At 37.1% G+C, this 60,948-nt stretch overlaps 1 long non-coding RNA gene and 1 other non-coding gene across 4 annotated transcripts; one reads left to right on the forward strand and one right to left on the reverse strand.

Moving 5' to 3' along the window:
- Positions 1 to 20,090: 20,090 nt before the first annotated feature.
- Positions 20,091 to 20,172, reverse strand: TRNAS-AGA (transfer RNA serine (anticodon AGA)). The gene has a single exon. It is a non-coding gene; the product is annotated as a tRNA-Ser (tRNA).
- Positions 20,173 to 21,801: 1,629 nt separating this feature from the next.
- LOC149919188 (uncharacterized) lies at positions 21,802 to 59,579 on the forward strand. 3 transcript variants are annotated; one of them, XR_016464510.1, is made up of 5 exons: positions 21,802 to 21,938; positions 22,958 to 23,270; positions 52,851 to 52,982; positions 54,402 to 54,504; positions 59,525 to 59,579. It is a non-coding gene; the product is annotated as an uncharacterized LOC149919188 (long non-coding RNA). The 3 variants fall into 3 exon arrangements; XR_016464512.1 differs by lacking the exons at positions 52,851 to 52,982; positions 54,402 to 54,504; positions 59,525 to 59,579 and adding exons at positions 38,700 to 38,782; positions 41,153 to 41,216 and having other exon boundaries at positions 21,803 to 21,938; XR_016464511.1 differs by lacking the exons at positions 52,851 to 52,982; positions 54,402 to 54,504; positions 59,525 to 59,579 and adding exons at positions 38,700 to 38,782; positions 41,065 to 41,208 and having other exon boundaries at positions 21,803 to 21,938.
- The last annotated feature ends 1,369 nt before the right edge of the window (positions 59,580 to 60,948 follow it).

A 60,948-nucleotide genomic window follows, 5' to 3' on the forward strand; every position in this document is an offset into this window, starting at 1 on the left:
TTTGTATTTATCATATTTTGAGGAAGCCTTCCCCAAAACCAGAGAATACTGAGTGGCAGGGAGTGTGGAGAGGCTTGGGAGAGACTTTAGAGAGATGGACATCTTCGGTGTCATGGAACTTCACTCCTGAACACCTGAAAGACCCTGAGAGCTTAAATGCATACTTGAGACAGGAATGTTGCGGCTCAGGCAGATCTGAGGAGGCACAAATGATTTGGGGCCTAGCTAATGCTTATCGGGCCTTATTCAATAGTATCCCAGAGAGGGAGAGAGTTTGTGAAATTGAGAGAGAGCGTCTGAGAGCTGAAATGGAGAGTCTCAGGGAGACAGTACGAAATGAGCGAGAGAGTCTCCAAGCTGAAAGGGAGAGTTTGCAGGAGAGACTCCGAGCAGAGAGGGAGAATCTCCGGGCTGAGCGAGAGAGTCTCCTGGTCAAGGGAAAAGACCTCCAGTCTGAGAGAGATGCCCTCTGGTCTGAGAGGGATAGCCTCAAGTCCGAACAGGATGCCCTCCGAATTGAGAGAGACTCCCTGCAATCCCAAAGAGAGAGTCTCCAAGGCGAGACAGAGAATCTCCAGGTTGAGAAAAAGAGTCTCCTAGCCAGGAGAGAGAATCTCAAAACCTGGCAAGAGTGTCTCCAAACTGAGAAAGAAAGTCTCCAAGCCGAAAGGGAAAATCTTCAAACTGAGAGAAGGGATCTCCAATCTCAACGAGATGCCCTCCAAATCGAGAGAGACTCCCTGCAATCCAAACTCGACACTCTCCAATCTAAACGGGACATTGTCCAAACTGAGCGAGACACCCTTCAATCTGAACTAAATGCTCTCATGATTGAAAAAGACAGACTCCAAGCCGAACTGGAGGGTGAGAGCATTGGAACTGACCAACCTGATCAACCACAGGAGGCACCACAATTGATATCAGTTGCCTCTGTGAGAGGACAGAAAATGAAACGAATCTCGACTCAGTTAGAAGAGAAGAAAGAAATGAAAGACAAAGAGGAAGGTATGGAGTCCAGTCTGCCTGTTAGCAGCATAGAGCCCTGTGTCATATGCCAAAGCAGGCCAAAAAATGGCTGCATAGTACATGGCAAAACAGGCCATCTCATGTCATGTTTTACATGTGCAAGAAAACTGAAGAAGAGGAACAAACCCTGCCCGGTGTGCAGGCAGCCCATCCAAATGATTGTACTAACTTATTTTGGCTAGGGCAATGGAAAGCGACAAAAGGAACTCATAAACTGGTACAGCAAATAAGAGAGTAAGAAATTATTTCTATATGCTTATTGCAGATAAATATTTTGGGTGTCTTTACATTTGGTATGAAAAGTAATTGCTGAAGTAAATGCACTGGAATTGTTAAATTTAGCCTGATACTTGCTAGTTAATTTAACATTGAACATTTTAAATCCCTCTCAGTAGAAGTAACCAATTCCTGTTGGTCAGTGTTTGTGTTTCCAGGTGTTTTACTGTGCATAAAAGTCAGTAACGTTTCAGTTATGGTATTGATTACCTCAGAAGGGGATACTTTAAGGATCCCAAAGGGTATCGATGGGCCTTTGGAATAGCTGCTGTAGACACGGAAGGTGTTAAGCAGTTGTCTGTTTTGCCTGGCCTATCAGAAGATCCATCTGTTGTGGGGTTGCTACGAGTAAAAGAGCAACAGGTACCGATTGCTACAAAAACGGTGCACAGGCGGCAGTACTGTACCAACAGGGATTCCTTGCTCCCCATTCAGAAACTGATTCGTCAACTAGAGAGTCAGGGAGTGATCAGCAAAACTCACTCGCCTTTTAATAGTCCCATATGGCCAGTGCGTAAAGCCAGTGGAGAATGGAGGTTGACAATAGATTACTGTGGCCTGAATGAAGTCACACCCCCACTGAGTGCTGCTGTGCCGGACATGTTAGAACTCCAATATGACTGGAGTCAAAAGCAGCCAAATGGTATGCCACCATTGACACTGCTAATGCCTTTTTCTCCATTCCTTTGGACAAAGAATGTAGGCCACAGTTTGCTTTCACCTGGAGGGGCATTCAGTGTACCTGGAATCGTTTGCCCCAGGGGTGGAAACACAGCCCAACCATTTGCCATGGGTTGATCCAAGCTGCACTGGAACAGGGCAGTGCTCCTGAGCACTTACAGTATATTGATGACATCATTGTGTGGGGCAACACAGCAAAGGAAGTTTTTGAGAAAGGAGAGCAAATAATCCAGATCCTTCTGCGTGCTGGTTTTGCTATTAAGCGAAGCAAAGTGAAAGGACCTGCCCAGGAAATTCAGTTCCTAGGTATAAAGTGGCAAGATGGCCGTCGTCACATCCCGACAGATGTGATCGACAAAATCACCGCTATGTCTCCACCCACTAGTAAGAAAGAGACACAATCGTTTCTGGGCGTAGTGGGTTTTTGGAGAATGCATGTTCCAAACTACAGCCTCATTGTAAGCCCCCTTTATCATGTGACGCGAATGAAGAATGAGTTTACATGGGGCCCTGAGCAGCAGCAGGCTTTTGAACAGATTAAACAGGAGATAGCCCGTGCCGTGGCCCTGGGGCCAGTACGGACAGGGCAGGATATAAAGAACATTCTCTACACTGCTGCTGGAGAGAAAGGTCCTACTTGGAGTTTGTGGCAAAGAGCCTCAGGAGAGACCCGAGGCCGACCCCTGGGATTCTGGAGTCGGGCCGACACGGGGTCAGAAGAGGGCTACACTCCAACTGAAAAGGAGATCTTAGCCGCGTATGAGGGGGTTCGGGCTGCTTCTGAAGTAGTTGGTACTGAAACACAGCTCCTTCTGGCACCTCGACTGCCAGTGCTGAACTGGATGTTCAAGGGAAAGGTTCCTTCCACCCATCATGCTACTGATGCCACTTGGAGTAAGTGGATTGCGTTGATTACGCAGCGAGCTCGGATGGGGAACCTCAGCCGTCCAGGGATCCTAGAGGTGATCATGGATTGGCCTGAAGGCAAAAAGTTTGGAACACCACCAGCAGAAGAGGTATCACGTGCTAAAGAGGCCCCACCATACAATGAACTACCAGAAAATGAAAAGACATATGCCCTGTTCACTGATGGATCGTGTCGTATTGTGGGGAAGCATCGCAGATGGAAATCTGCTGTGTGGAGCCCCACACGACAAGTTGCAGAGGCCACTGAAGGGAAAGGAGAATCAAGCCAATTTGCAGAGGTAAAGGCTGTCCAGTTGGCCTTGGATGTTGCTGAACAGGAGAGGTGGCCAATGCTTTATCTTTACACTGACTCATGGATGGTGGCAAATGCTTTATGGGGGTGGTTACAGCAGTGGGAACAGAACAACTGGCAAAGAAGGGGTAAACCCATTTGGGCTGCTGAACTGTGGAAAGACATTGCTGCCCGAATAAAGAATACTGTTGTAAAGGTGCTCCATGTAGATGCTCATGTGCCCAAGAGTCGGGCTACTGAAGAACAGCAAAATAACCATCAGGTAGATCGAGCCGCCAAAATTGAGGTGGCTCAAGTAGACCTGGATTGGCAGAACAAGGGTGAATTATTTCTAGCTCAGTGGGCCCATGAGACCTCGGGTCATCAAGGAAGAGATGCAACATACAAATGGGCTAGAGACTGAGGGGTGGACTTAACTATGGATACTATTTCACAGGTTATCCATGACTGTGACACATGCGCCACAATTAAACAAGCCAAGAGGATGAAACCTCTCTGGGAGGAGCGACGATGGCAAAAGTATAAATATGGGGAGGCACGGCAGGTTGATTATATCGCCTTGCCACGATCTCGCAGTGGTAAGCGTTACATACTTACTATGGTAGAGGCAACCACTGGGTGGCTTGAAACATATGCAGTACCCCATGCCACCGCCCGAAACACCATATTAGGTCTTGAGAAACAAGTCCTGTGGCGACATGGCACCCCAGAAAGAATTGAGTCAGATAATGGGGCTCATTTCAAAAATTCTCTTGTAAATACTTGGGCCAAAGATCATGGCATTGAGTGGATTTATCATATCCCCTACCAAGCACCAGCCTCTGGTAAAATTGAACGCTACAATGGGTTGTTAAAAACCATGTTGAAAGCAATAGGTGGCGGAACATTTAAGCACTGGGAGAAGCATTTGGCAGAAGCCACCTGGTTGGTCAATACTAGAGGATCTATCAATCGTGATGGTCCTGCTAGCTCCCTACATACTGTCAAGGGAGATAAGGTCCCTGTAGTACATGTAAAGAACATGCTGGGAAAAGCGGTTTGGGTCTTTCCAGCTTCTGGGAAGGGCAAACCTCTTTGTGGAACTGTTTTTGCCCAGGGACCTGGGTCCACTTGGTGGGTGATGCAGAAAAACGGGGATGTTCAATGTGTACCACAAAGGAATTTGATGTTGGGGGAGTGCAGTCAGTAATTCCATGTATATATACAGGTTTGTGTGTGCATGTGTTTAGTGTTTGGTAATTATATTTTGTTTGTATATGTTAAGCATGATGTAGTGATGTAGAATAAGGGGTGGAATGTCATGGTTTTGTGATTTTTGGTTTTCGGTATTCCACATCATAACATCATGTGGGGCAGTGGGAGTTTAACTGTTGGTGCTCAAGCTCTGGGTACCTGCCTGGAAGAGAAGAAGAACTACATTCCCCAGGGGACTTTGCGGTCACAGAGAGTCTCGAGATACAACTCCTGGCAAGGTCACCTGATGCACTCTTCTTAGCCTGCTCTTCGTCGGCTCTCCTCCCCTTTTCTCCCTGCTGCTCAACTGGACTGCGCATCTCACCTCAGCTCTCCGCGTTGTGGTGAGGCCTATCCACCTTTCGGACATTCTCTCTCTCATTATATTTGATTTATTAGCTTCAGATTTAATTATATTGTATTATAGTGTGTTATCTTGCATTCCGATAATATATTTAGTAAATTAGTTTGTTTCTCCTCAGATCGTTGCCGCTGTTTTTAATTATTTTGGGGTCCCCTGTTCCCTTTTTCTGGAGGCGCGGATCTGCGGATCCCTCCGCCCCGCTAGTCACGGAACTGGGCCGAACCAGCCCGTAAACCGTTGACACCTCTCCTGTCATGCACCACCCTCTGAATCTGCCCAGACTAAAAATGACCCTAATCTAGAAAATGTCTGCTTTGTTGAGACCCAAAAGTAGCCTCCCAGTGTGGAAAGAAATACTGACAAAGTGATTGCTAGTGATTGCAAGTGTGTCATTCATTTGGAAGATTTTTCTAAAAATTATTATAAATCAAAAAATCTCAAGTTTGCTTAGATTCAAGATGGTGGTAAATTCACAGTGCGTTGAAAGTATCTGCAGTCTTGTACTCTTCCATCTTTTGTCATTATTTAGAAAATACTTATATGTTTTATTACAAATATAGAAGTTAAAATTCCAGGAGTTCTGCTCTCAGCTGGAGCTGATACAAATTAACTCAATGTATCAGTTTCGCAGGAGAGATGTTAATTTCATGTTACTTATCTACTCAGCTGCTGTGAAAAATTAGAGAAGATCCCTTTTTAAACTTCCCAGATCCACACTTGTGGCATTTGGTGTCTTCTGCTTACAACAGCCTTGTTCTGCTTGCAACAGCCTTAATAATCAGTATTCTAATGGACTCACAAAGCTTAATCATACACTGTCCACATTTCCCTTGATTTCATTATACTTTATATCAATGAGATGGAATGTTAGCATATTGCTACACCAAGCGTGTTTAAAGTACATAATCTATCAAAGAAAATAAAATTGAACTAAGAATTGGTTACATGAGATTAAAATAGGTGTAACGTGTACCTATACATGAATACCTTCCCAAGGAATGTTACTTTAAGAGATTATGTTTCCAAAGGAACAAATTTAATGTGATGCCTGGATTCTGAGTTTCAAAAAGGTAAAGCAAGATGATGGAAAACAGTATTTCTGATACACAATAAAAAAAAAAAAAAAGAACATTGTCCATGGTGAAACAAAAAAGGATTGCATCCCTTTGGTTCCACAACATGAATATAGTAAATTCAGTAAATTGCTATTGATTTTAATTCTTCACATTTTTTAGGAAAGTACATTAATGCAACCAAGTGGCTGTTTATACCACTACCACAAAACCCAAGACCATTGGTATGCTGTATACTCTGTGTGTTCTTCTGTGAATGAACTGTTCTGCAATTAAACAGTCCCTTTAATCAGTGTAAATGAGATTTTCTAATAGACTTTCAGTATGAAATACATTGTTTTTCTTTTCCTTATGAACCATCTGGAACACAACAGCACTTTTTGCAGCTTCCCCTCCTGGTTTCTTTGAGAAAGAAATGTGTTCTGCCACAAGCACATAGCTTACTTTAATTAAAATAAAGCCAGCTGAGACTGGTGACATCTCTTTCAGTGCTGGTAAACAGATATGACATGCAAAGGTATTTGTTTGCAGTGGGGATTACTTGTTAGTACTTCTGGTGAATCAGAAACCAGAATTCAAGCTTTGCTTTTGCTAAGGATAGAGAGAGAGAGTGTGTAAGAGAGAGAAAGAGACAAAGAAAGAAAATAAAGGTAATATGAACTGTAAAAAAATATATATTTCTTCAGAACTTAATAACTTTATCACTTTTACCCTAAAATTTGGCTTCATAGCCACTGTTTTACTAGCAATATTCTTTGTTAAAGATAAAAAATACGTAGGTCACATTACAAGTAATACCTTCTACTTATTTCCATGGAAACTACAGCAGATACAAAGATCACAGTAACACTGTTGGATAGAGGAAGCTCTCAGCTACAAAATGCTACTTTACAACATAGCCACCAACATTAGCTATGCTATTTTCACTACCAGAAAACAGAAGACTGCATGCCACACTTCCACTACTGAAGCTTCCCACCTCTCACCATGCTCACATCCACTGTTTGGTCTTCATAAGCGTTCAGCAAGCATTGATGAATGTCAGTGGGTACTGTGTTTCCACATGAAAGAATTCAGTGATACATCTTCGCTTCATCAGATGTCATTTTGTCAGACTGTCCCTCTGCTGCCATGTGTTACACATGGGGTGGAATATTGGTGGGAAGTTTCAGCTTCTACTGCCATACCACTGCCATCTGCCTCTGACACTGTGGGCCAATATACTAAAATAGGAGGCATTACTTTTGGAGTGATCCTTGTAAAGACACTTTGTTTTCTCGATTAATTTTTTAAAATATTTTTCATGTCTCTACATCCACATATTTGAATACATTTTAAAATGTAGTGTGTACAGATTCTCCTCTTTCTCTCTTGCTCTCCTTCTTACGTACGTAAGTTCAGAAATAGTTCAGGAGGGAACTCCTGATTTCTTTCCAATTCTCCATGAACAAAAAAATCCATGGAGATACCTCAGTGAAGAACTGGAGACAGTTGTAAATTAGATCCAATGGAAGTGGTCCAAAGCTGGAGATGGCAATGGATAGAACTTTCAGTGACCACTGAATTCAACAAAGAAGGAACAAAATAGAAATTTCTGAGTCAGATCACGTGATTGTGGGGCTCATGACAAGTGTATAAAGAAAGCACTCGAGATGAACTTCTTTCTATTAAATATCCTCACAATGGCTTACAAAGAAAATGGAGCAGAGGATCACTGCAATGATATTGTGAATATTGTCTCTCGAGATTATATTTTTGATTTTTTTTTCTTTTTTTAATTATCTCTGTACTTTCCTGAAAATATTTTCCACTTGCATTGCATGCTTTTCTCCTGGATAAAACTTACTTTCTTACACAGGCTTGATATTTAAGAGAAAAAGGGGAACTGCATTTTCTGGAGAGCTGGGAACATATGTCTTAATTTCAAGAGATATTCCTAGAAATCTGAACTAATCTGGTAAGATGGTTTTGCATAACAGAAAAAAATAAATAAATAAAAGAACACTTGTTTTGTTTTAATTTAAAAGTAGGACAAATTTGGTATATAATCTGATGGCTTGACTTCCCTTATATTTTGCTTCTCTGTCCTTGTTTTCTGCTTTCTCAGCATCCTTTGGGAACATACTGTTGTCAGAGAGTAGTATGGAATCTCTTAGGGACACAATATTAAACTCTTTGTATTTTAAATCATTGATATAATAAAATGCAATATGTTAGTTCTTTTCTGCAGTCTTCTCATCCTGAATGATCTCCCTGAATGGTAGCTTTCCAAGTTTCATTGACTGTGTCAAATTCACTGACTCTAATGGAATATTTATCAATTAGGTCATATTTTGGCACCTACATTAATCAGATAAATTTAATCTCACATACAATTGCACACCCAAAATATCTATGGAGTTCTTCATACTAATAAGAATACTAAAAAGGCTACAGCATTTCTTAGTCTGTCAACTTAGTAACATGCCAACAGAGCAGGTTTTAACAAAACTCATACAGATGCTGATTTACTGTGGGGAAAAGTGGAACTGATATGTATTTCCATCAGAAAATAATGTAAAAAATAATAATTAAAAAGAACAAGAAAGAAAGTAAGAAGCAAATAGAAACAAACAGAAACAAACAGAAACAAACAGAAATCTGGAGCTAGCTTCACCATTGGTATAACAAGACACGTAGCATCTTACATTAATTTGTGATGGGTAAATGCATGTATACACGTGTGATATGTACTTGTAAAAGTAGATTTATATATTCTAAAACTAGAAATAGGTTTTCTCTGCTTTCATACAATATTCGTTTTAGTGTCCCTCTTGTATATCACACTGCCATAATCAAAACAGTAATATTGGAGTTGAAGAGCAGTAAAAAATCTTAATTGTTACACAATTGCATGAATAACATTTCAAGTTCTGAATGTAATATGGTTTGCAGACACTTGTGACTAATGAAAAGCTTTTTATAACCACTCCCCAATAGCTAACATAATTTTCAATACCATGCCTCATTTGTGTTAGTTCCTCAAATGTTACAGCCAGTACTCCTTACAGCAGCTATACAGGTGGCTTACTAAATAAAGCAGAAGATGTTGCATCTCAAGGCTCTTGATATGCAAAAGCAGATCCCTCAAATACTGTGTTAGGAAGGTAAGACAGGAATTGAATGTGAACAGTGACTCTCAGAAGACATTCATCCTGCTTGGGTCTAAAATAGATCAGGTAAAGGCTTAAACAGGAGTTTAAGAGTGCAAGTGCAAGACCAAGCATTTATAATTAAAGGACAGTGTATTGTCAAGAACCTGAACTTTTATCACTGGAACCTGAGCATTCACAAGTCTATGGTTCCTAATGAGATGTATCCCAGGGTCCTGAGGGAATTGGCTGATATAGTCACCAAACCACTGTCAGTGATATTTTAAAAGTCATGGCAGTCAGATGAAGTCCCTGGAAAAAAAAAGGCAACATCGCACTCATTTTAAAGAAGAGTAAGAAGGATGACCCCGGGAGCTATTGACCTGTCAGGCTCACCTCTGTGCCAGGAAGGATGATGGAAGAGATTCTCCTGGATGCTGTGCTCAGGCACATGGAAGACAGGGAAGTGATTTGGCTTCACATAAGGCAAATCCTGCTTGACAAACATAGTGGCCTTCTGTGATGGTGTAACTGCATCAGTGAACAAGGGAAGAGCCTCTGATATCACCTATGTGGGCTTCACTAAGGCCTTTGACACAGTACCCCACAACAGCCTTCTTTCCAAATTGAAAGGATATGTTTGTGATGGGTGGACTATTCAATGGATGAAGAACTGGCTGCAGGATCAAATCCAGAGAGTGCTGGCATCAAAAAAAGTACGTCCATCAGGTTGAGGGAGATGATCCTGCCCCTCTACTCTGCGCTGGTGAGACCTCACCTGGGTATTGCACTCAGATGTGGAGTCCTCAGTACAGGAGAGATATGGATCTGTTGGAGTATGTCCAGAGGAGGGCCACAAAGGACAGGCTAAGAGAAGTGGAGCTGTTCAGCCTAGAGAAGAGAAGGCTCCAACGTGACATTTCAGTATCTAAAGGAGAGCTATGGGAATGGGGAAGTCAGACTCTTTAGCAGGTTCTGTTGTGATAGAACAAGGGGAAATGGTTCCAAACTTAAGGAGGTTAGATATAAGAAAAAGTCTTTTACAGTGAGGGTGGTAAGGCGTTTGAAGATGTTGTCCAGAGATGTGTTGGGTGCCCTGTCTCTGGGGACTTCGAAGGCCAGGCTCTGAGCAATATAGCAATATAGCTGTGCACGTCCCTGCTCGTTGCAGGAGATCTTGACTAGATAACCTTTAAAGGTTCCTTCCAATTCTAAGGATTCTGTGATTCTAAGAAGGGGATCTGCACCCCTCATCCCAGGATCTCACTTTGGAGCAGCAAGGTAGAGTGACTTTGGCTGAACCTCAGTGAGAAAGGTGTTAATATACAAGAAAGTATTTGAATTAAATCCACCCAGGAAAAGCAAAAGAAAAAAATCTGTACAAGTGTAACTGTTGAGGCAATAGTAATTAGCAGCTCAAAGATACAATAAAGTAGCACGGATATGGAAAGGTCTAAAACCCTGAGAAAAAAAAAAAAAAGACAAAAATTTGCCACTCTGCATCACTGAGACTCAGCCTCCTCCAAGGAGCAGCAGAAGGTTATCCTGCCCCATTTGTCTGACAGCTCTCTGGACAGCAAATTATCTAACTTCTAATCAGCAGTGGTGAGTACATTAATACTTTGCCTAGTAGCTCATTAGACACAAATATCTACTGTGCATGATAGTGAATACATGACAGCACTGTTTTATGTAAACTGTTGCACGGTTTCTTTGCTCTTGAGAAAAGAGAAAAGCACAAGTAATCCAAAGAGGAGAGTTACAGTAGGATTTACAATGCAGGTGCCTAAATGCTAGTTGATATGCAAAATAGTTCTTTCATAGCTTCATCAGGCACCTCTATTAGTACTAATCCAATGATTATGTCAGAGTTTTACTTAATAAATTTGATTAAATTAATTCCACAAAGTGATAAATTCATTAATATATTGTGAAGATTTAGAGAAAGGTTCTACATTTATGCTGATTAGAAAAACGTCAGTGATATTGCTCCTACTATTATGAGATGAAAATTGGTGGTAGACAGCATTCTCTATCAAACTGGCGAAGCATCGTTAGTCTACCATTTAATCACAGTGATGGCATCTTGTTCATAGTGTCATAGTAAAGCACTTTCATGCATGTGAAAGTTTTCTCAGATCACATCTGATGCAGATTGCTGATCAGACTGTCAGTTCATGAGCAGTGCAATATCCTCAGCTGTCTGATGTTTGCAGAACAGAGAGCAAATTAGCATTCAAATACTAAATGCTGTGTCATTCAACACAAGAATCCAAAAAGAAAAATAGAAGAAGGGTTTAAAAGTAAGCTTATTATTACATCTTTTCAAATACAAAATCTCAAATATTCATGATAGAATGCTCCAGCAAAGTACTTCTGTGTTGTTGATGATGGTTCTCAGGACAGGTTTGGAAATAGAAGGTCCATCAGTTCACCATTGTATGTACACACTTTATATGGGCACAGTAAAGGTTGCACAGGGATGAGATTAAAGATACTGTTGGCCATATTAATAATGTCAAATAGTTCCTTGAATGCTTGAGAGTAATATGTGTCCCTAAAATTCAACTAGTATTTTCCCATTACACTGTCAAGATGGTCAAATACTGCCAGGGAGCGAGAGGAATTTCTGGCAGAAACATTTCAGCAGTTTATGCAATTTGCAATCTCTAATGGAATAATAACTGAAATCCAGTGGGTAGCAAAGTGCAATGCTATCCACTGTCCTGGCGACCTTTGAAACCATGAAACAGATGTCACAGTGTGAGGCTAAATACTGATGACATTTCTGCCAAATTAAACAAATCTGAAGGTTAAAATCTAATCAGAAATGATTTCAGCTTGTCACTGCTGTATGGTAAACAAGAGTCCACAATAGCTGAAGGATGCAGATGTCATCCAGCTTAAACTGAAATCTGTTCTCTCGTGATATGATTATGACTGGGTTGTACCATTTCTTCCAGTCGTTGGGGAAATTTTTGCAGTGCTACAAATCTCTGCAGGCTTGAGGCTGAAAGTGAAAGCCAGTTTTATGCATGGTTCTTGTGATTTTCAAAGCTGTGAAGATTCAAGTGATATGAGCAGAACAAAAGCAAGATCTATAAATGTTCTTTGTCAGTCAGGGAAAACCTTTGGCCCTGCGCTTATGCTGTGACTACCTGTCAGGATTTATTAGAGAAAACTTCAAAAATTCAGCTCTCCAGATTAAGTTGCAGACAGTTCACTCAATTCACAATAGTATGACAGTAACAATCCCGAACTAAGCTACAGTGCCAAGGCCTGCTGCTGTCACACATGGTCCTCAGTAAGACTGTGCTTTTCCACCATTCCTGAATAAGATTGCCATGAGAAGAATTCCTTGTTCCATCAAGGCATGATGTGATGCAGCCCCATATTTTTCAGTGTAGATACTGACATGTTTGACCTGCAGATACTCTGAGATGGTCTTACAACCACAGGAGATTTCTACCAGCACAAAGATGCCCCTGGTGCAGCATACAGAGCTCACTGCTGACTGCTTTGTTTACACCACTGGTCATCCCAACCTACTCTTCAGCACAAGGGAATGGCAGTCCTGTCCCTGCTTCTCAGAGGTAGGAAGCTTGCTCCCTCAGCCATGTGTGCTGCCGATACATGACTGAAGACAAGCTCTGCCAGGCTGGCAGCACCCTCTCTCACTATCTTGCTTGATGATGAACTCATGCAGAGGATAGCAAAAGCTGTTGAAACTGCTGTAGAGATAAATCAGCATGTCTGGAATTAAAAGGGCATCCGACTTCAAACAAATGTTAATGTGTGCTTTATGGTAGTTGTCACTGTTATTCTGTATGTTTGTAATGCTTGTACAGATTAAAAATTTTCACATCAAGCCTTCCGGCCATTTCCATATGAGTTGTCATTCTGCTCTTAGTAGTGTTAAAATGTATAGGACAATATGATTCCAAGCAGTAGTGAGACAGTTTTACTCCAGGGCTGAGCTGTGCTGGCCTGGGCATCTGATGTTTATCTCAGAAAAATGGTTGCTTAGAGCTATTTTCTTATTTTAAAATGTCTGAACAGCTGAGAGATTGGTCAGTGAATTGCTAAGCCAACATGCTAAAAGCAAATCTTCATTTGTGTGGCATTAGTTCCATGGCATGGGACATAGCAGCTGAAAAAATGGTCTGCTGTTCCTGTAATTATGAAATGATACTGTCAAAGCCTGAGTAAAACTGACTTATGTTCTGCAAATCACAATACAGAGAGAGAAAGCAGGAGGATGCGTATTGTACAAGTAGCCCCTTTGATGAGAATATCAGGAATATGTCTCACCAAACCATACATAAAAGCCAAAATGATTAGCTAGTAGAAGACAGACCGTAGCATTTTATGCATTTACCATGTACATACTTCAGCTTTTAAGGCTATGAAAATGAATATCTTTGTTTTCCTGTAAACAGGAAGTCTAATAAATAGTTCAATGAGGTATCTGTCTTTTACTTCTGTGAAAGATGTAGTTTAAGATATTGACTGGAGAGGTCGAAATCCTTTAGTCAAAAAACTTGACTTATTTCAGTTTCCAGTAAGATTTTTTTTCAGAAAAGATTGGCCGGTATGAGATGATAATCCTGGCCAATAAATTTCTGGGATTTGCTTAGTATCATGAATGAAACCTGTAGTTTCTGGCCCATTAGTTTGAATAATGATCAAACAATCATAAGTTGCTGACTTCCAGTCTTGGCTTAGTCTTCTTCAGATCTCTATAACCCTGTAAGTAGTTTGTGAAATGGAAATTTTAGAATAAATAAATGTGTCCACTTAGGAGGAAGAACCTGTTTTCTTGGCATATATTTGTAAACTATTTTGTAAATAAAAACACTGTTTCTAAGGGTAAATATTAATGATACCAGTCAGTTACCAGTCATTCCAGTTATACCATATGTAGTTTAAGAATATTTCAGAAGACACTTAGATTGTACCCCAGAGAAGATACTATGAGCTTAGTCTCAATGGTATGATGCTCCTAAGTTTTAATCTAATATTATACCGTTTTCAGCTTTTGTGCATTTACATTGTATGTAACAGCATATAAGTGGGAATTACTGACAACATAAAGAGTTTTGGTTCTCTCAGGCTTTGGTTTTGTTTAAATAAAATTAAAGTGATGGAAGGGGGGGAAACTCAGTGAAGAATAAATTCAAATCTTACCAAAGTAATTGCCTCAGAGCAGTGTTTGGTATTCTGAATTCACACTTTTGAAGAAGGAATGCTTGCTCTGTAACATGACTGAACTGATTATGGGAATTATCACTGGGAAATGATAATATTTATAGACTTTAATAATCTCAATAAAATAGATGGGAAGAAGACTGCCTAAGGAAACATGTGCCCAAATAGTCATCTAATCTTGATCTGGCACAGAAGGAGAGAACTGACAACATATACCGTAACTTTGGCCCATATTAAACCCTTCCAACCCAAAATGTTTTTCTTCCAAGGAGAGTTATGATACCTAACCTGATGATAGATTTGTGTAAAGAATGAGAGTTTAAGATAGAGTGCTCGATTCAATATGAAACATTATTTTTTACGTCATAGAATGTTTGCCAGAAATGATTCTGGAAGTTTGCAGTAATGCAAGGATTAATAGATGAAATATAATGCCTTCACAGGCATTACTGGAGATATAATGCTTTCAGTGCTTGCCACAGCCCTTGTTTATAACTTGGTGAAATTATAAATTGAGATTTCTCTCTGACAAGGAGATGAGCTCTCACTGCATTGCTTATATATATGTAGCCTGGTATGGACTACAATTGAAAAGACTGATTCTAATGGGAATTAATTCCAGAGTAGGTGAGGAAGGACCAATCTGCATATATAAAAGTAGAGGTTAGTGAATTTCTGCATGGAGTTAGGTAGTAAGTTAGGCTGGAAACTACATTTATTGACCTAGGAAAACTCACTTCTTTTCTTGTTCTAAACTATGTTGCTCTTAGATTTATATTCTGTACCTAAGGTATTGTCTGCTGGCAACCTCCTCAAAAACTCCAAGATAACAAATGTATGTAGAGAAAATACATATCTTCCTGCTATCTGGCTTTATAAAGGATTAGCTGGCTCCTATTTTACAGAGACTCAACAAAGCTTGTTTCTAGTGTCTATGAAAGTTACTTAAAGAAGCAATTCATTATTAGGTCACTAACAATTAGTTGCCTAACACTGGTACATTGAACATTATACACTCTTTGAAAAATGTATGTAGATCACACTACTTAGGTACAAAAACAAATGCATTGTTTAAGGTCTTATCTGAATAGCTTTCATACTTAAAAATCAATAAAATTGACTTTGCAGTGATAATGATGTTGAAAGATTTTATTCCATTTGCCTTATCAGTTTATAAAATTAGATGTAGTCAGCTGCTCTAAAATGTTGAAAAAGTGGAAAAAAAAATCAGAAATGTGTTGATTTGTAATGGTTGGATTCTGAGAATATATTCTTTGTCTTTCCTATATCCTCTTCTTCAAAAGTGTAAATTGTGTCAGGCTTTTAGTCTCCATGCCCTGCATTTTTGCATTCATTAGGATGATCAGATTTTGAGTCATCTAAAAACCCAAGGTTAAACTGGTTTCAGCACAAGTTGCAAAAGCCATTTTCTAACTAGTCATGCTTCAGAGAAACTGCTGTATTTTTGGGGTTTTCTTGTCTTTTCTGATAAGAGCACATATTTCTACATCAGTGTAATAGTGCATTAAATGTTGTTGTAATAGTAAATTTTCATCATCGTGATGAGTTAATGTTTCTTCTCAAAGGTTTTTTGTTTGTTTGCTTGCTTTGTATTATTGTTGTTTTTGTTTGTTTGCTTGTTTTCCTCATAGAAAATTATTTTGTCTAAACCAAAAATTTTCTCTCTTCTCCACTGACTGATCGCCCTGTTCTTTATGTTTTTCATGTTCATGATTTATATTTTCTTCCCTTGTTTCTTACAAGAAAACTGAAGCAGGTAGAAGCTTCTCTAAGCATTACAAGGGCGTTGGCTATGAGATCTCCATTTTGTATATTTCCAAACGTTTGCATTGTTCGAAAATCTTGATCATCTTGTTTATTTGCTAAACAAAAAGTGTCTCCCTCACCTGATAACAGTTTCCCACATCTCCAGTAAAATATGAACAGTTAGAAACTTTTTAGTAGCCTCTCTAATTTTAGGGCAGATTTTATTCATTGATGCATATGCATCTGAAAAACCTATATATGCTTGATTGCAGCTTCCAGGGCAATCATCTTGTTATAAGTTAAGTGGCTCAGCACTTGCCAAACGTTACTGTTTCTTATAATAGGAAACATTTTCAAAATTGATTTTTGCATGGAAAAAACGTACAAGTTTCCTTAAAATGTAGGTAGCATTTTGAGAATTTGTGGAAAGCAGTGCAACACCCCCATGAAACTCTCTGTCATTTTTTTCCATGTGTTTTTTAATAGATTTCTGTTAAATTTCAAAATCAAGTATGAAATATATAGTCCTAACAAAAACAAACAAACAAACAAAAAATCATATTTGACAAATCTGATCAATTTTGTTTTGTATTAAGATAAAAATCATAGTAATTTTAAAAGAGCCTAAAATTATGATGAGGCAGTACATTTTCTCTTCATATTCAGACAACAGTGTAATCAACATCAACAGTTGAAATTGTCACATTAAAAAATACAGTATATTTTTTTGAAGCTAAAAACATTTTAATTACAAAAAATTGAGTAGGCTCTGCTTTTATGAATCACACCACCATGATTTATATAATCTAGTGAAAAGTCATTCCAAGCAGACTAGCTCAACTCTCTGTCTGTCGAGAAATGGTCTAAAAATTATTAATATTAAAGATGAGTACCCTACGTCTGCTACATGCTGTAGCAACACATCTTTTTGCATGGTCTCTGTAGTGGAAATTAATATTAGATATGTCATTACCTGACTGTTCTTATTTGGAGTAGGTATTCATGCTCATGAAATTGAATGACTAAAATACAATTAATCTGCATAGTAAATGATTTTCACAGTCTGTTTTTCAAAATCAATTCAAAATTATTGACGATGATTATTTATTCATGAACATTATAGACAAACTGCATTATGTAGCTGACTGCCTAGTTGGTATGCACTGTAAATTGAAGATGTATTTGACAATACATGCAAAATTATTTTGGAAACTAATTACACATTAAGAAATCATAAATATGAATATGCTGTACACTACTGTCAGTACTGCAAGGAATACTTTTGTCTATATGGGGCTAGGAATGACTCCAGCCCTTACTCAATTCTTCAGATTTCTGACCACATGCTGACTTCAGTGGTAGCTCTGGCCGCTTCAAGTTCTTCAATGAAGAAACTCCACATTCTCTGAAAGTAGCTCTTCCACTTTCATTGAATGAATTTATACTGCTGTCTCCAAGGGCCATTTGTATCTTTCATAAATGTACAAGACAAATCACTGCCACTATGCTGTATGTTTCCCAGACTTATCAAGGACCTGTATCTTTGTGGGTTATCAATTTCCACATGTGAGAGAACAGTTACATTTTCTCAAACATCCACTCATGATGAATGTCATCATTTCTTATGGAAGCTGCAGCCAGCATTGCATTTTCTCCTGGATGTTTATCCACTCTTGCTGGCCACAAGTCTAGTAGAGACAGCACTGTAGACAAAGGCAGAGCAAAGTTCCTTTCCTGTGGCTCTTCAGAGCTGAATGTAATCACACCCAATAGAAGTTCACACATTATTCAGCTGTTTCCTAATGCTATAACTATTTTTTTTTTTTTTAACACAATGAGATAAAAAAAAAAAAATAGATTAATTCACTGTGACTTTAAAGTTTTTCAAGCGTTCAGCAGTTCATGCTTTACAGTGTGACACTTCATTTAAATAGTGATTTGTATAATATGCTGCTGTATCATTAGAAGAAAAAGTCAATAATATTGAAGAGACTATTCAAACGGTGTGTAAAACATACATAATTTTAATTAGTATACGAAAAAATGTGTAAAATGCTCAAATCTAATTACATTTGAGATATTCTTAATTATTAAATAGAACTTATAGAAAATCAGTTAAGTAGAATTTGATTTGAGTGAAAGGGTCTGACAAGTGTTGATATTCAAGGGAGTTTCAGTCAATTATAATTTCTTTTAATACTAATTTTAACACATCCTGTCCTCTGTATTCATGCAGTTAAATAATTTTCTCAAAACTTTTTGTACAGCAATCCCTCTCTTGGCCTCCATACTCATAGTTCAGGGTAAATAACTGAATTTCTTATCAAAGGAACTTATTTATTAGAACTTATTCTCTTCCTAGTAACTGGGATTAAATGTTAATTCTTTTGGAAACTGAAAATCCATTTTGTGTATTTAAAAGCACAGAAAGCTTTAGGCTTATAGACAGCTGCAGATCATTCTGATGTTTAAAGACAGCATAGCTATATATTCTAAAAATCTGAAATCAAAAACATCAAATACTTTTCCTGTGAATCTCACTTTTATTATTTTCCTCTCCTCAGGTACTGATAGATCTTACTTGAAATAAATGGTAACCTACATAATCAGTGCCATTCCTACTTTCATCACTTCAACCCTGTATGTTTTTATGCAGCATAATACAAGGCTTGCCATATTTTCTTACTTGCAGTGATTTTACACATATCTAACTTCAGTCTGCCAAGAATGATACATACGAAAGTTGTTTCTTGACAACTGGGTGGTTCATGCAGCCTTGTGAGAATGGGATTTATTTTCTCACTCACAAACTGCATAACAGACAAGTTGAACAGTTGAGAATGAAAGACCCCTAAGTCAGTGAACAGAGACGGCATTTCCTGGTTGTGTTTTCTCTCAATCTAAAACAAATCTTTAAGATAGGTAAGTAAATTGTTTTCTCAGGCTATTTACCTCTTCCCATGGGCTGTAGGAGGAATAAACTGAAGGTGGGCAACATAGTGGAATGCTTCAAGAAGATAATTCTCCAAACTTTTAGGATAAACACACATTTTCATAATTGCCTAAGTATTTTCTTCAATGTTACATTTTTGATCTGTAATCTCCAGATTCTCTGGAGAAACAATTAGCAATTTCCTACCACTTTCTAACTTGAAATAATTTCAGTTCTTTTTAACTTTGCTCTGTCCCAGTTTCTTAAGAAAATATGAAGATCAATTATCAGTGATCAATTTCCTCCTTATTTTTTTCTGGCTTTTAATAGTGAGTGATGTGGAACATGAAGGAAAAAGATTAAATCCCTTAACACAAGGATGTGACAAATTATTTTTCATCATTATTTTTGATGTTCTTCATCAGCCATGTATCAAAAAGTAATACCATTCTGGCAATAAAGTTTTATGTCTCATCATCCACAAAAGAAAACATTGATGAAAAAAATAAAAATAACTTCCATAATGCTAACAATTAATTATTCATGAATTGAATGTGGGATGGGTGATCACATGGAAGAATATAAATGTCACATACTGGCCATCAGTTACTCCAAAGAAGAATTTCAGAAAAGTTATACTGAAGTACCACATCTTTGAACCTGATAATCTGTGATTAATGAAATAGCAGTGGCACTTCCATGGCACATCAGTTAGACAAGAATCTACTTGCTGTTTTACCCCTTTCCTCTTCCAACTAGTTTGAACATACCTAATTTGAGGAGGAAAGGGGTAAAACAGCAAGTAGATTCTTGTCAGTGAACCCTGCCAATTCTTGTGCTAGGATCCTTTTCCCCTTTTGAGGCAGGTAGATCCCATATGCCAGCATGCCAGTACTGCATAAACTGCCCCACAATCAAAAAAACTAAAATTCCTTCAAGGGCATCAGCCTCTTACCCATGTGTCAATTGGTCATGTTTTTCTGTTCCTCTCAGCATTTTTTAGTGGTACTGAAGGGGCTGAGGAAAATATCACCTGAGCTCCTGCTAACCACCCCAGTGTCCTGAGGTCCCTTATGATAGCCCTCAGGATTCTCCCAGTGACCTCAGCCTTAGCAAACCAGTGAGCTCCCAAGTAATACCTCTGACCTGAGCCCCATGGGAGAAAAAGAATGGCTTGGACCGTAGTCGGCAGGATTCGAACCTGCGCGGGGAAACCCCAATGGATTTCTAGTCCATCGCCTTAACCACTCGGCCACGACTACACTGACAGTGCAGTATGTTTGCTTCTATTCCTGGTTAATAGTCATGCATAAAATGGTGCAGAAATTTCACCATTAAAGTATGTGTCCTGCATGTCACACCCACATTATATGATTCTAGGAGAGTACCAGAATTTTTATTCAGGCATCTAAACAGATAAAATGTGAAGAACTTTTTCACTCCTATGCAGTGGATGACTTAGATATATTAGTAGAATTCAGAGGAGTCACAATGTTGAGCATCAAACACAAAAGCTTACTTAAAAAAAAAGAGTTAAGGCACACAGGAGGGGAAATCTTTGCATCTGACATTCATATTCCTCACTCTGGGTTTCAAAAGAGTATTTCTGCTGCCTTGGTACAGAGAGTATAGATGTCTTGAATAGATATTTATACCTTGCTTTAGGAAAGGCTCAGTCTGGTGATGATATCAGCTGTTAGCCAAGAGCCAAACTCTGTAGGAGAAGGCATGAGATTGTTTATGAGTTGGCACAAAATTCAGTTAAACTGCAGTGTAGGGTGAGGAATAGGATTAGGATTCCTCTGTGAGAGGTATCTGGTCCATTCTGAAGCTGAAGTAAAATTTATGCCTTGATCTCTCAAGTTCCACTTGTTAAAGGTAGGGTTGAGTTAGGTACTAAACCAGAGATACTGCCAAAGATAGCACAGAATTTCCTGATCAAGAAATGGCTAAATCCCTCAAGTATTGAACATTTCTGGTCTGGAATGGGATGCTTGAAAGACTATCTGCTGGGACTACAATAAGAAATAGTGGACTCTATCAGACCCTTGAGTTAAAACTGTAAATATTAGTTTTTGGAGGTTTAGGACCAAAAGGGGCTAGAAGAGCTGGTGCTTGTGAAGGATTGGGTTAATCAGGATCCTCTGAAGTAAAATTATGGCTACTGCTTGGATTAGAGTTCAAGGTGGTAGAAGAGTTTAGGTTTAGGTAAATGTTGGCTTTGGGATTGGGAACTACAGGGCTACAGGAATTTCAGTTTTAGTATTAGAGTCTATGATGAAGTTTTAATATCTTTTGTCTACCAGCCAGCATAATCTTTGTGACTCATGAAGTTGAATGCAAGGGTGCTGAATGTCACTTATAACCGTATTCATTAGCAGCTGATCAAGTAATTGTAGGAAAAGAGATCGAGGGGTCTAGAAAACAGAATTTTTAGAAGGGGCCAAAGAAGTGCTATTAAGGATTAGAAAGTTTTCCAGCAGATGAAGAAGATTTAGAGTTCAGAATGGTCTGTAGATAAGAGTTGACATTGGAAAGGTTGATGGTTATGATGGTTCTGATATTTTATGGTCTACCAGGCTAGTGTTACATCTGAGATTAGGAATAGAATTTGACCAAACAGCAGCCATTACAGAACAGAGCTAGAATTAAGTCAAAGGCTAACCTAGAAAGGACTGATGAAGATCTTCTCATTAGTTGGAGATTCACACCAGCTGCCATGTTAGTGAAAGACTTGATGAAGGATTTTGAGCTTCTGTAGGCGAGGTACTCTGCTGTGGAGAGGAAACATTCTGCACCACAGCAGGGAACTGCCTTGACTGGTTGAGGTGAGGGGCAGCCCTGTCAGGGATCAGCTGCCCAATGTCATTGTCTCCCTATGGCAGCAGCATTCTGACGTCATAGGGGCAGAGCCAGAAGCAGCGGCAGGATCACCCCCTGCATGTATAAAACCTGCCTGATATGTTAGATGGGATCACTCTAGTGACTGGAGTGCTGAAATGAGTGGCTATCCCTTCAGAAGGGTTAGGTAAGGAAGGAGGGGTGGTGGCGTGGCTCTGTTAGAGGGTGTTTTGATGTTGCTGTGATGTTTTTGAGCTTGGGGCTGGGAATGATAAGGTAGAGCCTCAATGGGTAAGGACTGGTGGAAGGCCAACAAGGTGGACATCCTGGTGGGGCTCTGTTATAGACCACCTAACTAGGTTGAAAAGACAGATGAGGAATTCTATAAACTGCTGGCAGAAGTTGCGCTATGACCAGCCTTTGTTTTCATGAGGGACTTCACCTTTCCTGATATATGCTGGAAATAAAGTACAGTGCAGAAAAAGCAGTCTAGGAGGTTTCTAAAGCATATGAAAGATAACTTTCTGATGCAGCAGCTAAGAAAGTCTAGCAGGGGAGGTGTCCCGATGGACCTGCTGTTCACAAACAGAAAAGGACGAAGGCTGGTAGGAGATGTGGAGGCTGGGAGCTGTCTTGGACAGAGTGAATGTGAAATAGTAGAGTTCTTAATTTTTGGTGAATTTGGGAATGCGGGCAACAAAACTGCTGCCTTCTGGACTTCTGGAGGGCAGACTTTGAACTGTTCAGGATACTGGCAGGGAGACTCCCTTGGATTCAGTCTTGAAGGGCAAAGGGGTCCAGGAAGGCTGGTTGTTTCTCAAGAAGGAAGTCATAAATGTGCAGAAGCAGGCTACCCCCCTGTGCCACAAGAGCTGAAGAGGAAGACCAGCGTGGATGTTTTTCCTGAGGCTCTAGGAGGGGAAAAAAAGTCTACCTCCTGTGAAAGAAGGGCCATGCAACTCACGGAGAGAATAAATAAGTTGTTTGGATGTGCAGGGAGAAAATTAGAAAAGCAAAAGCCCAGCTTGAATACAACTTGGATAGTGGGGTAAAAGAGTACAAAAAACTTTTTTACAAATATGTTAACAATGAGAGAAGAGCTAAGGATAGTCTCTACCCATTACTAGATGTGGTGAGGAACGTGACCACTGAGGATAAGGAAAAGGCTGAGGTCCTCACTGCCTTCTTTATCTCCATCTTTAAAAGTCAGACAGTTATCCTTGCGGTACTCTACCCCTAATCTGGAAGTCTTGGATGGGGAGCAGAATAAACTCCCCATGACTCAGGTGGAAACAGGTAGAGACCTACTACTCCACCTGGACTGCCACAAGTCTATGGGGCTGAATGGAATACACACCAGTGTGCTGAAGGAGCTGGCACTTTCCATCATCTATCAGCATTCCTGGTCAGCTGTAGTGTTACCAGAGGATTGGAGGCTTGCCTGTGATTCTCATCTACAAGAGGAGTCATAAAGAGGATCCAAGGAACTACAGGCCTTCTAGCCTGACCTCGATGCCAGGTAAACTTATGGAGCAGATCACCTTGACTATGATCACACGACATCTGCAGGACAACCAGGGGATCAGGCCTAGCTAGCTTAGCTTCATGAAAGGCAGATCCTACTATACCAACGTGATCTCCTTCTACGATCAAGTGACCTGCCTGGTGGATGAGAGAAAGGCCGTTGATGTAGTGTATGTAGACTTCAGCAAAGCCTTTGACGCTGCCTCCCACAGTAGTCTCCTGGGGCAGCCTGTGGCTTGCACAGGTACACTCTTTGCTGGGTAAAGAACCGACTGGATAGCTGGGCCCAGACAGTGATGGTGAATGGAGTTAAATCCAGCTGGTGACTAGTCATGAGCAGTGTTCCTTAGGAGTTGGTACTGGGGACTGTCCTCTTCAACATCTTTATTGATGACCTGTTTGAGGGCACTGAGTGCACCCTTACTAGGTTTGTAGATGACACCAAGTTGGCCAGAAGGTAGCCTAGGGGTAAGAAGGCCTTACAGAGCAGTCTGGACAGGATGAATAGCTGGGCTTAGGCGAATGGTGTTCAACAAGACCAAATGCTGGGTTCTGCACTTTGGTGACAACAACCCCAGGCAGCACTACAGGCTTGGTAAATGTTGGTGATATGTCAACAGTTGGACTGGATGATCCTAGAGGTCTTTTCCAACCTTGGTGATTCTGTAATTCTATGAGTCCTGTTAGGAATCCTTCAAGGGACTTCTGTTTATCTAATTTGAGTAAAACACTTAAATTGATTAGTCACTCACTGGTGTGTGTGAATTGCACATTTTGAGCATGTTCATGTTTATGGGGTTTTCTTTGAATGATAATGAAATAATATTCCCCTCAGACTGTGTATAAAACTAGGAAATTAAGTTAAATAAAATTATATGCATTTCAGTGAAAACCCACTACTGATACAATTATTCATCCCATATTTATCAGATATTGATTTCAAAAACATCATAAATTAGAGCACATAGAAGTTGGAACAATTTTCCTAAACAATTAGAGACATTTGTAGTTTGTGTGTGGTCCTTACTGTTTTTGTAAATTAATTGATGAATTAATTAGTATTAGGAGGGTTATAACTGCATGATGATAAATGATGATAAATAGAAAGGTGAACAAAATGAAATTATAACTCTTTGTTACTTCCTTTGATAATACCAACTATTCTAAAGCCTAAGGAATACCCCATTAATTTATGATACTGCTCATTTCAGTGGTATTTTCCTTCTGGATCCATAGGAACATTGGTTTCTTTATCCACATTCACAGGAAAACAAATGACTTATTTTTAAGGCCTAATTCTTTACAGAATAAGCTAATATTTTTGTCATTTTCTAATGCCAATTGCAAGGGATAAAATTGTAGAGAATAGTAAAATTCAAAATCATTCAGTACCATGAAGAACAATCCATCAACCCTTCTGTCACACCTTGTACTCCAAAATGCAAGTACTGAAATAATCCCCACAGTAACTACTAAACTGGTTCCTCAGTGTGTTAGAAGCAGATAAAACAACAACAACAGATATAGAGGGACAAATTGAAGGGAGGAATGTTTTTGTGGTAGCAATCCGTGTAATCCATGAATCAAACTTCCAGACCATCTGTTCTAGTTTTTATGATGAGTTTTCAAAGGTGATAGTTTGCTTCTGGTCATGATTGCATTATATTAATATCTTCATTGGCAGACAAAAGGGTGGATTGATAAAAGAGATGACAGCTTCTTTAATTTTGCTCCAGAGAGACACTGCATTAAAGCAAACATTACTTTGACCTAAGCATTAAGGGACTATGTTGCCTAAGCTTCTGTGAAAGAATTTGGAGCTCAGAAAAGAGTGGTAATGATTACATAATTCAAAGTAAATGGCCTTCAGTTAGGACACAGTTTTTCATTTAGCATGCCATAATACTATCTGATGATATGCCTGGTCTCTGTCTACATAATGTTGACATAATGATAAGGAGATGAAGATGAAATAAGCATAGAAAATTAATGCCATAGAAATCATAGTTTACTCAGAATACTTTTTAGTCTTGCTGGTACCACCCTGTCAATTACTAATTCCCATTTTTATTTGAGAAAAATAGAGATGTTCATGTAGTTATCTAAGGGAGGCAGAGACCAATGCATGATATACTATGCACATCATATGGGTGAGGCAGGAATGTCAAATTTAGATTGGGTGAAAGTTCATTTAGTGCTATGTACAATAATAATGACCATATTACTACTCACAATAAGTCACAATAATGAAAACATAAAGCTTTGTGATATTATTGTCAATTTTAAGATGAGATTGAGACTGAACAGATTGGGCACTGTTTTTCTTTGAACAGTAGACCAGATAATTGGAGTGGCATTACTATCTTGAAATGTTCCCACTATAGATATAATTGTCTGAATTTCTGCTGTAGTAAAGAGTGTAGAATAAGTAATATGCGTCTTGGGATGAAAGGGTTTTTTTAATTTTGAACGAAATGATCAGTGCCATAAAGGCAACTTTTCAATTTATTGTAAAGAAGATTTGGGCAGTTTGCCCAGGTGATCGGACAAATACCTGTTTGGATCCTCAGAACACTTTATAAGAGTATCAAGAAAGTATTGTAATATACTTTAAAGATTAAAATTGGAAAAAAGATGTCTCCCACTGTTGAGATGTATAGAAAGATCAATGTAAGGCACATCTTCAAGTATCTTCCTGTCAATGGTTTACGGAATGGTTCTGTGACTAGCGGGGTGGAGGGATTTCACAAAAGCCGCTCTTCCGGAAAAAAGGGAACAGGGGACCCCAAAATAATTAAAAACAGTGGCAATGATCTGAAGAGAAACAAACTAATTTACTAAATATAGTATTGGAATGCAAGATAACACACCATAATACAATATAATTAGAATTGAAGCTAATAAATCAAATATAATGAGAGAGAATGTCCGAAAGGTGGATAGGCCTCACCAGAACGCTGAGGTGAGATGCGCAGTCCAACTGAGCAGCAGGGAGATAGGACGAGAGCTGATGAAGAAGAGCAGACAAAGAAGAGTGCACCAGGTGACCTTGCCAGGAGTTATATCTCCCCCCTGTGACTGCAAAATCCCCTGGGGAATGTAGTTCTTCTTCTCTTCTAGGCAGGTACCCAGAACTTGAGCATTAACAGTTAAACTCCCAGTGCCCCACATGATGTTATGATATGGAATACCGAAAACCAAATATCACAAAACCATGACACTTCCATTAAGCAGAGGGAAAAATATAAACAAAACTGGATGCAAAGAGGGGGAGAAAACTTCTTGCGGTTCAGGAGAAAATTGAGGATAGTGGGGCTTGTTCAACTGCTGTCAAATACACAAATATGTTTGAATCTGGTTACATATAGATTGTTTTAAAAAAAAATATGATCTCACCAACTCTATATTTTAGTAAAAGTAGAAATTTTAATGAACTTCTGAATTAAGGGAAAAGTCCAAATCTTTGCTTTTGTTATTCTAGAAGGGATTAAGGTTACCAAGACAGAACTCTAGTACATATCAGAAGTTTATTTCTGAGCTAATTGCCTATATCCCTTTTACTTTGCGTGTTTATAAAGTAGAATTTCTGTGTCATTATTAATCTCACCCTAAAGTAGAATTCTAAAGCCGCTGGCTGCCATGGTAGTTCACTGAGATCTGATTTTATCGCCTATCAGCATTTAAAAGATAAAGTGAATGAAAGAGGAAATAAAAGAAAAATACATCAACATAAAAAGTCCTTTTTATTTTCTTTGTTAGTTTTCTTTCAAAATCTCTATTCTTGTTTGCATAATATGAATAAATAATGTACATATCTGAGCAAGAATTTCTGTGTTAACCGTGGAAACATGGGTAAGACTGTGACAACAAACTCCCTCCACAGAACTACATAATTGAAATTCCTTACAATCTCAAAGTCACTTTTTAAAAATGCAAGTCTGAACCTCAGCTTTACAAATGAGAAGTTCACTGAATTGTTACATATATGAATTTTTTCCCCATTATTTCTTGTTTTTATGGTTAACAGTTTGTTCATGGAACACAACACTAAATTTCACATTAGCACCATGTGTAGTAAAGCCAAAAATCCATGGATTTTCTTATAAGAAAAGATAAGATGAATTCAGGTATTACCACAAGCCTCTGCTGACTCAGTACAAGACTGAATTTTGTTTTTGTTTTTGTTGTTTTTTTTTTTTCCTACTGCTGCAATCCATTATTTAGTACTGGTTCATTTCTGTTTAGTACTTATTATTCAGGAATAGTAATTTGCTTCTTGAGAATTTTGTAGTGAAAGGTAAGTAGGCAAAAAGGCAAAGGTTGGAGAATACAGAACAGATATATTGAGATCTAACAATAAACTTCTAACATTAGGTACTTTGAATAGCTTTAATTTACTTGTAGGCAGCACACAGCAAGAATAGGTCTATGAGTGATGTCTAATGAGGAAGGAGATAAGACCTGGAAGTTATACCACGCAAATGAGCATGTATAAGAGGACAGTGAAATAGGAAAAACTGACAAATGAACTATGTGGATTAATACTGGGAGTGGGAGTACAGAAGAAAATGAAGAGGGAGAATAATGTAGGAAGAACAAAATTATTTATAGCATTGAAGATAAATACATTTTTATGTAAAGTTGTTAAAAATCCGTGAAATATTCAGAGACTACAGTAATGATATAAAGGACATAAAATTACACTATGAGTAGACAGAAAACTTCACATTTTTTTAATGCATTTGAAGAGAAAAAAGACCCTTTTCCAAGAAAAATATATGTACTTAAAATGCTGTGCTGCAAAGACAGTTTTGCCTTCATGACTTTGTTTTTTTTCAGCTAGCATACATCAAGACATGTTATTCACATTAGGATTGCTCCCAAAAAACAGGTTGGAAGCGTATTCATCAGTTTTTCTCCCTTTTTCCTTTGCAGTTGTCTAACATTGCAACAGCAGATTTGGCATCCCCAGTTTAGTCCAGTATTATTCCTGTTGATGGGTGCCAACCAAAGGCACCCAAAGGGGCACTGTGCTTTCTGAATGAAGCCACTTGTAGTATATTGTTTTACACCTAAAGCACAACATTTATGTGTACCACCGTAAATGTGGTGTCCATCCACTGAAAAACTAAGATGAATACAAGTGAATGAAGGACAAAGAGCAAGTACAAACATGGCTGAGTAAGACAGCTGAAATGATACCTGAAATACACAGACTTAAGAGCAACAGCAATGAACTAATAAATTCAGCAGATTTGAATGACTGATAATAGGTACAAGTTTTTTACATAAAAATGCTATGAGTGGTATGTAGGTCTAGCATCTTACTAATTAAGTGAAGAATACAATTAATATTTTTTGACAAATACTTCTAAATGAAAAAAATTAGTGGAGACTCTACGTTAAAGACTATGCCATAAAGAAAGATGTATGGAAATTTTGCCTTAAAGCTGTTACTCAGTACTGAATATTTGTCCTTTTAACCTTTATTTTCTTTCAAAATATTTATTCTCAAATGTTTTTATCCTTTTTTATAGAGCAGTATCACCTAGAAATCTCAGGTCAGTATTTGCTACTTAAAGAACTGAACAAGCTTATGATGATTGTTGACGTGTTTATTTTAACTGCAAGAGAGAAGAATGAGTGAAATAAACAAAATGATGGAGGACAAAGAAGGGTATGAGGTGTAATCATAATAAACTTAGCATAGCCTTGTGTACAATTTGTAGAAGTAATACCAAAAAAAGAACAAAACAATACACCATCTGCTGTAACACTAAAGAACGGCTGTGCTCTGCAGCTATCCCCGCAGAGTGATATGTGAACATGGAAAGCCAGCTTCAGCAGCAAATTTGTAGACTAGCACGAGTGAGATCAGTCTGAAATATGTTTCGAGCACATGTGGGAATTTTTCAGTTTTAAAATCACAGAAAAGGGATTTTTCTCCAATAAGTCTCAAGATGTGTTTACCTAAGTCCTTGCAGCCAATCTTACAAACTACCATTTCAAACACCACGACCTATCAGAATTAAAAAACAGAGTGTTGAAACACTTATTTTTTTGTTTACACAGTGTCCCTAGATGAACAAAAGCAACTACACCAAATATTTATCTTTTTCATTTTAGATTGTCCCTTAAAAGTAAAAATACGTAGCTACTCATTATGTTTTCTTTCATCATGGTTTCTTGTATTTAAAGAGTTCAAAATTAATCAGAGACATAAAAGGCTTTAATGAGTTAAATAGAAAGTAGAATGAAAGAAAGGTGTATTATTAATCCTTAAATAGGTTTTTATTCAGTTCAAGATATATGGATTAGCTTAATTGATAAAGGTGTGATCATCTTTGTACTTTGTGAGAGATGAATCTTGGAAACATACCTGTTAATCAACTCAGGCATTATAAGTAATCTTACTTGTCTGTCTCTAAGGACTACATTTAGAAAGTGAGTTCCTGATCTTCATTTAAATTGAGGTAGCAACAAGTTAGCTGAAGCACTCTAATGGATCGTGCTTGAGGGATAGTGACGCTAAATGGCAAACAGGAACCATGCAACCCAATGAAACAAAGTTGAGAGTAGCTGCCAGGCTTATGGCAACGTGATTATGCATACACCACTCTTGCTTGTAGATTCTGAAATAATTTCAGCAACATTTGGCAGCGAACTACATTTATCAATTTATTCTATAAGAGAAATTTGCTGAATTGAGCAGCATGCATAGCTATTAAGATTTATTTTCAACATCTTTAAAAATCATTTTTTTTTCTTAATCATTCTGGCTGAGATTCACTGATTTATATTTTCTTTTTCTTTTTCTTTTTCTTTTTCTTTTTCTTTTTCTTTTTCTTTTTCTTTTTCTTTTTCTTTTTCTTTTTCTTTTTCTTTTTCTTTTTCTTTTCCTTTTCCTTTTCCTTTTCCTTTTCCTTTTCCTTTTCCTTTTCCTTTTCCTTTTCCTTTTCCTTTTCCTTTTCCTTTTCCTTTTCCTTTTCCTTTTCCTTTTCCTTTTCCTTTTCCTTTTCCTTTTCCTTTTCCTTTTCCTTTTCCTTTTCCTTTTCCTTTTTCTTTTTCTTTTTCTTTTTCTTTTTCTTTTTCTTTTTCTTTTTCTTTTTCTTTTTCTTTTCTGTCATGCCAACAGATATTTAAAGGGGCCAGAGTTTTCTATTCTTTCAAGATGAATAATATTTATTCATGTGAGTAGCTTGATAATTTGCATTAGAGTTTACTGCTAGTAAGTTCTTCTTCCATATATAAAATTATTTATTTGAGGCCAGATTTGCATCTAGATTATATATTAGCTACCACGACAACTTACAAGACTGAGTGCAAATGTGTCTGATCTCAAATAAGTGATTCCGGAATTCTACTAATGAATGGACATGCTGGCAGCAATCTTAAATGCAAATTATTTTCCATTCTTTATATAAGTAGGATTTTCAAAACTCTATAGGGAACAACAACTTGGCAGAAGATTATGTTTGCTAAAATTATGTTATCATAAGAATTATTGAAGCAAAAGAATGTGATATTCATTTTAGTAGTGCAGACAAAGAAATACTTTTGAATATTTTGCATTTTACATATGTTCACAGAAAAAAATGAGAGATTGCTGAAGTTTTGCGCTCCTGGAAAAAAAAAAAAAAAATCTGCAGCAACGTTTAAAATACAATTTTAATATCTAAACTGACAATCAAAACACAAAGTAACATAAATAAGAAGTCCAACTATTTCTGGCTCAAGGAACCTGTCTTCTTTGCCTTGTGCTTGATATTACCTTAGAGACATTCTGCAATCCATCTCTGCTCCACTCTGTTTTTTCAGTAATTATCACTGCATACAAATGTAATAATGCAGTAGAAGAGGCCTTTTCTCCAAGGAATTTTAAGAACAACAAAGGTAGCATATGGAAATTAGAACATTTTTTAGAAACTTAGTGGGAGGTAGGGATAGAGGCAACCTCAATGTACTATGCTTAGCTGTGTAATTTGGCTGTATCACATGGTAATGTAAGTTGCAGACCACTCTTCCTCCTTTCTTCCCCCAGTTAATTCATGTTTGCATGGGAAAATAAGATAGTATTTATACAGAAAAATGAAATTTTAAATACAAATTCCCCAGACATCAACAAATACAGAAATGTTAAAATCTGAACACTGAGATTTCTCTTTTCATTCCTAGAAAATGTATTTTACATATATGTTATGAGCAGAGTTGTGACTAGAGCTCATACAATCGCATTTGTATGTCTTAGATGGTATTTATGAGAACTTGTCCCTTTCTGTGAAAAGGTCTATTATGGCATCCATCCATCCTCACTGCAGCACATGTAGTGTCAGTGACCTGAGCTATGAGCAAAAATAACTCAAATGAAGCTCCTTTCTACGAGTACTTCCCTTCTCTCTTTATTTTCACTGGAAAGTGACCCGTCTCATATGAATGGCTCAAAGCTCTCACACCATCTGCTCTTTTGATTCCTTAGTGCCCCAGTGCTTTGTTGATTTCTGAGACATTTCTAAGGGGACATGAATGCTGCAGCATATAGCGAATATAATGCACTGCATGATGCTGCCTATATAGAGCGGTGGTCTCAGACTGTTCCCCTCTTGCATTCACACAATGCATAGCACACTGTAGCATTGCTCCACAGATGCAGCTAATATTAATATATGTTTTAGTCCAGGGAAGTTTTTATGCTCCTGAACCATCTGGCTCTACACTGTCCACACTGCTGCTTCTCCTGCAGGGTGGCCAAACTCTGCCAAAGGTTGCCTGCTTGGTGAGTTCCCAGTATGACCATGTCCATCCTCCATTGCCACCTCACAAGCTTGGACCATAACAGGGTCTTAGACCTTACTCATGTTTAATTTGCTTGTATGGACACGGTGAACTTCTCTGTCAAAAGAGCCACTTGCCGCACTTTCATTGCCTGTATAGAATCATAGAATCATAGAATGGCTTTAACTGGAAGGGGCCTCCAGGATCACCAAGTTCCAACTTCCCTGCTACAGGCAGGGTTGCTAGCCACTAGATCAAGTACAAGATGAGGCTACCCAGGGCCCCATCATACCAGTCCTTAAACACCTCCAGGGACGAGGCATCTGAAGCCTCTCTGTGCAGCCTGTTCCAGCATCTACCTCACCACACTCTCAGTGAAGAACTTCCCTGACATCTAATCTAACGTCCTCTTTTTTAGTTTAAAAACATTCCCCCTTGTCCTATTACTATCTACCCTTGTAAGAAGTTGATTTCCCTTGTTTATAAACTTCCTTTAAATATTCTAAGCCTGTAAGGGAAGTTGCTCTCAGTACTGCATTTCTGAGTCTTTCCATCTGCTGAAAGCTGGGCTATGTGTTACACAAGTGCAGCTCCCTCAAAATATCTAGGGCACAGGACGTCAGCATACTTTTCTCTCACAATAAATTCAGGAAAATCATCCAACAAACATTCATTTTTATTTTTTTTTTTTATTCCTAAAAAATAATACAATTTGTGCAAGACATCAAATTCTTTACACTATACCTGAAATATGGAAATAATCAGAATGAGTTGTAAGTAATATCACCTTACAAGATACTACTGCTTTACAAATATTAAAAAAAAAACACAAAAACTCTTCTGTAAAAAATCAAGTCTTATTCCAGATGGTGACACTTGCAGTACAGCAGAATTTCAGAATCATCTCCTCATGCTGCCTGGGTAATATAGCTATTACCCTGATTTGACATGTGTCAAAATATCCCTATAGTCTCTGTCATTCTGGTTAATACACCTCCGATGACAAGCTGCCTTGGGTCCTCAGCCAGATGAGTGAAGAATATTAAGTGAGCATCATGTCTGCTCCTAGTTTTGTAAAGGTTAAAATATGACATTTTATATAAACCTTTAATTCATCACCAGAGTTAAAAGTGCCACTAGAAGTTATTTAATAGTAATAATAATAGAGATAACTTATATTTACATTAAGACTTTTATATCTAAACCCTTTCAAAATAGTTTATAGTCAATAATTTTAGGAGGCATTTTCCCCAGGATCAAAATCAGCCCATCTATCAGGGTTCAGCCTTTCACCTGCAACGTTACAACAAACTCATCATTCATTATAAGAAAAGAAAAACATAGAATTGTGAATAATTTGGTAGAATAATCTGATCTTTTAAATATCAAAGCAGTCAAAGTGAAGAGCTTTCCACGTGTCATGTCTAAAGTCAAAAACAACAAAATTAGGCATCATTTTGACTCAGCACCATAAAACAAGTTGCAGCGTGGCTGACTGGCTTCAGCAAACCCTGAAAAATTTACCTTCTGTAGTAAAAGAGGTAATATTTTTCTGCAGATAAAATGGAGTAAGATATTAATTTCAATGAGTGCAACAAAAAAAACCCCTTTTTTTACAAATTGAAACTTGAGGCTTTTCTTCCCTCCCATGGGATTTTGTGAAACTAGCTGTTGAGAGTGCTGAAAATGAGAATAAATAGCACTTCTATCACTGAGAATATCTTTTCCAGTATGTGCAAAGTTTTCTTTGGATGTCTCCTCATTGTAGGCTTCAGAAGTGATTTAACTTTCCAGAAGTCATTGAATATGATAGATTGGGACAATGATATTATGGCTTAACAGCTGGACTCTCTGCATGAAACAATTACTGCCAGTGAGGAAAAATGTGAGCAATTGGGTACAAGCCTAATGGAGACAGAAGGGAATGGTTTCAACCCAGAAGTAATAATTAGGGGGATATGATTTAATTATTTCTAAACTGAGTAGAGATAATAAATCTTCTAAATCTAAACTAGACTTGATTAAAAATCAACTGTCAAGCAAAAATATTTACATTCTGCATTTCTAATTCAAAGTTTTTCCAGACAGGAGACCCTTCATATTAAAATGAATGCCAAAAACATTCAGAGTTCATTTTCATTATCTTTCAAATCCATTCAATTTCTCCTTGTTAAGAAGTGAAGGTCTGTATTCTCTCCTAGTGCAAACAGACGAATCTCTCTTGATGTTCTGTGATCCCATTTACCACACTGTGAAATGTGGCAAAATAATGAATGAATCAGGGAATCTCAATGTAGTACTTAAACATCTAGTCAGAATTTCTGCACACAGATTCTCATAACCAATTTCTCCCACTCCTGTAAGTGGATTTGGGCAGCTAATGCCAGAAAAAAAATAATTAATTTCTTGATACCAATGGGAAAAAAGTATAAAAATCCCAGGAATTTAAACAGTAAGATGTCAGGCTTTATATCTGATTCAAGGAAGACACTTTCCAAAATTTTGTTTCGAGGGCAATAAGAATTCTGTTCTTCACATCTTCAATATTCAAAACTTCATGAAATCATTTCACTGGAAATGCTCTTATATTGAAAGCAGGTTGGAAATTTTGGAGGCAAAATTCTTTGAAAGAGTTGTCCTGTACAATTTCATGATGTTGCATAAACTTGAATTGTTCAGATATTTTTTATACAAAAATCAAAACCGTTAATGAGATGTAAGTCTAAGAAGATTTTCTATGTTATTGCTGTTTGGTGATGAAAAGGGGAAATCTACAAACCAAACAAAATTGGAAAGACAGTTTCATAATAATCAATACTGTCATGCAACTATTGAAAATAAAATGAAAGTGACCTTTAGATTTGCAACTGCCAAGCACAGTGCTTTTTTCCTCATGAAGGAGCTTTGGGCCTTAGAAGCCAAGAACCATTTTGCAGCTCATCAAACGTACAACTAACTCTACGTAGCACCAGCACATCATACTGCCTCGATTCAGTGACACTGATCTATTCAGCAGAGTTGATCTTTTAAGGAGGACCATTTATGAGCAAATTCAATTATTTTTGTTTTATGAATTGTGAAGGGAAATTGTGGGCTTGCTTGCATGGGCATTGCTGGAAAGTGAGCTGGTTAGGGATACCTGCAAAAAATTAGGTGGTGAGTGTAAACACTGTATTGAATACACAGAACTGTCTGGAGGCTGTTTGCCCCCGTCTGGCCACGTTAAAGTGGAAGATGACAACCAGATGGATTAAAGAGTAACCAGGAAACTAGAAAGAGTTAGAAACAAGGGACCATCTGGCAAAGAAGTAGAATAGAACAACAATTTGCAATAGGACAAGAGACAGTAGAAATAGTAACAAAGCCTGATTTTACACCACCAGGCATTAACTAATGGTACCACAAACTTCCCGCAGAGCATTGCAGGCTGCCAGCCCAGGGCAGGGCTGCATAGAGGGATCCACATCTTGGAGTGTCTGTGGGGACCTGGTGGGAAATTTTGCACTAGCATTAGTCCCCAAAGGCTGTGGGGATAGAGAAGCACTCACAGAGCTAGGGCAGCCACTTCTCCAGGGGGATATGGCTGTGTAAGTGTGCAGATAGGGAATCACAAGTGCCAGGAGAGGAGGTGTGTGTGTGTGTAACATGGAAAGGGCACGAGTGTGCAGTTAGTCTGTGAGTGTGTGCATGCACTTAGAGTACAGAGATCAGTTACAGAACGATCCTTAGAAATTTATAAAGTTTATTTATTATTTTGTGTGTCTCTAGTATGTTTTTTTCTTTTAATATCTGCCACATTGCTGATATTAATCCTGAAAGTAGAGTTCGCTCATTTGCAATTAATTTTGTGACATTGTTTTACAAATAAACTACTTAGATTCTGATTTATTTTTAACAGCATGAACTGAGCAGCTCCTTCCTGTGACATATATTAAACATTTTCTGCACATTTTTGCATACTAGGGCACCTTTATAAACATAGCTGGAGAAGTTAGAACATTTCAGTGCGGCAGTCTTACTTTGATATTTTTCATGCAAGAATATGATCTCTCTTTCCTGAGATATAAAGACTGAACAAACAGAAGTAGGTCAGCTAATGCCAACTGCACTGAGGTAAGAGAAAGAAGAAAGGCAGATTGGGCAGTGATTGCAAGTATTTTTGTTTGAGAATGAGAGGTCAGCAATATATTTAATGACTAGATCAACAGTATATGAAGATCTTAACACTGGGAAACTCTAATGAGCTGTGCTGAGAACAAAAACACTAGGAAACACTGAGAAAAAAGTTTTCCGTGCTAATCTTTGAGGTTGAAAGTTTGAGCATAAACAGAAAGTCAGCAACAGTTACTGAGATCACCCAGAAAATATTGTAATGTAATGGAATAGACGACACTAACATCCATCCTTCTGTACCATCAATACAGAATCCAGTATGGTAACAATAAAGACTTAAAAAACATGAACCAAAAATATTCCTTTCTATACTCAAGAGTATCATTATAAACAACTGCAGAATATATATATATATTAAGGATTCTTGAAAAAAAAAATGAAAACTAACAAAACCACCACAAAGAACTTTTGTTTCATTTTAATTTCTTAGAGATTCTTTAAAATTCTTTAAAATTGGTACTGAGCTTTTTCCTCAAGATAGAATGAGAAAATAGGATTGTGTTCATCAGCCAAGAATTAGTTTGCTGACTCATACAGTGGAAATTAAACTCCCATTTTTAATTTTTTTTCTTACAATCACTGAAAGAGTCCAGAATTCCTTATATATGTATTTGATATAGCTAGAGTTCAGAAAATTAAGTCTGACAGTTGAGTTCTTAAAAAAAAAAAAAGTAAAAATCAATTTTTTCATAGAGTAAACAATGAATGTTACAAACAATGAATTGACTAAACAATGAATGTTAAACATGAATTCATTGGAAAGGAATTGAGGAAAGTTAAGTGAGTTTATTAGACGATCTCTGGAAGTCCCTTCCAGCCCCTACAATTGTGTGATACTGTGAAGTTTATATTTCTCATAATAACTTCTCCTTCCCTCAAGTTTTTTTTTTTTTTTAAATGCATTTGAAAAAATCATATCTTCCTAATCTTTTGTCCTGCTCTAACTGCATCAATATAAAGTGATCTATACTATACTATATATATATATATATATATATATATATAGTGTATATATATATATATATATATATATATATAGTATATACTATACTATAACTGAAATTAATTTACTTTGAAAGGTTGTATTTTGTTGCTCTCCTTTCTGAGGTTTATCTATACCATTCAGGTTCAAGAATACAGACACATCAGCTCATGCTGGTACATTTTTCAGCTTGGTCAAGTGCTTTACCAGTGCTGAGAATTGAAGATAACTAGGATCACTCAGAACCTTTCTAGTATTTTCTTTTGTAACAGAAGTAATAAGAATGATACTTCATCAAGTTTCAGTGATAATTTATAACACAAAAATACAAGCAACTCAGCAAACCATAATTTTATTAAAATTAATCATAATTTATAAGGTGTTTATAGGTATCTAAAATTCAGTAATTAAGCACTTATTTACCTTTTCAAAAGAAACACAGAAAAATGCGAACTAACAAAAAAGAACTTACAAGAAGTAATGAGTTGGCATAGTACCAAAACATGCCCAAAATTATGATATATGATTATTTGATACAGTTCTGTTGCTTCAAGAAAAATATTTCAAAGCAGATAATAGCGATCATATTTTATTTAGATGGAATACCTGTGCTGATCGTATTTTTTTCCTTTCCAGATATATGAGATAAAAGCAAGATATGATTAAAGGATTAGGTACCATATCAAATTAACACTTCTAGTTCTATTTGCTAACAATATACACTAAGGATATATGTTAAGGTGATTGTGTTGACAGTCACCATTCAAAAGGTACTTTGGAGGGCTGTGCTATCCTGCACTGCACTGCAAAGTGGAAAACTGATACAGAGTTTTTCATTTGGTATCATCCCATACAGGTATGAGACGTGAGTAAGGCTTTGGATGTGGGACAGGGTGATGTGCTGGGGACTCCCTGTGTAGGATGGTAACAATGAGGCATGGAAGGACACTCTCTCTGGGCCTGTAAAAATCCCACCAGTGGTCAGCTGCAGAGCTGCTAGCATGAGAATAGGGCAAAACCATTATAAGGACAACACAGAAGAAAGAGCATGTATCCAGATTATGTCACACTCAATATATAGTACATCGAAATTTAGTATAGCATTGTAGAGGAAAGCCGAATGAGCAAGGCATAAAAGGGTCAGAAATAGATAAGTTTCCCACTGGACACTAAGGCATGGAGAAGGAAACCAGAACTACCAAAATTATATCTTCCTTCACGAAACACTAGGGGTGCTGATGACATACAATGCTCCCAGCCTCCCTGCTCTAAAACCAACAGCCTTAGAATATATTGTGACAAAGCACTAAAGCAAGGGGCAGATACTAGGAAACCTGAATATTAACTGTATTCTTATTAATGAGACTTTCAGTAGTGATAATGTTCATTTTTCTTTCTATTTATAATAAATCAAATCTGAAATAATCATAATTGTTTGGTTTGACTGCAATTAAAGAAAAATCTGGCTTAGCATAAAATGTTTTCTTATTATATTAGGATTTAGAATACAACAAGGGAAGAAATGAACTCCACAGCCTAAGAGAGCCCTTCAAAACTGAATGCATCAAGTTAGAAACAAGGTGAGCACCAGGAGAAACACTTTGCTGACCCATGGGTCAGATCTGACAATTTTTTAGCAAAAGTTTCATGATATTTCACTATCTTCTGAGAGAGAACTCATAACTGAAGCTTTATAGAAAATTCAAAGCTTAACTAGTCAAATTTGTTCCTTGAGTAAAGCCTGTGTCCATAGTCCCCAAAAATGTCCCAGAAGACACCTGAAATGAACCAAGAACATCTGATCAGAGCTCATTAACTGTATTTTTGGAAAAGTGACAACAGCAATATAAGTCTATTTATATTTATCTTTATTTAATGGAAGTAGTAAACAGTGTTCTTACATTTGAAATAACTCACAATGACAAAGATGTAGGCCAAGATTCTCTTCACATAGCTAGATGTGTCAATCAGAAGCAGGTCTTCCTAAATAAATGAAGTTACACCCATGCAAACTCACTGTAATTGCAAGGAAATAACATTTCCAGGGTTATGATGGTAGAAAGATGTAATATGAAAATGACACAATTAATTTTCTCCTCTTCTCCCAGGTGTAGCTTAGGGAAAGGTGGTGACAGCTTAGAGGTGGGAAAAGATGTGATGAGGGAGATGTGGAGGGAGAGGGAATGGCTGAACGACAGCCAGCTGTCAGCTATGTCGTCAGCCAGCAACTGTGCTATAAATGGGCAAAGTCAGGAGTGCAGGGCTTGGAGGTTTTCTAGGAAAGAAAGGACTAGTGCATATTGTTTGGGTAATCTAATTGGGAAGAGAGAAGTTGTTTTGTGATTTTTGTGCCAGAGGCCTGGCAGGTGGAGTGCTTCTTGGCTGAAAGGAGCTGCTAACTGAATACAAACATTTTTCTGATTAGACAAGAGAGTCACTCAGGCAAGTATGGCTTTCCCTGGAGGTAAAGGGTCTGCTCTGAAGTAGTCTAAAAATATAGTTTGAAGAAAATCTGGCCCAATTAGGGTTACAAAAATGATCCAATGGATGGGACACCCCTTCTATTAGAACAGGCTGAGAGAACTGGGGCTGTTCAACCTGGAGAGGAGAAGGCACTGGAGAGGTGTGATAGTATCCTTTCAGTTTCTAAATGGGGGCTATAAGAAAAAAGGGAACAGATTCTTTATCAGGGGACAAGGGGAAAGGGGAAATAGTTTCAAACTAAAGGAGGGGAGATTTTGATTGGATATGAGAAATGTTTTTCACAGTAAGTGTAGTGAGACACTGGAACAGATTGCCCAGAGAGGTGGTGGATACCCTGTCCCTGGAGAAACTCAAGTCTAGGCAGGATGGGGCTGTGAGCAGCTGATCTGGCTGTAGGTGTCCCTGTTCATTGCAGAGGAGTTGGACTAGATGATCCTTAAGGGTCTCTTCCAACTCAAATGATTCTATGAGTTTCCTGGACTGATGAGGTCACAGCTCCATCCAGATTGCCCTGGTGTGGCCTAGCACCCATGGTGGCCATGACCAGGACAGCAGTGGTGCGAGAGAAAAAAGAGAGCTGGCAGCCTGCTGTTATCACTACCCTCATGCCACTGCCCTGCCCTGCCTCAGCAGCCTTTCTTTTACAGCCTGTAGGAAGTTAAGGTGGTGAAAAAGCAGCCTTGCATGTTTTAGTTCCTCACTGCCTCCTTTGAGACCAGTGTCCTCCACAACAGATGAGAAAATTGCTATTCACCAGCCTCATCCAAAGCCTGAAGGGATGCTCAGTCTCTGCAAAGCATTTGCTTCTTTTTATTGTAAACACAGAACTTCTGTTTATTGGGAAATGCAGGAGCAGATCTGCTTCCTGGGTCATGCTACTGCATTTTTCTACTCAGGAGGAAGAGATTTGCAATGAGGAAGTTAAAGTGAACAAAATGTCAACAAAAATGAAAAGAAATGGGATTCACCTCTGAAGTGCTGCAGAGTGAAAGAGTGGTCTCAGTCCTCTGGTCAGTTTTCATGCTGGTGGTTATCTTCTAAAATTAATATGTGTACAATAAGGAAACCAGGGCTAGGACTCTCAGAGGATGAAAGCACAGTGCTTCCATACACCCAAGTAGGCACTGAAGTAGTCACATTTTTTTGCCTACATCATTTTATCTTGAAGCACCAGTTCAGGAAAAGAGCAGAGTGATGATTCTACAATGTATCAATTAATTATACTGCTAGCATAGATGGACGAAATTTCATTTTGCAATGGCTTATTTTTAAATAAACCTGATAAATTTAATGGAAATAGAGAGAATATATTGCTTTAAAAATATAGGCTTTGAAAATATGCCTTGTTTATTCATTTAAGGGTTAATATTTTTTTCAGACAGCAAAAAGAATGTTGGCCTTTTAAACTTTTTCTCAGGAGTTCAAAGATGAAGCTTCTGAAATGAGTTTCTTTCCACTGTTCTCAGGCAGAAAAGTGGATGAACAGAAGCTGAATGTGGGAATTACTTTCATCAAAATGAGACAAGCATCTTGTTTTTTTTTTTTATTATTTAAGAAAAAAGTTGGATAGTTGCATAAATAAAAATTGAAGTTACTTTGAAAACTTGCTTCTGTTGAAAGCTGCTTTGAGGAGATATTTCAAAGTTGTTTAATTCAGAATGAATGATCAGACTTGGGCTCAGTACCAGGGTACACACATTACTGCGTCACTCAGTACTGTAAAAAGGAGTACAAACCTGATACAACCAGAAAGTACCTGACAGCATCTGACCCACTGCATTCTTCTGAGTAGATCAGTAACTGAACCATATTTTGGATCCTCTTTCATCCTTCTCTTTGCCCCATCCAAATTTTATTTAAGTTTTCCTTTCATGTAGCTTAGCTTTTATTGAATACAAAATATACAGGAAGAAACACAGCACTGATCTGGAAAAAATGCTGTATGAAAGATGTTTTTATTTACTGCTATTTTTATTATGTATTAAGGAAATAATGCCTATTGTAGTACAAATTTTTCAGAAGAAAGGTGAGCAGCGCTGCACACACCTAAAAACAGCATACTCTATCTACCCAGGTAAGTGGAAAAGAAAGCAAGCTTGTACATACTGTAATAGAAATAGAAACAGTAACATTGTAGACATACCAAACATTTTCCTTCTACCACTGAATTTCCTGTACATACTGTCCCTGACTGCAAGAAAATGTGTACAGTTTTCAAGGAAACTGGAAGGCAGATAATTGGTTCAAATTCTGTATTTCTTACAGAATGCTCCTTTTAGCTAGAAACTGTAATGCTTAACTTGAATAAGTAGCATATACTCTCAAATACAAATACTTATAGACTGAAGTGCAATAGTTCACATATTGTGAGCTACCACTGCATCATAGATGTATTACATAGGTTTGACACAGGCCATACATAGATTGCTTCCAAAGAAATGCCTCCTATTTATTTCACAATAGCACTATTTGATAGAGCAAATTCTTAGCTACAGAACACTATTTTTCAACATAATCACCACTATTAGCTATGGATTTTCACCAGCAATGAACAAGAGCCTGCATATCATGCTTGTAAAAATCTGCAAGGCTGTCCAGAATGTGGCTTGTCTTTCAAGTCATTGTTATCACTGCTGAAATGTACTACTCACTGTGCTTGTGTCCACTGTTTTGTTTACATAAATGTTCAGCAAGCATTGATGAATGTCAGTGAGTGCAACTTTTTCTATATAGAGAAATTCAGTGCCTCACTTTTGCTTCATACATACTTCCATGTCAGACATCATTTTGTGAGACTGCCCCTCTGCTGCCATACAGCAATAAAATGTAATGGGATATTGGTGGAAAGGTTCAACCTCTACTATCATACCACCAACATCACTTCTGATACTGTGGGCCAACATAATAAAATAAAAAGCATTACTTTCAGAGCAGCCCTTGTATTTCTGGAGAATTCTGTGTTCTATTTAAATCTAAGGAATAGCTTTAAATGTATTTATGCAGCTTCAAACTGAGAAATCTGAAAGTGTCATTCTAGAGAATCTTGAGTAAGATATGGAAGCTGGTGTCTGTGACCTGAACTGGCCAGCATTCAGTGTACCGACCACTTTGGTGGGGCTGGATTCCTCATATAGTGCTAGGCTGACATGGGAACTTTCCACTAAATAAAAAGGGAAGCAACCATTGCTGTTGATGAATAGGAACCTGGTTTATCTCACTCTCAAACTCTCCTGACAAGGGTGCACTGATGAGATTGGATACCAGAATCCGCTCCCCCACAGAGCAATTCTTTGATAATACGTAGAAAATGTCTTTCTCTTTTAGAACACCGTCTAGTGCCACTGGAGGAATTCAAGAAGCCAGGAAGAAAATCCTAGTAATTTTATCTACACCTGTTCTATTTCTAAATTATTCTTGTCATGCATTTGTAGCGTTGTACTTAAGATTAGGGAAAATACAGACTTTACATGTCTATAGATTCATTATGCATGGGGAATCGCAGAATTGGAAGGCGTTGGAAGGGACCTCAGGAGATCATCAAGTCCAACCTCCATACATAAAAACGAACGCTTGTATAGATTAGTTGATTTGATATAGTGGTTCGGTAACAGATACAGAATAATCTGATGAAGATGAAGATTGACAGATTCCTTTTCTATGCACAACAATAGCTAGTGGAGAGGAAAATTCCTCAGAAATCAGAAATGCTCAGCTGGTGCAATGTACAAGATATTTTTAACTGGAGAAGAGGTCATAATTTTCAACAATCATAATCGATGTAGTCATTGAGTGCCCTGCATTTGTAAATAAAAACATGCCTGGCACCAATTTCCTTGGAGAAATGAGGCTAATAAAGAACAAATAGAGCTCTAAGCTTTCTGGGCTGCTTTCTCCTTTCTCAGTAATGACCTTTATTGCTTTTTAGCACAATGTAGCCCTGATTAGTAGCAATTTTATTGAAACCATAGGCTGACATTTACTATCACCACACACTTGAAATGCACTTGTACCTAATCCAGACAGACTGAAGATGTCAAGAATTGGGGATCAGGATAATTTATTTGAAAGATAGTATCTGTATTTTTACATTTAAATCTTGTGTCTATATTAACTTTACACACAATATCAGTGAGCTTAAGGTTAAAGTGCCATGGCCAACTCTGATGGACCCAGTCTTTCCATTTAAAAGCAGGAAGAGCTATCATATGGGTTCGAATCACGAGCAATTTGTATATACTGTGATTTTTCAGATAAAAAAACACCAGTGAAATGTAAAAAAAATAAAAATAAAAACTTTTTCAATAATCTGGCATAAAATCTGATGTTACTGAAATAATTTTAACATCAGAGCCTTAAAAAGAAGTCATGGGAAAATAATTTGTTAGTATGAAAGGAGAATCAGTTTGAATTGTACTGTAAAAGGTGCAGAAGTGTCAGTGTTTTATTACAAAAGACTTCTTATTTCACCTCTTGAATCTAACTAATTTGCAAATTACTTAACAGCAAAAGGACTGGTTAACTTTATAGTAAAAAATTACAAACTTGCAAAATTGTTTTATTCATAACAAGCATATTCAATTTCTTCTAGAGAATTTAACTAAACAAGCCTACCAAACTGTCAAATATACCAGCGTTTAGTTGCATCACCAAAAATCAGACTAAATTTAGTGTAAAGGCAAATTAGTTCACTTAGGAATTATCAAAATTAAGTAATCAACATTATCCCTATGCTTTTTCTACAATGGAGTAATATAGCTTCCATTCCAAAAAGTCAAAAAATAGAGTACCAGAGAAATAAGCAAAAAATACTAGCTTGTCTTTTGACCCACTACTCTGTGAGTAGCAGAAACTGATTGACAAATTGCAATTTGCATATATGAGGTTGCGCCAAGTATGTCTGGTTAAGAGAAAAGCTTACTCTAAAAAATCTCTAGTTTGAGTCAACATGACGAAGGTAAAGCAGCTATAAGGAAGACAGTAGGTCCTGATGAACATCCAGCAGGAATCAGAGGTGAAGCTTTTTGTCTACTTTGCTGTTTATAACTCTAAGTGGTTAGGAGGTTCAGCTGCTTGTGATTAGTGATGTAAATCTGCTTCTGGAGACCTGACTAGTGAACTCCTTTGTCTGACCTTAACCAATGGCTGTGGAAAAGCCTATAAGGAGAGAATTAATCAATTAGAAAAGACAGAGAATAATCAGAGCAAATGAAAAGAAAGTCAATTACAGGGTCACAATGAAGTCACATTTCAAAGTAACTATGCCAGTGCATAGAGACTGCAGTATAAATTTTGAACAGAAATGAGAACAGTATCCCTGGCAGAAATATGGAATGGCTAGTCTTATCGAACCTTTAGGAGAATCTTATTCTTTTTATGAATGGCATTATAAATGGGAGCAGCCTGTAACGAAAATAAGTTACGTCTGATAACCTAAAAGATTCCTCTGGTGCTAGTTCTTACTCCTTTACAGTCTTAAATGTTCAATGTTTTGAAGTATTTTAAAGGGTCACCTGGGAAGCACAGAATTCTCATGCCCATAATAACAAAATCCCCTTCAGTTTCTGTTGTGGTTTAACCTGGCAGGAAGCGAAATACCACACAGTCTTTTGGTCACTCCCTCCAAGTGGGATGTGGGAGAGAATCGAAAAAAAAAGGTAGAACATGTAGTTTGAGATACCACTGTTTACTAAGACAGAAAAGGAAGAGAGAAGTAACAGTAATGATAACAACATACATAAATATGTGTATGTATTTACAAAGCAAATGATGTACAAAGCAATCACTTAGTACCCACTGACCAATGCCCAGCTAGTTCCTGAGGAGCAGCTGAACCCCAACAAACTCCACTCAGTTTTATAGTTTTTGCATGATGTCATATAATGTGGAATATCCCTTTGGCCAGTTTTTGGGCCAGTTGTACTGATTCTGTCCTTTTCCAGCTACTTGCTCCCCACCTGCCCTCTTGCTGGCAGGACAGTATGAGAAGCTGAAAGCTGAAACATCCTTGGCTCTGTACAGCACTGCTCAGCAACAACTGAAACATCAGTGTGTTATCAACGTTTTTCTCTTAGAGCCAAAACGTAACATGATATCAGGCATTATGAAGAAAATCAACTCTGTTCCAGCTGAAACAAGGACAGTAACAATTTACATCAAACAAACATAATTCATCATCTTTTTCAAACTGTGAGGCCCAAGAAACAAGCTTTCAAATGTAAACTTCATTATAAATGGGTTGAGAAGAAACCTTTTAAGAGGTCTGGCATCTTGCCATGGCAGAGTGCTTAATGTTGAACACTTAGTACTTGTATTGCATGTCAATGCAGACTCACTGCTGACAGTAGTGAAGTAAGGACAGGAATCCAGGTGCTTGACATAGAACAGAGCCTTCTTCCTTACCTACTCATCAAATTCTCTTTCCATTAGGTATTTTTATTTTATAAATAAATTGTATTTATTTATATTATTTTGACACTGTAGAGTGCCCAAGATTTGTCTGTTCTTAAAACAAACAAACAAACAAAAAACTTCTAAGCATTAATTATTAGTGTTTTATGATACTTTAGGAATTTAGATGAGTATAGAGAATTTCATGTCACATTCTGTTAACATTTCTTTTTGGCATAAGAGATAGTAAAGCATCAGTTTTCTTAGTTCAGTTTCCTTGGTGTCAGTGTAGGAGTGGGGAGTGAAAAAGAGAGAGATAACACTTTTTTGGTTTGTTTTAATATGGTTGCCTGTGGTTTTGATGTCATTAATCATTCTGAAGGTAAAACGTCACAACAAGGCCTGGCTTCAAAGCAAGTTTTTTGGAGATTTCCATATCTTAAATTAGAAACATACAACTTAACAACACTGAATCATCAGCCAACTCTCAAAGTCTTTATATAAATAGGTACATTTTTTAAAACTATCAAAATTACTTTGGGCCTAACTCTTTATATCAAAAGAGTCTAAGTCACTTGAAACTTTCTCAAGTTTTTCCATCTCTCTCTAATATTGTATTTCCCTACTAATACTAAGGCAATCCAGCCAGTTTGGGATCTGGCTAGACTTAATTTCAGATTCCATCTTCTACACTGGCAAAAGCTTCACGATGAGTAGAGTTAAAAAGGGGTTTTAGGAGCTCTTCTCATGACTATGTATTTTCTTCATTCTGCCTATTTCTGGCCAAAAGAGTGAAAGACAATAAATTCATGAGCATGGAAAATTGTATCTAGCTTTGAACAACATCAACCAATTAATAATAATAAGTATGTATAGTTCTAACATTGTTATATGTGATAATGGAAGCATTGTTGGGCGTTAGTGATTTAGCTTTTCTATCTGAGCCACCTATATGTTTGGATAAAAAACTGGAAAGTGAATTTCAATAGTTTGAGTAGTTCAAAAGGTAAAGTAATTTGCTGAAATGAAAGGAAGAAACTTAAGTTATGAATGGCACCATAAATTCCCCTTATTTGTGACCACGAAGTTATGCTAAAATTGCTTGATTGCATATTTTTAGATAATTACAAATATCCTTTTGATACTCATATTAACTCATCTTTCCTATGTGAAAACTGAAACTGAATCTTCCTGTTCTTCTAATGAGATTATGCTTCTGAGGGACTAAATCTTCAGCTGCCAGGAGCACCTAACTTTCAGCTTTTCGAAATAATGTTGCACCTGTCAAGAAAAAAGAAATACAGACATATTATTTTCCCCTTGGTATTGTTGCACTCCATTTGTTTTTATCATGCAGCAAGACTCACATTTGGTGTTAATTATGGTACGTACAGAAGAATACTCAAGGGGGTGTGAGACTTTTCAGTTTATCTGAACTATCAGCTTTTGTCCTAATAATAGCATGTTTTCAGCAATTACGATTATTTGTTAAATAGCTTATGTGCCTCTGCTTTTGGGTTCCCTGATGGCAGTGACAGTGCTGTGCAGGAGTCTGCCCTTACCACACCTACTGAGAGGCAATTTTGTTGCTTTTTGCCTGCCAGGAGGTGTAGAGTTTGCTGCAAATAACTAGGAATGTCACCTGGTAACAGCTTCAGACATGTCTTATATTTGTGTTTCAGATATTATAAAAGTCTTCCTGCTTTCAAATCATGGCAAAAAGCTGGTCATCTTGTAGTGCTGGTGCTGCCTCATACGGGGTTCAGGACAGTCTCCTATCGGTATGAAGCTGAGAGGTTTGGACCAAGCGTAAATCTAGATCTTACACTTCTTTATAAAGGCAAAAAAGGCAACAACTGAGTATCAAAGAAATACTAAAGCTGCTGTCCTGACTCTTGGATAGAACAACTGAAGCTAACACATGGAACTGTGGGCATCTATGTTGGCTGTGCAGCATGGCACACTCTCTGGGCAGCCACCTGCAGGACATTTCTTGCCAGCTGGATGGAATCAGTGTGATGTGTGGCTGAAGGGACCACCAGCTTTCCCAGATAGAGGAAATACAGAAAAACATCTACAGAGTCAGCAAACTTGCTGGGTGTCCCTGGGCACATAGGTATCTACACTGGTCACCATGTTCAAAGCATGTATCGAGAGTAGGTTTGTTCCAATGGGGAACTCAAAGCATGTTTTTTTGGAGAACAGTATAGATTCATTCCACAGAGTTCCACAAAAGTTGTTCTTGGTTACTACCTGGGAACATAGGGTTAGGGTTAGGGCATGTAGGCAAGTGAAGTCTGAATGATTTAAGAAAAAAATGCTAGCACAGGGTAAGTTTAACACAAGTGCAGCTGTGGGCAAAAGGAGCTAACTTCCTTTAAGGACCTGGCAACTGTGAGTACCGAAAAAAAGAATGTTTGCTAAAAAATGATTTCTGTCTTGTCCAGTAACCGTTACTGGTTTCATATTATTCTACTTAATAACAAATGCTACTTGTTAATTAATCACAAACTTTTTATCCAGCTATATCTGCCCTCATCATCACAAGCATGTGTAAACTCTGACAGACTGCTTGTGAGCACCTACATTTAATTCAGCAACACTATTCATTGAATTTTAATTTTATTTTACGCACATTAAGTATAGACATATCATATAATTCGTATATATCTGCTTCTAGGTTCTGATGAGGACTAAATTTTTTTAATGTATATTGCATACTAGTGTGGATATAATGAATAATACCTGGGGAGGAATAACCTCATGCAGCAGTACAGGTTGACCTGCTAGAGAGGAGCTCTGGAGAGAAGGACCTGGGTGTTTTGGTGGCCATGAGCCAGCAGTGTGCCCCTGTGGGCAAGAAGGCCAGTGAAATCCTGGAATGCATTAAAAAGAGTGTGGCCAGCAAGTCGAAGGAGATGATTCCTCCCCTCTACACTGCCCTAGTGAGTCCATATTTAGGGTAGTGTGTCCAGAACTGGCTCCCCAGTTCAAAAAAGGCAGGGATCTCCTAGAAGGAGTCCAGCCAGGGGCCACAAAGATAATAAGGGGCCTGGAGCATCTCTTGTATGAGGAAAGGCTGAGTAAATCGGGTTTGTTCAGTCTGGGGGAAAGAAGACTGGGGGAGGAATCTGATAAATGCTTATAAATATGTAAAGGGGAGTGGGAGGCAAATGGATGAGGCTAGGCTCTTCTCAGTGGTGTGTATCAATAAGACAAGGAGCAATGACCTAAATCTTGAACATAGGAAGTTCCACACCAACATGTTGAATATCTTTATGGTGAGGATGACAGAGCACTGGAACAGGTTGCCCAGAGAGGTTGTGGAGACTCCTTCTATGGAAATATTTGAGACCCATGTGGATGCCCTCCTGTGCAACCTATTGTAGGGAACCTGCTTTAGCAGTGGGGTTAACATGATGATCTTTTGAGGTCCCTTCCAACCCTTGAGATTCTGTGATTCTGTGATCAATAGCAAAAGTTGTATGTGGGAGAAGAACTGCTGCAGTCTTAGTTTTGTTTCCACTTTAAATCTAAAAAGAAGCAGGAATAATTCTTGAGTACTTAATATAGTTTTGCAATTAGGACAGATGATACTACCCTCTATTTCTGATGTATATTTTCAGATAAAAACAAAACAAAAGAAACAACAACAATAAAAACAAAACTAAAACCACCATGCATATGCTAATAAATTAAGTTGTAAGTTTTTGTTCCATTTGGTCAAGTACTTCTTGACAACTTTTCTGTGTCTTAGGAATAAATTTGCAGCTACAATATAGTCTATATGCTGCACAAAATGCAGTAGATATACCTTTCTTCTTCCTCTGAACTGCTTTTTGTTATTAAATTATGATTTTTTAGTTGATATGTTCCTCTGTTAAACCATCTGATTAATCTTAATTGTGACCGATTACCTGTAATTAAATTGGTTACATTTTAGTCATAGACTGCAGATTTATTTGATCTTTTTAAAACACCATGACTTCTAATTTACTCTTTCTTGTTACGTGCTCTGCTAACACTTATTATGTGAATGGAGTAACTCATGGGCTTTGTTTGGTATTAATGTCTGTGATAGTTTACTGCATACTCCTAGCATGATGTTCTCAGCTACTCATAGTTTTTTGCCCTCTCAAGGAAAAGAATGCTTCTCACTTTGAGGACAAGGTACTTGCATTAATAAATGAATCATCATGTGGCATTTGAAATGTTGTTTTTATACATTAAGCTGATAGTTTTTCCTTCTTTAAAATACATGCCTTTAGTAGTTTCTTGCCACCTCACATATTTTGGGAGTATAGAGACATATTCTGAAAAATCATGGAAGAAAAACAAACCAGAACCCTATATTCTGACTGCAATTTGTACTGACAATGCCTAAATCTCTGAATTCCTAAACTGAGAATAAGAGATTCTAAATAATATTTATAGGGACACATTACATTATTTCTGGGTGTTCTTGATTAGATTCAAATTTATGTTGAATGACATATTACCAAGAATGTGATGAGTAGGTGAAAAATTGAGGGCAGGTTGGTATCCTCTGCAAGGCGTACCTGCTTCACTTTTGCTCAGTAAGTTGTGAAGAAGGTCAGTGAAAATTCTCAGCGATCTCTAGACTCACATGGTCATTAGGAAAAGAACTGGCAAAGTTCTAAATGTAGGAAGTGTGGGAAGCATTATTGCCTCTAGCAGTAACAGAAAGGAAACTACAGTCATAACAGAGCAGATGTGCAGGTTTTATGACAATTTAACTATTGAACACTTACATTTTCACCAGGCACCTTAATACCAACTTACAAGTTATGTGTTGAGGAATATGAATTGTATTACTTAAACTATATATATTCTTTTTTGGTCAGTGTGATATTATAGCGGTTTGATGAAAAATACATGAAAACAGTCTCTGAAAACTCCTTTATTCGTCAGTGACATGAATTTCGAGCTAAACATCCATAAATACCAGCATAACTCTTGTGATACTTTGCAGTTATTACGATATGAATGATTTATTAAAACAGTAATAAGATAAAATAATTTGATCTTGTTCAAACTAGAGTGATGATCAAGACAACTGACTGGAAAGAAGGTCAATGACTGGTAATGCTGTAAGACTTAGTTGAAATAACTTTCCCATATATTGTGTATAACGAAAAGAGACTTTATTATTATAAAGGCTGACTACTGCTAGCAGAAATTGAAATGTATTAGCATTCAACTGTGTCCTGTCATACTGGCTTTTTTTCATCTGCAGTTTTGTGAGCAATCCTCCTCATGGAGATAGAATGGTAATAAATATTTATATCCAAAGCCCTTACAGTATACTGAATATCTGCACCTTCCAGAATTGTAAACTGAACATATGTTATAGATTAAAAAGTAACTCTGTGGTAGAAGTGTTCAAGTGATTTAACTACTTTCAAAAACAGAACTGGAATTTTAGTTCTTAACTGATGGAAATTAGGGCTATTTAGGTAGGATTTTGTTTTGGTTTTGGTTTGTTTGTTTGTTTTTAACAGAAGTTTCAAAATCATCCAGAAATCAAAACCACAATGTTACAATTTCTTAACATTGCCAGGCATGCATTTGGTTGAAAATAGTGAAATCTGTGTAAACAGGAAAATGTTCCCTGTCTGTTCAGCTATACAGTAAGCAAGAGAGAACTAGGGGGGGTGGAGGTGGATCTGGGCAGGAAGAGTTTGTGTTATTTTCATACCAATGTATGCATTTATCCCCAGCAATCCTGAATCCCGTATTGAACTGTTTGCTTGTTTTTTTTTTTTCATATGGACCTTTGCAAAGTAAAATCTGGAGATGTTATGGATGACAATACAAAGGATTGATTTTCCCTTGGTGAACACCAGATAGAGTAGGAGAGGGAGGGGAGAGATGCATGAATTGTTTAAGATAAAGTCAAGAGCTCACCAAAAAATGTGTGCAAAAGTACAGCATAATTCAAGTCTGCTTTACAGTTCAGTTTATGTCAACAGTGTTCTGGTATATTTTGCATACCTCTGCATATTTCCATGAGATACCTGTAAAAAAAAAGAAAAAAAAAAAAAAGTGTGCAACATGTATTAGTTCTGAAATAGTGAAAGAGCATGAAAAAGCATGAAAAGAAAGCTTTGTGGGTTTATGAGCACTTTTAGTTCTCATCTTCCTCTAGAAGAAGTTTAGCGATGACTTCATGTTTGTAAAGATTTCATACTTTTTTTTTTTTTCTTCATAGAGATTATAGGACTACTGCTGGTGTCAAAAGGCTTAAAACTCTTGAGTTTCAGTATACATTGTAATCTCTTCAATATGTGGGTAGATCTTTGGCTGGACTAGTGAGAGAGTTTCCTTGAATGTGGGTTAGCTTACCACAGAGAGTAAGTGTAAGGTCAATGTTTATTTGAACATGAAATGATAAACAAACTGTAGCAAGATGTGTGAACCATTAAACTGGTGCAGTGTGTAGTGACAAGAACAGATAACTCAGCTCACTTAAAAATGACCCCAAAGAACACAAAGGAGAATGGATGGCAGAAATTTTTATTTCCAAGCATGAACCATCTGAAGAAAATAAACTAAAATTTGCTGGAGTAGCAGATTAGAGAAAATAGAGAGGTTCTCAGAATCTTAACATTTCCCTGCCTAAATGTCAAATCAGGGATGTGATTCCTTGTTAGGATGTATCCAACTGATCCTGAATGTTAGCTATGATCTTTTTATTACTGAGGTAAAAAGTATTATTCTGCCCCAGTGAGATTTCATCAGAAGTATTGTGTCCAGTTCCAGGCTCTCCTGTTCAAGAAGACAGGGAATTTCTAGAGGGAGTCCAGCAGAGGGACACAAAGCATCTCCTTCATGAGGAAGGGCTGAGAGACCTGGGGCTGTTCAACCTGGAGAAGAGAAGGCTGAGAGGTGATCTTATTGCTATTTGTAAATATTTAAATGGACAAAGATAGCACTACTGTTAGAATTTCTTTCTGAGCCTCCTCTTCAGCAGGCAGTCTTTTTGAGGCTGTCCTGGATGATCTTCTAGACACAACAGCAAAGTCCTATCTAAACATTCATCTCCATTGCTATATTTTAAAATATATTTTATAAAATGTAGTGAAGTATAAACAAAAATACACATGGCCATATAAAATGGCATCCACTGAAATGCATAGGTAAATTAATTGTAATAAAAAATTATTAACATAATGTATATTTATTCACTCTTTTTTAAACTATTTATTTATTTATTTATTTTTGCTTATTTACACTGCTCAGTGAATTACCTCTAGCACTAAGCTCCTCTCTTTTATCTGTAAAATGGCAAGAATAAAAGAAATAAAATGATAAAAGGTTTGGAGTTCTATAAAAGATTTTCTCCCTCAAAGCTTAAGTATGCTATCTAAAATAGATTTCACATAATTCGGCTACACATGCTGTTGAAATGCAAATTCATAACTACATGTATTTAGAGAATGGAGATGTCTGAATGATAATTCACAGTAAGAATTTGTTCTCAGTGAGTCTGATTCATATACATACTTGCTGAGCTAAAACCAACCCTCATTTCTCAGATGAATATCTAAGATATCTTTAGAAGCTCAGTGAGACTCTAATCAACATAAGTCAATATAACATCTGGCTTCCTCCCTTTCTCTTTGCCTGTGTTCTAAGTTCAGCTCTCTGCTGCTTAAGGATCTTTGAAGAGAAAATTCAATGACTTGAATACAATTCTTTCATCTGCAGTTTTAGTAAAGTATTTTAATATCTATATAATAACGTCTTTGATTTAGGCTTGTATGTCACTATGTAATACTATTTAGTATATGAAGAGGGGCATGTGATACTTCACAGTACTGGGAACCTAGTACTCTAGAGACTGTAAAGAATTATGAACAATTAAGGATGCTGTCCAAGGAGGAAGACAAGTTATCTCTGAGCAAGAGAGCTGTTCTCTGACTAGGAGGTAGGTCATGCTGCTCTAGTTGGAGTATGCTCATCATAGCTTGCAAACAAAGAGAGAGCAACCATCTATAAGCTTGTGTTTTAATACTGCTCTACAATATCTAGATAACGGATAATTAGAGTTTCATCAGTGAAGTTATAATAGGGAAATTACAAGGGTTACAGAACTATGTAGGAGAAAAAGGGGAAAATGTGAAGAACTGGAATGCGAAGAAACAGATTAAAAAAAAAAAAAAAACAAAGTACAAAAAGAATGGTGTGCCTGTAAGGATTAGTATTGAGAAAGAAAAGTGGAAAAGGAGAAGTTGCAATGAGAGAGATTCTCTATGATTCTTTTCATATTCAGTATGTTTAATGCTCTTCCTCCTTCCCTTCTAGAACACTCTAGCAAAATGCAAGTTGGAGAGAAGCCTTCTAATCACTCAGGTCTGAGTCCTTTTTTTGTTGGTGAAAAACATTTACATTCCATAGCAGTTAATAGGTAAGTCATGGAGTAATACACAAAACAGTTGGATATCTTTTAGGATAACATATTACTGCATCAACGATGCACAATTTTTACTGGATTTCACCCGGTATCTTTTCAAATATTCCTATTGCTTGCTCTTTTCCTAGTAGAAACAAAGGTGTAGATAATTATCACCAATCAAAAACCTTTACACAAATAAATTAATTGTTTATTCATTTGGAAATGGTAAGCAGTTTAATATACATGAGAGGAAATCAGCATCCTCAGTTCTAATCACAAAGTAATTAAGTACACACCAACACATCACTGTTATTGGATCAATATCTATGTTGAATCCTGAACCTGAAAAAAAAATATTTTTTAGATATTATAATGCATTATCTATGATAATATTTCAAATGATTTTGTCTTTGCTATGCTTATAATAGTTATTCTGTCTTCTTTAATTTCATCCTTCTGCCTCTGACATTTACTTTGATTTTTTTTAAAGTATTTAATTAATCTTTAATTCAGAAGTGAATTATGCAGCACACTGGCAGACCTTTAAGTTCCAGAATAGTCCTGTTTTCTTCTGTGATGCTTCATAAAACAAATTGCTCCCTGTAATCTGTAAAACAATAAACAGAATTATTATATCTTAACATATTCATTCTCTACTGCCCTCCTGAATACCACTTATTAAATAGAGCAATAGAGGAAATTACTAAGGTAATGACAAGAAAATATAAGACAATTATTTTGAAGAGACAAAAATGAGAAAAAAAGTGCAAGAATTTAATTTAAGGTTAAATTTAATTTGAATTGCATTTGTGATATTATGACTTAACTTTAAACTTGCTTAAATTTAAATTCAAATATTATATAGAATGAATGCTTTTAAATCATTAATTGTTAAGATCATTACTTGTAAATGTGAGTTAAATGTGCTGGTAATGTTTTCTGACATCACTGCTATAACATGAGATCTGAGAGAGGGGTAAATGAGGCAGAAAAAAAAATATCTCAGAAAAACAAACTAAAATTAAGCAATTTTTTTTTGTGTGTGAAATATTCCTTAAAGGAAAAAAAAAATGATTTTCTTTCTTTCTTTCTTATTTCTTTTTTTCTTTTCAAAGTGGTTGATGGAATTACCTTTCATTTCTTCATTGGTTCAGTTCCATCTCCACTGAGAGGAATATCACCTCTTGACAGTTAAAGGCCTGAAGGCAAAATTCCTTACTCTGGAGTTTTGATATTAGCTTGTCTTCTCCGGGAACATTTGCCACGTGTCTCAGACACACGCTCAGACACACATGTTCGTGGGTTCTTACTGAAGTATTTATGATTATAAAAAATTATCTATTAAATAAAAATATGGTATGAAGCTAACCACAAGAAAAATGCGTGAATGTGAACTGACGTGAGATTCAGCATATTAGAGGAAAATTAGCCATTCACTCAGGACAAGCTGAGCACTGGGAGATACTGATAAGAAACCCTCCAGATTTCCTGGGGGGATTTTTAAGAATATTAGCAATGTTCTTTATCATCGCAGTAAATCTAAGTAGTAAAACCCTTTGAAGACCCAGGAAAGGTAAAGAAAAGATAGTGTCTAGGAGTCATAGAATCATACATGTATTGGGTTGGAAAGGCAGTTAATGATTCCAACCTCTGTTGTGAGTACAGACACACCAACCAGATCAGCCTGCCAACAGGGCATCCAGCCTGGCCTTGAGCACCTTCAGGGATGGGGAATCTACAACTTCCCTGGGAAGCCTATGCTACTACCCTTTTCCTAACATCTAACCTAAATCTCCCCTCTTTTAGCTTTAATCCACCCCCCTTGCTTATCATTAAAAGTTGCTCCGTTTACATACTGAAAGACTGGGACAAAGTAAGGGGCATCAAAAGACGTGCTCCCTGTTGGTGTGGAGCACTTATATCTGAAGTTTTCAGATACCTTCACCACTGCTCAATTTAGTTTTAGACTAAGTTGCAATGCTTAGATTGCTCTGGTTTCTAAATGTGGAGCAGATATACGTGATGGTCCTTTCAGATCTATTTATTTTTTCATGATACAGATACATGATACAGAATTCTTGCAGCGTTCACCATATTTTCTGACTAAATTTCATTACAGCTTATATTTTCTGCCTATTTAAATTTCTCCTGAAGTTTCAAGAAGACATTTATAATTTTTCATATTTAAACATATTGCTTTACATGTTTTTAGCTATAAATATTTCTGTTTTTCACCCTAGTCTTGTCAAGATTTCAGTGATGGGAAATTGATCCTTGCAAACACAATTTTTAATTAGTTTGTAGTATGTACTGGTATCTGTGCTATGTAACTCTCACTTATTATTACCTCCCTGTCTGAGCATAGACAGGAACATATTTAGCACAGATATTTTAAAGATGCCTTTGAAGGCAGAGAAGAGTAATCATAATACTTTTCACATAGTCAGAAATAATAAAGACATCCCTTTTATTCATCAGTTTGAGTTGTTATTTAGTTTCAAAGCAAGTAGTACATTCTAGCCAGGGGGAAACCTGAAGAGTTGGTAGTGATAAACTTTCAGTACCGCATCACACAATTCCCTTAACAGTCTTGACACAAGTAATAAGAAATCAAAGCCTTTCTCAGTTTAGTATTTAAAATTGTTCAAAAGGAAATTATTTAAAAAACAAAAAGAGAAGTATAGGCATAATAATTACTTGATAAATAAGACTGCTTCTAAATTCATGTTTCTTTACTGTATCTATCCCCATGATTCTGGGGCACTAGCTAATATATATCTATGGATTACAGAAAAAATCACACTTGAACGTAATGTTTAAGGATCATCTGATTGGGATCTTTTCTGCTCAGGATAAATAAACTGAATTGCATGAATGCTTATAAATTTGAAATTTTTTTTCTTAAGCCTTACCTAGGGCAGATTTAAAGAAAAGTCCTTAGCAGGAAATGTGTGCTACTTTTCCTTCTGAGGAGGAAATCATATTGTCAGGGGACAAGAAAAAATTACTCTAGTAGAAGTTATTTTGCTTTGGTAAAGCAATGCCAAATTTCACTCATCTAGGAAGTCAGGAATACGATCCTTCTTCAGGTAATAAGAGCATCAAGAGAAACTTGTTTCAATAAATTTTGGAAGAAATCTGAATAGAGGCTGATATGTGAGTTTCTGCCAGTTTCAGATAGCCAGTTATTCGTTAGAAAAGAGTGTGTTAACAGTTTATATGCTTTAATAGATTAAAAAAATTATTAGCTGCAATCGACAGGAAATTTGAATAATTTCTTGATCTTTTGATTGGCTTAATATAACTGTTTTCAAATATCATAGGAATTATTTAATGTATTTAGGTGAAACATGCTAATAAGTAATATATAAACATCTGAGAAGCTAATGAGTAAACTATGCATGTTTCTATGTTTCTAAGTATGTTCTTATGTTTCTAAGCATGTTTCAACTTCAAAGGAAAATACACACTAGAATGAATGAAGACTAAATCGATGTGAAATGATTTTAAGGTTTCTAGTCTCTATTCCCATTTCAACTTTATTATGCAGGAATGCAGGCATGTGGTATTGAACTGAATGCTCTGTAAGCCCTTTTTCTGTACGTCTGTAGTCCTTTCTTGCACTCAGTTTAATGTTTTCACTAAATAAATAAATAAATAAATAAATAAATAGATAAATAAATAAATTGATTGCCATTTATCTACTTTTCTGATACCTGCTGAAATTTGAATAAAGTGCAAGATGTTAATTCAAGAATCTAGTTTGCAAGCTTTTAAGTTCTAATGTGATTAAATGGCAATGCGATTACAACAATCAGTTTAAGTAAAAGAAAACAATGTGGGACTGATTAAAGCATTTAAAAGAAATCAGCATGAATGAACTATCCAGATTGAAAAAGAGTGAATCAAAAAAATATGACCCATAAAAGCACGAATGCTTTGTCCACTGCCAGAAATCAATCTTTAACATTATCTTAGAAACTGCTGTCAAAGCTGAGAAGATGGTTCATTTTTCATGGCTTCTAATTCAGAGGTTTCCTGATACAGTCACTGATTTAATGATAATTCTCTTTATGCACACAACTGTTGTTTTGAGTAGTTGTTTCTTTTTTTTTCTTTCATCTGAAGAAATACCTTGCCTTTAGGCATGGATCACCCTATTACCAATTCTTGATGATTCACAGTTTCTTTGTGAATGTGCAGTAACAGAATGAATGACATCTGCCATCAAGAACTGGATGCCAATGATGTCTACAGGCATAATGCTTATAAAAGCATCATTTTGAGAATATTCCAAGATGTTTCACAAAGCACATTTGGTCCACTGACCACAGGCTGGAGGACTTTTTGCTTACCAAGCTTGCTTGTAATTCTCCTTTATTTTCAAACCTACTTCATTTATAATAACCCTATCCTAGGCCCACGGCTTATTAACTACTGATTAAGAGTTGTAAGTGGCAGATGGCAAGGGAACATTACTGGGTGTAAGTACTTGTATTCTAGATTCCCAATAAATCCTTTTTGGAATGCCATAATCTGTAAGTACTTAGAGTGGAGGACCACTGTCACTTAACTATCTAGAAATTAGAAATAAGTCCTAAGGAATTTTTTATCTTTATGATCATTTGAGGGAAGCCAGGCTCCCAAAAGCTATTTTATCTCTTTCTAAAATAAGCAGGTGAAATGAATTTCTCTGAGGGGTAATTGCAGTAGAGTTGAAAATCTTTCTCTTCTGGCCCCATTAATGCAAAAAGCTTAAAATTAGACTTGGTACTTTGTTAGACTGAACATGACATGTAAGGCAGTTGGTTTTAGTATTTCTTTCAGCAAAACAGTGTAAAAAATGCTTGACAGAGCTGAGGCAGAGTCTGAATAGGTGATGACAGATTTGCCTATCATTATAACAATGTGGAAGCATGTTATAGAGTCCTACACAGAGTAATTATGTGAGATAAAAAAGGACCCTTCTTTGTGAACTTTTTACATTCATATTGCTTTCCTTGTATCTCTTTTTTTTTTCTCTGTATCTCAGCCCGGTTAGATCTTACACACAAACAAAAAGTACTTCTCAAAAACACTACGAATTCTCAGAAGGTAAGAGGGAAATTTTCTTTCTTTCTTTTCTTGCTAACCAGTAATTCAGTAACTTTATTTCCCATCATAGAGCAAATAATATGAATAACAAATTAATTTTTAGTAAGGCATTAAAGACAGATCGAAAATTTTGTTTCATTTAAAAAAAAAATGTAAACACTTTTTTTTTAAGTGCAACATAAAGTCATTCTGTGCATATATCAGAGACTACAATTTAGGAAATATTCAGAAGATTTACTTCAGGTTCCAGACCCCTTTCAGGCACCTAAAATCTAGACAGATTATATATCTAAAAAAAAAAAAAAAAAAAAAAAAAATTAATCAATCACTGTTGACCATGGTTTAAAGCATATCATTGTTCAGTAAAAATCTTATTCTAAAGTTTTCCTTCATTTTAGAGATGTCTATGGAATATTTTAATATGATACAGTATTTCTGGCTATTTTTTTTTCTGTCAGGAATGTACAGGGAGAGAAAAGAGCATTTTATTTTTTTCAAGCATTTTAGCACAGTCATTGTTCAAATTATTAAGTATAATTAATGCAAATGATATCTAAAGCAAAATGACTTTAATGACTGTAGGTATGAGTAGGTGCCAGTGAATGTGACAGATGAAGTCAGATACATTAAGGGTGCTCATTTCTAAAGCTTTTTCTGAATAGTTCTGCTAAGGGAAGTGTGGCTATTACATGTTTGAACAAACTTTATAAATCCCAAAGCTACCTATTTGTATTGGTGAGACCAAAAATACATATAAATTCAGTTCAGATAGAAGAGAGGGAGAGATATGAAGCTGGTTTCTGAAGGCTCTGTAGGACAACCTTTCTAAAAAAGTCTGTGCAGCCGGCTGAGCTGGTCCTGGGACTGCCACATGCACTGACGGCTGATCTATTCCCAGAGGGAAGTGGATATTTAGCCGCTATCCAGAAAAGCCGTCCTGCTCCCATCCTAGCTGCCTTTTTGTTAAACCACAGACAAATCAACAGCAGGAGTTAGAAACCAGGGATAGCAGGATATCCTGACATACATGCTGTTATCTTGGTTCTCTGTTCAGCATCAAATAAATCAGAGGCAGCAGGGAGCAATGACCTTAGGTGAGTGCTGCAGCAGATAGTGGTACTGGATTAGCTATATCTTGCTTCAGGGTATTATTGTGGATGTGTAGAATGTCATCATGAAGCATACAGAATAAAAGCAAAAAATCATCAACATCTAATTCTGGCATGCCTCACTGTAGGTTTTACTTTCTTTGCTTCTTCACTGGAAAAAAGTTCAATTAGATGGGCTCCTCTTTTGTCTTTGGCTATATTGCACTTCATTCCTAATACACAAACAGTGAAATCTCTAAGTTTATGGTACTTG

Source organism: Phasianus colchicus, chromosome 2, assembly GCF_987193195.1.
Source record: "Phasianus colchicus chromosome 2, bPhaCol1.hap1.1, whole genome shotgun sequence".
NCBI lineage: Eukaryota > Metazoa > Chordata > Aves > Galliformes > Phasianidae > Phasianus > Phasianus colchicus.